Source organism: Numida meleagris, chromosome 1, assembly GCF_002078875.1.
Source record: "Numida meleagris isolate 19003 breed g44 Domestic line chromosome 1, NumMel1.0, whole genome shotgun sequence".
NCBI classification, from domain to species: domain Eukaryota; kingdom Metazoa; phylum Chordata; class Aves; order Galliformes; family Numididae; genus Numida; species Numida meleagris.
Genome location: NC_034409.1, coordinates 165,387,219 through 165,457,282, shown reverse-complemented (window position 1 = coordinate 165,457,282; position 70,064 = coordinate 165,387,219). Strand labels below are relative to the sequence as shown.

General features: G+C 42.8%; 2 protein-coding genes across 2 annotated transcripts; one reads left to right on the top strand and one right to left on the bottom strand.

Annotated features, from left to right (window-relative positions):
* On the bottom strand, nucleotides 16,177–31,641 carry GPALPP1 (GPALPP motifs containing 1). The gene is made up of 8 exons (XM_021375605.1): nucleotides 31,501–31,641; nucleotides 28,214–28,358; nucleotides 26,861–26,959; nucleotides 22,847–22,952; nucleotides 19,340–19,474; nucleotides 18,959–19,123; nucleotides 18,314–18,412; nucleotides 16,177–16,507 (listed from the first exon to the last, which is right to left on the bottom strand). Exons 1-8 carry the CDS (start codon nucleotides 31,583–31,585, stop codon nucleotides 16,289–16,291), a joined length of 1,053 nt encoding a protein of 350 aa, XP_021231280.1. The 5' UTR covers nucleotides 31,586–31,641; the 3' UTR covers nucleotides 16,177–16,288.
* On the top strand, nucleotides 31,656–56,448 carry NUFIP1 (NUFIP1, FMR1 interacting protein 1). Its single transcript, XM_021375592.1, has 10 exons — nucleotides 31,656–31,912; nucleotides 32,150–32,238; nucleotides 33,658–33,762; nucleotides 34,383–34,445; nucleotides 34,711–34,787; nucleotides 42,250–42,342; nucleotides 45,986–46,251; nucleotides 50,394–50,522; nucleotides 52,303–52,535; nucleotides 54,844–56,448. Exons 1-10 carry the CDS (start codon nucleotides 31,723–31,725, stop codon nucleotides 55,180–55,182), a joined length of 1,584 nt encoding a protein of 527 aa, XP_021231267.1. The 5' UTR covers nucleotides 31,656–31,722; the 3' UTR covers nucleotides 55,183–56,448.

Here is a 70,064-nt window from a genome sequence, read left to right as displayed (position 1 = left end):
GAAACACTTGATGGGGAGTTTCAGAGGTATTTGTCTGAACCTAATTTAAAATCATTTCATAAAAAGTGATAGTAAAATTGACATTATCTCTCAAAGTCAAGGTCTGCTTTGCCTATCTTTGGCATAAAATGTGTTAGCTAGCTTTTTTCACTAGCATATCTCAAGAAGTGGTTTTAAGGATGTGAATTATTAACCCAGTATAAAGGTAGTGTTGGCTCTGTGCAGCTTTTTGCTTTCTACAGTGCCTTCTCCTTGTAGGTGAGTAGATGTTGCAGAACTGTTCTCCAGCCCTCAGCCCCTTTACCTTTTGTCTCATCCTTGAGTTTTCTCTCATGATGCAGCACAAAAAGTCAGCAGTACCCACCAGATGCTCATCTCCTGAACTTTCCACTGAAGACATGGTGAAGAGCAAGGCATTTTCTGTTCAGCTACAAAAAAAAAAAAAAAAAAAAAAGTGTTTTCAATGGATTTATTTCCCTCACATGATAATTAAACAATTTTCATTACACACCAGTCATACTGCAGTAATTATGTAGGTCTAGACAAGGCACAGTGGCCAAGGTTTTTTATTGATATATGAATTATCCCAGGAGGGACCGTTGTTTTGCAGAGGGAGCTTTGCAGTAAACCTAGGACAAGGCTGTGTGACTAAGCTGAGCCAAAACAGCATTAATGCTTAGAAAAACAAATCTAGGCTCCTGAAGAAAACCAGGCTGACAACCTATTGCAGCTGCCCCACAGCTGACGGCACAGGCAGAGCCATTTTAGAATTGCAGATATGTGACTGCAATAAAGACATTAACTTTGTGGGTGCTTCTCAACTGATTGCTCCAGTATCCTGCAATACCACATGCATTCGTGGAAAACAACCACCAATATGCTCATGCTTCTGTCCCACCCTTGAGCCTGGTGGTAGCTTGACCATGGCAGCTTGTCCAGCAGCTCTCACTGAGCTGATAATTCACTGGACGTATCAGTAGTGTCTGCCTAATTTGCCTCTGAAGTGCCAATTGTTGGTGCTTTTCTGCACCAGTGTTAATGATCTAGTAAGTACAATTATTTGAAAGTGGCTGATCTCCTCATTCTGTGATCTAGCAATGCTATTACTGGCCGCAAAATACACTCTCGACCACAAAGAAGGGCTTTCCTGCTAAAGTGAAATGATTAAACTGGAACCAATAAAAAGGGCTACAGACCTACAATCAGATTGCATTTTACTGGATTTTATTGATGGATGAGCTTACATAAACTCTGAAATTATGCCTCCCAGTTTATTATGAGTTGAAGATGAAAGGAGAGCAGAAATGGTGTTTCAGTGAGCTCAATGGAAATAAGCTGAAGGGTAACAGAAGAAAACAACAAAAACAAACAGCAATGACAGGGTGATCCAGTGAGAACATAGGTGCCAAAGGGCTATGAATGGAGCAGGGACTGCAGGTAACCCTCACATTGCATCCTTTTATCTACTATCACATGGCATGTGCGGCCAGGGGAAATAAATATGGTGATCATGGGATTATTTATCATCAGAGGCTATTTCCTCCTATAGTCTTCTTCTTGCCAAAGATCTCAGCCTTATCACCTAGAACAATTTTTACCAGACGCCGAGCGTTTGGAATCAGCAGCCTTCAAATGGGCACTTGCACCTTGCAGGATACTCCCAGCTCCCTGCAGAAACTCTTGGCCTGTTTCAGGGCTCAGGGGAGACCTTAACACTCCCTACAACTACCTTGAAAGGAGGTCGTAGTGAGGTAGGGGTGGGCCTCTTCTCCCAGGCAACTAATGATGGAATGAGAGGTAATGGATTCAAGTTGCACAAGGGGAGATTAAAATGGGATATTATGAAAAATTTCTCCTCATAAAGACCATTGAAGCACTGCACAGGCTGCCCAGGGAGGTGGTGGTGTCACTGCCCCCGGAGGAGTTCAGGAACTGTGTAGATGTGGCACTCGGAGATATGGCCAGTAGGCATGGTGGGGATGAGCTGACGGTTGGACTAGATGATCTTAGTGGTCTTTTCCAACATTCATTGTTCTATAATTCTCTACACATTTGTCATTTCTGAGGAGCCAGCTGCACTCTTCACATTTTGTATGCTTGAAGGTGGGTCACTGAAGCTTTATCTCATAAATTTGAATGTTAACTTCTTTCTTAGAGAAGTGGAAACAAAGTTACCAGAAGGAGGGGGGAGAAAAAAGTGAATTTCTGACTGCAGCAAAATTTCTCTTCAGAGCTTCCAGTGCTTTTCAATAGCTTAACAAACTTCACCCTGATGCTTCTCCCTGTCCTAAGGCTAGCAGCACTTCATGAGTTCAAACTTCTGGCCCTCATTTTATCACATTCCTTAATTGCCCTCTTTTTGTAACATGCATCGTCCTCCTCACTTGGATAATCTTACTGTTGCTACAGCTGTTTGTGAGGCTTTACATTTACATTCCTATTCTTATACACACATCTTCTTGAAATTCCCATCTCTCACTCAGTACCGATGATACTTCAATCGCATGCAACATTATCAGAGCATTTCCCTAACCTCTCCTTCCTCAGCCTGGGGATCAGAGCCCCTCAGCAAATTAGCTGTGTCTTGCTTTTCTGCTCTGTTGTTTGAGAAAGACTATTCCCTCTCTGCCTGCCTTGCTTTGCCCCTTGGATCAGGTTCATGCCTGCACGGCGCATTACCTAGTTACTTCTTAAAGTATAAATGAAACAAAATCCTTTCAGGAACACCTTGATATAAGCCACAGCATGTCTCCTGCCTTTAAAATCTCTGCCCCTAATGCTTGTTAGCCCACTAATTTACTGCTAAAGATTTGCTATCCTTGCAGACTCTGACTCAACCGTCTGGCAAATAAATGCCAAAGAGCAGAGCTGGCCCCAGCGGAGATTTTCACTGATGTCTCTCACCCTGCTCTGCTCTGCTCCACCCTGCTGTGCATCAACAACATATCCAGGGTCCCTTGGCCACTGCTGAATATTTGAACGCTTCAGATCGAGAGTCTGGACAGCAATGACTAAAAACCACCCTTAGGCTTTATCCTCACTTGCCGACACGTGCTTGGAAATAACATCTCCCTAGCAGCATGACAGCTACATCACCTGAACTCGCTCTGTTCATGGGGAGATCTTCTGGAGTGTGAAAGAGGGCATCGTTCTGGCACCGCTATAAGTAATGAGGCCTGATTTCTTATCCTTTTTTCTCTCCTGCTTGACTGACCTTGAGTTCTTCCTTTCACTTTTTTCCCATCTGAGAAATGAGTCCTCTGTAGCCCTTTGCCATGTCCTCTTTCTTTTTCTGAGCTTGCTTTCTTGAAATCCAGTGGAAATCTAGTAACTTCAAGACACCTACTCTCTTGCTCAAGGCTGGCTGAAAATCACCCAGCACACTCAAAATTGAGGCTAGAGAGCTGACCTCTACCAGTGGACGGGCATTATAGACAAAAATGTTGATAAAATAGGTATTACAGGATGTGACTGACGCCCCAAAGATGGTGGTGGTTATATGCACAAATCTTTGTTGTTTCTGTGACCTAGGGATTGCTGCAGATCTGGTCTCTTCTCCAGCCACCCAGAGGTTGTTGTAGGCCCACAGTTCTCAAACAAGTGTATACTGTGAGGCAGAGCATGTAAATGGCACCCACCTACCCTGCCTCTCGTCAGTCTGCAGTCATGTGATGGCTCACAGTCATGAAATTGTAAATATTAGCACTACATTAACATCTGTATGTTGCATTTTCAATGTTAGTTAAAACAGAAAATTTGAGGACTTTCTCATTGCATGGAGTGGCAGAACTGAGATTAGTTTACAGGACTTGCCTTCTTTGCCTTTTATTCTGATTTCACAGCGCTGCTGCTGAAGAAAACCCAGACACAGGGAGTCCCTTTTACCTTGAAATCCCCCATCATGGATTTTACCTTGAAGTCCCCCCATCAGGGTTTTGAGGCAAATTACAAAGGGGATCTCACTGTTTTACTAGAAATCAGGGCGCTATGAAATCCTCAGAATGACTGCTCAATAAAACTCAGCTCTTGATAATGAAGGCAAGTTGTGCTAAGTGCACTCCTATCTCGATTACTTGTGTGTTTGGCATGATCTCCAGTTTGAGTGCTTTTGGATCAAGACATTTCACTCCAGTGAAACATTGATTGAGCCACAATTACAGTTTTGGTGAGGGATGTTGAAGTGACTGTTGAAGTAGCAGACGAATTCACAAGGAGAGATCTGAATGTAAGACAAACGTGTGGCAGTTTCCTTTGGTCCCGATGTGAGCTTGTCTGACATGTCTGGGTATAACAACAGGCCTGGATATTAAACCATCCATTGCCTCTGCTGGGAGACAGCGCAAATTATTTCTGACAGCTGTTCAGAGGTGCTTCAGCTGAACAACCAAAATCGTGCAGCTCTTTCCTAGAATATTTCCTGGTGTTTTGAAAACACTGGGATACTTGCTCAGTCTAAGAAATCACTGTCAACTGACAAAGATTCCTCATGTAAGCCTCAGCCCTAATAACTACTCCTCTAGCCCATTAGAGACAGTGCCAGTTATTCACCTTCATCTTAGGAAACGTGAAATCTCTAATAACGCTTTTTAATGTATTTACTGCAATTGCCCATTCTGACCCTCTCTAGAAGTGTAACTTCTGCTGGCTGCTTTTGAGAGCACAGGGAGGGTGCTGCCTGGTGGCAGATTCCTGTTGTTTCACTGTTGTTAGTCTGTGCTTGTAAACAGTGACTCCAAAATAGCAACATGAGTGTTTGAGCAGATCATATTTGCTGTGGAGAAAGAGGTTTCACAACGAGGGCAGACCCCACAACCTCTGCTTGAGTGAGTCATCTGTCTGTACACAAGGAGAGCTGTCAGGTTCAATAAGCCAGTCTGTGTGGGGCTCTGGGTCCAGACTCATCCGGCTCCAGTCGTCTGTTGTTGGGGATGAAGATGTGGATGGCCCCCCCCCCAGCTTTTGAAATTGTCTGCCAGTTTCAACCCAATTTGAGGATGGGATGAAAGTCTCAAAGATACTATTTTGTCACAAATATATGGGAACTAGAGGTCCAGTGAAGGAAAGAGATGCTGGTAGGCATCCTGTGAGAGAGAACCAGCAGTGTAAATCCAGTCTGCACTAGAAGCTTAGAGAGGCAACCCAAGGAACAGATGCTAAAAGATCTCCAATTGTGAGAAGAGCCTCAGCTGGACTCTTGATGGACTATCTATTTATTAAACAGTGCAACCTTGTTTGGTCAGCTTTTCCCAGAGGGCTGTTACTACTGTGGGGAGTCCTGGAGTTTGCACTGCACACTTTCTTCCCTCAGCAATGGAAGTTTTTCATGGGATTTCTGCAGCAGCCACTGCTGTAGTAGAAGCGTTTTGGAAACACTGAATAATTCCCTTCAAAAGCTCCCAGCGAAGATGCCCAGCTTCCAGGACAATAGTTTTATGTCTCCTCCTGTCAAGCCACAAAGTAAAGATATTTGTGCAGGTGCCCCAGGAGGTATGAAACACAACTGCTTCTTACCCTCTTCTTCCCAGTGTATGCAGCATTTCAGAGTGGCAGTATTCTTGGAGCCAAAGGTCTAAAGACACAGATTTTAGGTAGGTGTAAAAGCTTATAAGAAGTCAGCTCATACAGCTGGAGGAAGCAGGTAAGGTTTAGGGCACAGTTGCTCCTCAAGAAAGAAACACAGAATTTCAAACCTAGCTGTGTGTGGGGATATAATAAGACAAATGCCTGAGTTAGACATCTGACAGCACTAATGGAATGTAAGAAGATAGAGATTATTTTCTATGGAGAAAAGAGAGATAGGCAATTTGCAGAACAATAGTGGCATGGAGTAGAGCACCAAAAGATTACAGGACATGGTGAAAACAGTAGCATTGTAATTTACTCTAAAACATTACTATTCAGAAAGGTGTTGAGGTTCCCAGACCTACTGAGAGAATGTTTTGTGTGTTTCCTTTGAGAATCAGGACACAGGGATCAGGGGTGGAATGACTACGCCGTAAGAAATATTACCTGTTGGAGGCACTTTATCCCAGCTGATTCCTAGGATGAGCTGAAGACTGTACCCTTTGACAGGCTGAGGAAAAAAAAATGCTTTCTTTTGTCATTGCAAAGTTGTGCCTATTGCATTTCAAACTCCCAAGCACTTGGCAGACCTTCACTATGTCAGCTTTGCTGCTAAACCGTGAATTTCTCCCTGTAAAGAGTTTTAAATGTTATTTTGCAAGCAAAAATGCTCAGCTGCTAATTTAAGGGTGTGCGGCAGTTAAAATAAGGTGATGCTTCAGCTGCCTGCATCTCATTTAATCATACTTGCTGTTGATATTAAGTTATTCATGGGGTTCCTGGCTTTTCAGTGTACTAAAAGCCAGCTGAGAAATGATAAATCCACTGTCAGGCAGTGTTTCTTCTCTAGGAGAGCAGGAGGTGTCAGAGGAGGGGGGCTGCTCCTCAGGCTCCACATTATGTGGAGTCTTTTGCGTTGATCAGGTATTGCCAGTGGACAGAAAATGTGAGGAAAACTGCAAACAACTGGAAAGGAGGGCCTCTGGTCCCATGAGACCATCGGTGGACTGCAGAAATCTCCCTCCCTTTCTCCTCAGGATGTCTCTCCATGCATTTAGGTGGGAGCACAGCCCATAGCATCGCAGTGCCCTCCTCCCAGATGGTGATGGTCCCACAATATCTCATGCCTAAAGACTCAGCCTGGCACTTGTGTCCCTCTGCACCCCACGCAGCTGAGCCCTGGGATGTGTGAGGGCAATGAAGAGGTGGTGCTGGGCTGCCAGTTACAGAAGGGCACAGCTTGGATGAGCATTTGTGAGTTCTGCGGGAAGCCTGCATGCAGCATGACTGATATAAATACACGAAGCCTTCAGGAATGGCTTTGATTTCTCTACTCCAGGAAGTACTTTCTTCCTCTTTGTAGAATCCTTTTACAATGACATAAACATCAAAGAATTAAAGCTCTGCATTCAAGAAGTGACCGTGAGTGCACCCTCAGCGCTCTTGTTTTCCTCATCTGCACTGATTTTGAAGAGGCAATTAAAACCTGGTGACTTCTGCAGCAGGCAGCAGAGGTAAGAGCACCTGACCCATACGATCTGATGTGTGAATAGCTCCTAGCTTTCATTTCACAGCAGCTAAACTTCTCCATGGTTGCCACGGAGATGAAGTTCAGGAGGCCTTGACTCCTTTACATCCCTTGAAGACCCCAGGAATGCCTTGAGGCCTCAAGCAGCCGAACATGTGGCTGGTTCCTCAGGGTTGGGCTGGCTCTGAGGGCCTGTGCCGCTCTGAGGTGGGCATGTGATGAAGGTCAGAGCTGATCTCAATGGCACCGTGCAGTCCGCGTGCTGATGAGCTGTATATTAATGGGCTCCTTGGGGTCTAGCATCTGAACTTCAGCTGGAATATCACCTGTGGCAATTTTGAATGCTGGCAAGACCTCATTCCTGGGGCTTTGCTTTGCAGGCTGATCTGGATGGGCAAAGATGAAGTAACACATGGCACTTAGGGTACATCTCGTTTTCCACCTCAGTCCTACTATTTGTATTCTGCCCATGTGCTCGTAAAGGCTGAGCCTCACCTGGATGTGAGAAGATGGGAGAGTTACCTTGGAAACTGCAGCAAGCCCTTGCTGTTTACTAGACAGCTTCCTCCAGGCTTCATGCTTTGTGCACTCCAGGAGCTGGGCAGTCTTCTTTTCCCAAAGTTGCTCTTTTTCCAGGAAACCAAGAAACACAACACAAAAACACACTGATGGTTCCATGCAGGGTGCTGACGAGCTGGGAGGGAAAACACTGCCTTCTGTTTACCCACTGAAAATCATATCTTAAAAGGAGCCTGGCTCTTTTTCCAACACCAGCCTCTGTTGAGGTCCTGAAAGCCCCACTCCCAAGATCATATTTGGCTCCTTAAAATTACATTGGAGGTTCTCTTCCAAATGACGTTCAGGAGATCCCATACCTGGCAAACTTCTTGTGTCCATGGGCAATCCTCTCAGAAAACATCCTTTGCTGGAGGGTTTTGTGTGGGAGAAGAGAGATCCAGAGCAGAGCTCTGATGAGAAACTCAACATGATATGTGAGGCCCTTCGGAACATGTACACAGCCTCCATGCTCTCCAAGTCTGTAGAGCCTCTCCATGTTAGAGGTGTAAACTACCTTAGTTCTCAGGGAAGGGTATGCAACCCTTGCTGTACACCTTCCACAAAGAGGAGGGGTTACCAGCTCCACAGGCACTTCCCAAGAATGGGTTCTATTCCCAACAGTGAGCTCAAGACAGAGTCCTGGCCAGTCAGTAGCATCAGCCCTCTGAATTGATGGGCCAGGCCCATCAAACATTGCACCAGACAAAAATATGATGTGGGAATAATGGTTACTGGCTGACTGTACTCAAAGGAATCGCAAACCACCACCCTCAAACAAGGCAGGACTGGAAAAGTAGAAATGGTAGAGGAACAAATGGAGAAGTAGCTGGAGAGATAGTTTGCTCTCCTGAGAAAGTTGGCAACATATTGTAAGCCTGACTGTATGTAGGTCTGCAACATTTATAGACATTCTGTTTTCAGGACACAGGTGATATGAATAATGGTAGGTTTTACTTCAGCACCCAGCAGGGCCAGAGCTGGGGCTTTGCTGCTGAACACCAGCTCAGCTTTGACAGCACAGCATACATCTGAAGTCTTGGATCTCCCTGCTCTCTGGGAAACATGTTTAGTGGAAACTCACTGCCAATAAAGCTGTAGGAAAAAAAAAAAAAAGTGATAATATTCATTTTCATATTCTGGGAGTAAGTTATGTTTTTAGCAGCAAGGTTGTTGCATATGCCAAGTTAGGTCACCAGTCTGCCTCATCCGAGGTCCGTTTGAATAAAAGTGCTATGGATCTGTCCTGAAAGCCGCTCATACTCCTTCACATTAGAAAAAGGTGCTGGAGTCCTTATGTTAGGGCTTTACAAAGTCTTCATAGATATCACTAGGGAATTCAACTCCCTCATGTTTTTCAATATCCATGCAACAAGTAGAAGACTCCCTTTTCTTTAGGACATGTTTTAACCCCCAAAGGACAAGAACTGGTGTGTTTGCCACTGTTCAGTATATCCATCATTGCTGAGTCAGACCTTGGGTCAGACTCCATCACTAATATAGGGTTACATGGAATATAGAATCAGAGAAGTGTTGGTTGGGAGGCACCACAGGTCTCTGGTCCAAGCCCCGCTGAAGGAGGGACTGTCTCCAGGGTCAGATCTGGTCAGTGGTTGATTTATCTTGCCAAGACTTGGAAGACTCCAAGGGTGGAGATCCCACAACTTCTCTAGGAAAGCTAATAGAGCTCTGCTCTACCCTCCTGGTAAAGAATTTCCACTGTTCCCATGATTTGCGCTTGTTCCCCTTGCTAAATTGTCTGCCATGACTGAGAAGAGTATGGTGAGGCCATCACTGTGACTCATGTACCTCTAAACAGCAGTTCACTTTCCCATCATATGACTCCTACACAAGCACCAGCAATGTCAAACACCTGGAGCCCATGTTCTCTAGGCTTCTCCCCAGATTGGTACTTTCCTGTTGGACCAGCCATGTTTCTGAATATCTGCTGGAAGCCAGGGTACAGGAACCTTGCCTAAAGCTCTGCCAGCCCATAGGGTTAGTATTAGGGGTAGGGATACAGATAGGGTTAGTTAGAATTAGGGCTGGGGCTAAGATTAGGGTTGAGAGAAATAGAAAGCCTGGAGCAGAAGCAGAAGTGGGGGCAGAGAGGAGATGCTGAAGGAAAGCACTGGATGCAAGAGTGATTGTGTTGTGGTAACTTTTAAATTGAGAAATGGACTAAATGTCTTCACCAAGCCAGCCATTATGACTACCAAAAGAGTGCATAGCCTACATGGAGATGTGTGCAGCAGTAAAACCTTCAACGGGGCCTTTGTCTTAATCTTGGCCAACCTCCTCCTTTGCCATCATTTTGCAGTGGTGAGGGACAGTACCTTCATAGACACAACTCTTTCAGAAGACACATGGGGACTCCATCCTGCCTTGCAGCTGTGAACTCATCCAGCTTCTCATGGAGATCCCAAGATGGTCCACTTCTTTACAGGCAATATTGCAGAGCTCAGTGGTAAATGCCTTCCCCAGGTATAATGTATGTCTTGTAATGGGGGTGCTTGAAAGCGTGTATTCCTTACATATGTGTTCCTTGACCTATTAAAAAAAAATACGATGGGGAATGAAGGAAGGCTTTAAGGCATTTTGAGTTTTGCTGTGGATGGTTTTTGGGTTTGGTTTTTTTTTTGTGAAGAGAGCAGAAATTATCAAGAGTAGACTCAAAAGTATCTCCAAGGTTATTCAGGGCAAGATGATGGGTATAGAATTCCTTCTGGGGAGAAATATGTTTGGTGTTGCATAAAACTTACTGTGTGATGTTTTCAAGGGGGTTGTGCATGATGGTACAGGATGATGGGGGATAGACTAAAAGTGGGGAAAGGAAGGGATCAAAGTGGGTAGGGAAAGACTAAGTCTGAGGAAAAAAAAAAAAGAAGACAAAAGGGAAATAAAAGGGACAGGTGCATACACTTGTCTGAGCCCTGCATGGCTGGCCCTGTGCCAGTTGTGTCACACCATCATCTTCCAAGGCCTTTAAAATTATCCCAGCTGAGCTTCGTTTGCCACAAGCACTCTGCAGCTCTGTTTTCCCCTTTCCACATTTTCCTTGAAACGCACGAAATTGCTCATCCGTATCTTTCAGAAAATGACACTGATGGCAAATGCTGCTCCCTGGTCCTCCCTCTCCAGCACACATCACTGCAGCACCACGTTGCTCTGCTGCAAGGGGTGCAGAGGGGCACAGGTCTTCATGTCTCTCTTTAAGCTGTTTTGAAGTTTAGATTGAAGGGACGAACATGCCATGATGCCCCTTACTTAAAACTCTCCTGTTTTTGTTACAACATGTGAGATTTCTTCTTGTCTTTGTTGTTCTACCATTGGAGATGCAGCTGAAAGCTCATTGCAGAGCTTGTCTGACAATACAGCCTTAGTGACATGCATAATAAGTTTTAGAGTAAATTGTAAATGAGACAAATGGGAACAAAAATCATGCAGTAATGTGTTGAATGGGACTAAAATCTGGTGTCCTGACCACGTGCACAGCCTCTACAGATTTAGCAGTGCAATTTTCTGATATATCAACATGGGTGAGAAAGACCAGAATTTCCTTCCTAGTGATATTTCAAAGCAGACTTTATGGTACTACATGTTTATTTCTTCAGCATCTCCTAATTTGCGTCTTCATTTTTGTGTCTTCAACATCCCCTAATTTGCAAAAAAATTGTGCAAAATGGTCACTGAGAGAGGTGTGTGGCTACACAGTCACTATCCTGCTGAGAACGGGACTGCTGCTGGGGCTGAGGAATGTGGACGTATGCCCATGGGTCTTTGCTGCTTTGGGCTTTGAAACAAATCCTAATTCAAAGGACATAACCAGGGTGGCTTCTGGGTTTGTGGCTGTCATGCTCTAGGGAAGGTGAAGCAAAAGTGGGTTAAACCCTACAAAGCAAAGCGAGTGACAGCAATATTAAGCATCTAGGAGTTTGATTGGACCACTTTTTTTAATAAGGTCTGCTTATGAGAATTGCTTTTGAATATTTATGTTTGGATTGCTTGTTTGGAAGAAGTCACAGCTGCAGCTGCTCCTGCTGAAGTGACAAACAGTCTGTGCTGCTGTCTCCCGGAGACCTCAAGTTTCCACTCAAAAAGATATTTTTTTTCTGAAAAGGCTTGGTTTGCTGTGCTGATTCAAAATCAGTATAATTTCAAAGAGAAATAGGATTTTCTACTGGTCTGAAGGCCACTGTAGGAAAATGGATGGCTGGAACCACAAGGAAGGATGATGGGCTGGTGGAGAATGGGCTTTCAGCTGTTGCAGGGGGACATGGGGAAGATCAGCTCTGCACAGGCACTGCGGCAATTGTAGCATCAGAATGAAAAAGAACAGAAATTCCACGTTTGCTCAAATTATTTCTCAAAGTCACCACCTCCCATTCAGCAGACAGAGCCAGAAGCAACAGGAAGATGTGTCGTGGAGGAACAAATCAACAGGGGCCCGCACATTCCTTCCTCGCTGACTTGAACTAACGATGCTGTCTTCGTTAACGAGTGTGAGAAAAAACCTTGAGCTGCTGGCTGAGACATGCCAACTCTCCAGCTTCTCTCTGCGTGTTAGTTGAAAGATACCTACTTTTGTAGCAGCGCAGGTACGCTGTGATAGCCCCCAGCAGAGCTGAGAAAGGTGAGATGAAGAAATACCTTTGGCTGCTCCTCTGAATGAGGGCTTCAATTTATTTAACACATAATTTGTAAGGACAGGAAATCACATCTATGTGTTTTACCTGAGAATTAGTTCATCATACAATTGTGTGTGTACACAGAGTGGCTCAACTTAAGGATGTAGGCACAGGAAGTTTGCACAAGTTCTAAATTTTCAATGCAATACGACTTTTAACTCGACATACAATTGATAAAATGTTGAACAGAACTAATGAAGTCCCTAAACACAAGGAGTCCTGGGCTCCCAGAGCCCTCAGAGTCATTTCTAGTCTTCTTTTACTTGTAACAGAACCTCTTTTCCTACTGAACAGAAACAGATCCACATTCCTTTCGAGAAGAAAACTAATTTGACAGTGCCATTTTCGTGCTATCAACACGACATCATCAGAACCTTAAATAAACTGCATTTCTACTGATGTTTATTATTTGGGAAATGTACTTCATCTGGAAATGTACATAGTACATCCACTGACTGTAACAACAGATCCAAAAATAACTCTCCATAAATAGCTTTTTAAATCACAAAAACAGAGATTTTTTTCAGGTGACAGTAGTGCTACACCCCAATCTAGCAACATTTTTCTGTATTTTCTGGAGCATCATGGTAGCTCCATGTTTTGCCCTGAAGAACCATAGCACCATAGAATCACAGAGTGGCTTGGATTGGAAGGGACATTAAAGCCCATCCAGCTCCAACCCTGAGCCATGGGTAGTGCCACCCACCAGCTCAGGCTGCCCAGGGCCCATCTAGCCTGGCCTTGAATTCCTCCAGGGATGTAGCAAAGAAATCAGAGTTTTCTCAAGATGTCTTATCTTTTCTTGTCTTGTGTTTTCCTGAGTTAACATGTAACATTCCTTAAAATTACCGTGAAACACCCACTTTGGCACTTACTCACCACATGCTATCCTTCTTCTCATTGGCTTCACCGCCCATTGCCTTCCACATATCTGACATCTCAGAAGAAGAGGAATTTACTCTCCAACAGAAAATGTTTGTGGTGCTGTGTAAAATGTTTCTAACAGCACAAAACAAAGCAGAACACCAGGCTGATGGGCTTTTCACACCCTGCAAAGGCTTCCTGACATCTTGTTACTGGTTACAAAATGGCATTTCCTGACATGTAAGCAAGGCAGCACAGAATAGCAACAGAGACCATTACGTACCTATGGGGAGCCGGTTACCAGAAATGTTCCATGGTAATTAGAGTGATGGTTTTCAGTGAAATAAATTCTTTTTTTTCTATCAAATGAGATTCTTGAAAAATCACCCACTAGCAGTTCTGCAGAAATGCCTTATAGCTTGTCCAAATTGTAGAGGACAGCTCATCTTTTTGTACAAAAGCTTACAGAGCTTGTAATTTACTGAGTTGCTGTTTATTATAATGACTGTTCCAGGCAACAGCTTGACATTGGTAAGAGGAAATTAGTTTGTGTATTAACACAATTCAAAAGTTCACTCCATTTACACAAAGTAACGAAAAGATTAATTTGAACTCTTGGCACTTCCAGTTTCCCCTTAACTCATAACGCAGATTTGAGTTTTTGAGAGGCTGCTTTGTGGCAAAAAAAGAAAAAGAAAAAAAAAAGGAAAAAGAAAAGAAAAACGATTGAGCAAAAGCACGTTCCCAGCTCACCTCAAGGCTTTACTAATTAGAGCTGCACGTCCCACAGATGGAGGCACAGTGACTGCAACGGAACGCCGCATCAACCCTGGAGCGGCTGCCAGGGCTTTTGACAGCTCTCCTCTTGAGCAGCAGCCCAGAGTTTCAGCTCAGCACGGCCTTCACTCAGCACAGCCTTCACACAGCATGGCCTTCACACAACACAGCCTTCACTCAGCATGGCCTTCACACAGCATGGCCTTCACACAACATGGCCTTCACACAACACGGCCTTCACTCAGCACAGCCTTCACACAACACGGCCTTCACTCAGCACGGCCTTCACACAGCATGGTCTTCACTCATCATGGCCTTCACTCAGCACGGCCTTCACTCAGCACAGTCCTTGCTCAGCACAGCCCCAATGGGCTGGAGGCCATGCCAGGGCAACATAGGCAGCAAGCAAAGAGAAGGAACACATCTGGATGGCAAGATTCAGCCATCTATGACATCTGATGACTGGCCCTCTGTTTGGAGGAGAAGGGAGCAAAGAACAAAAACGAAGGCAACAGCACCACCAACAAACTCCTAATGCAAGCAGCTCTCGTTTGTGCAAATGTTCCTGCTAACAAATTGCTGAACGAGCAAAGACTGCTCAAGTGTGCTCTCTAAGCATGTCCCAACAAGTGATACTGAATGAATTTCTCAAGGCGGTTAGGCTTCCAAAAGTGGGCACGAGGATTATTTTTTGCAAACTATGAAGATTTAGCTAGTCATGTGGTGACTGCTCTGTTACTGTTTTAGGTGTCTAAAAAAAACAACTGATCAAACAACGACGGCCGTATTTCACACTCTCTTAATACTGCCTTTCCAACCACGAAATTGTGGAATTGCAGCAGAGATGCTATATGGCTCCTGGTTGCAGAGGAGCTTCCCTTTTGATCAAACAAGGAAGGAAACAACTTGGAAGGAAAGAACCTAGGAAGAGTTACAAGACCAAGTTTTTAGCCATTAGTTTGTGTGACTTTACTACTTTTCTGAAAGAGTGGTCAGGCTCTGGAATGGGCTGCCCAGGGAGGTGGTTGAGTCTCCGACCCTGGAGGTGTTCAAGAAACGTTTAGACATTGTGGAGAGAGACATGGTTTAGTGGGGTTATTGGTGGCAGCTGGATAGTTGGACTGGATGATCTTGTAGGTCTTTTGCAACCTTGCTAATTCTATGATTCTATGATTCTATGACTTGTTGGGTCATTGCTTTGCTCACACAAATGTCACAGTAGCCTTTTTTTCCAAATGACACTGAACCACGTGATGTTTAACGCGCAAAATGTGCCACACTTCCAAACAAGTTGCTGGGGTCTCGTGCATAAAGTTCTGTTCATGTTTATATACCTCCAATGACTCTTTAAAAAAAGATCCTGAGCATAACTTGAGAGGAAGAAAAAGACTACAGAACAAGTCTATTTTAAATAAGTAACTCGACTCATTTTAGCTGCCACACATTCACACATGTAAGAGCTAAAGAATTCTAAGCATGGATGTAGATTTTTTTAAATGTCGTATTTATTTCCTTTTTGATACCAAAGAGCTGTTCTGCTCTGCGAAGTAACTGACAAAATTAGTTTAATTCTGGTTTAATTTTCATGTGGTATTTGCTTAAAAGAGATGGATTCTCTGATGCTAAGCTCTGCAAATTGAAACTTCAATTCGATTTTCTCTTCATTTATACCATCTTTTTATAATTAAACCTGCAAATCATGAGGTTTTATTGCTGCTTCTGCTATTGCTAGCTCTTTCTGCTACAATACAGGAATTGTACAAGGGTATAACTTGCAACAACACAAACACACAGTCTCCAAAATACAAGTACTGTGTGGAGGTAAATGGTGCCATTTTAGTTCATACTTCCCAGCAAAAAGCTTATCAAGCAATGTCCTGCCCAACCACAAGCCTAAAGGGGATTTCTGCCCAAACTTCAGGTCAGGCTCAGCAAGTGTACCTTAAGAATGGTAAGAGAAAAGAGGAAACTGCCAATTCCACTGCAAGATACATTCTAAAGCTCCTTAAAATAATATTTTAATTAATTATTTTTATGCTAGCAAAAAACCCTCGACAAAACCCAAACTAAAAAACCTTAGCAAGTTCACATTTTCTGTAGTTTCCTTCTTCCTTTTTTTTTTTTAAATACCAGCACTTTCCTCAATCAGCTTAGTTTTGTACAGATGACCCTCCACAGTATAGTACTTACAGACAAGTAAAACTAGTTCAACATCAGGATATTTATTCTGCGTACAAATATTTACAGAAAAAAATACTTAAAAAATTAAGTATTCAAATCTTACTTGACTTCAAAAAAGCTTCATGCTTTTACATTATAAAAACATATTGCCTTTACTGTGCTCAAATTTAGAATTCAGATCCCTGGATTTTCTTATCAGGGCTTTCTTCTGTGCTTCATCAAATCGATTGACTTTGAGATCCTGCTCTCGGTCAAACGGCCTTCTCTCCTGAGGTTTGTTCTTTTCTTCAGATGCTTTGCTCTTCAGCTTTTTCTGATGTATGTCCATGAGAGACTCCGATCTCTTTGTCTCCTGTAAAAGTGGGAAGAAAGAGGAGGGAAGAAAGTATTACAAAATATTAACAGCACGCTGAAAATCGAAATGGAGAGATTGGCCAGGAATTGGAAAGACAAAAAAAGAAACCTTATGAATTGGAAAACAGAATGATAAATTTAACATGCACTGTGCAGAAAGCACATATACTCTTGTCTGTGCAAAGTAAAATACACATAATTCACTGCCACTGATGTTAAAAATACCTATAATGTTCTTGAATCTCCACATCCAGTGAAGATAAATGCAAAAGAAATATATAAGATGCTCTGCCATGAGTAGCAGAAAAAGAGACAACAGACCAAGAGAAAGATCCTAAAATATATGTCCCGTTTCTTGTACACTTCCTCTAAACATCTGGTTGTGGAACACACAATCTATATTCAGAAGATTCACTTCCCTTTGCCCTCTACTTCCTCACATACAATAATAATTCATATATGACATAAGAAAGAATTCTTATGGACAATACTTACCTATGATGTAACTGCATCAATGTCGACAGAATTGCACCAGAAAACATATATACCAACACTAGCTAACACTAAGAAACCATTATAAGTACTAAAGCTCTTGTTTTAGGAAAGTGTCCTTGATAAAAAAAAAAAAAAACAATGGAGTAAGAAAAAGGAAAGAAGAGAGCAAAATCATTTATTATAAAACAAACCAACACAAACAGAATAGAGCTCAAAAGAAAAAAAACACAAAAAAAACCACCTGAACCAAACCCCAGTGCAAGAAACACTCCTCTTAAATGACATACTTTCTGCAATTTTTGGAGAGAACTCCATCAACCTTAGAAACAGTACAGGTATTTGTGTGTTTTATTCTGCAGCGGTACAGAACAAAACTCAAGGTTTTACACAGAAGTTATTCTACTGTCATCGTAATGACGGAGGAGGCAGAGAATATTAGAATATTCCAAGCAGGCAAGGACCCTTAAGGATCATCAGGTCCAAGACAGTATGCTAATAGTTCTGGATTTGCAAGCCTGTAAGTCAAGAGAGACGTGATTTAATGAACCACAAATAAATTATTAAAAGTGCCAGATAAACTCCAATCTTGTAATATAAGCCAAGGCTGCCATTCTCAAGTTAATTATACTCTCACGAGACCTGACTGCCTTCCGTAAGACTTCAGGCCATAAATCAGGGAAGAACAGGAAAGAGCAGCTGTAAGGCAGGCGATCCTCCATGTACTGTGGTGGGCAAGGTTGGCAGGCAGACAAGCGAATTTGACATGGACATCAAGTTTTCAGTAATGAGCATCTGTCTGTGAAAATTAATTGCTTCTGTACAGGTTGAGAAAAACTTCACGTAATAATGCTGTTATAATGAGGCAGTGAGGCAGTTGATTATAGCATGTATCTGCCCACGAAGCCTCTTTTGGGTTAATGTGTATTTTGTCCTAAAAGCTAAACTCTTTACTGTTTTGTTTTTTTTTTTCTTTTTGGGATATGGGTAATTCTGTGAAGTAAGCTAATATTTGAATCAAGCACCAACCAAGTCCTGATCCAAGGATAATTTAAGTAAAATATAGCCTTGCACTGGGACAATACACACAAAATGGTACTCTGCCACATTGTCTGCAGCAGCTTAAGGACACAATCCTGCTCTTGTTGAAATCAATGGCAAATATTCTAATGACTTAAACAGTAGGTCTGGGGCCTAAAGGGGAAGAATATAGTGGTATCACCATGGAAACCAGCAGTACTAGCAGTGAGAACACAAAAAGTGAAGAATTGAAGAAAATGCGCAAAGGGAAGTATTATGCTATTGCACTTACATTATATGAAGCCACCTGCTCAACAAGTCTCTTGTCTCTCCCAGATAATACAATTTCTTCATTATTCTTACTGGTTGACTTCTTTGCCTCTTCTCTCTCCTGATGAGTGGAAACAAATTACACACTACAGTTATCAGAATGTCTGAAGTATAAAGAAAAGAAATCTATATTTACTTTAATTAAATCTGGAGGGCAGAGGCCACAGTTTTTGCTCAGCTTGACAGAAGAAGAAAGTGGACACACTAATTGGAAATTCAATGAGCTGACACAGAATAACTGACTACTGCAGATGAGAGAGGGAGCAAATGAATACCAAAATGGTTATTTCCCCTGCTTTATCTTTAAGACTGAATTAATGAGTTTTGGTAACAGAGAGAAAAAAAATGAGAAGACATTTTCCACTGAAGAGCTCAAATGTGTTTTCACAGAATACCAACAACATATTTAAACACTACCTGTATATATATCTGAGGGCAGTATATGTGCGTATGTGTATATGCATATATTAAGAAATTACATAGATACGAACATATATTCATGTTTATATGAATACAAACATTTTTTCACACACATACATATATATATATATAGCAATCATATATATTTTATATATAAAAATACACGTACAAGTGAATAAATGCTCACCTTGGCTTTTCTCTCTCTGTCGGCTGGAGTATCTGTCCACACAGATCTATCACCTGATTTGTCTTCAGCTCTTCTCTTGAATGTTCTTGGGCCAAATCCAAAGCTTTTCAGTTCAGGTGGAAGTTCTGTCATCCACGATTCCCTTGTAACTTGCTTGGGTTCATCCTTTAAAAAAGAAAGTTGGTGAAAAAAACACAAGCAGACAACCAATACCTACCATCTGGATCTTTGACATTCTAGCAGAAATCATCATTGTTATTTTGTATTTACAATTGCAACCATCATGAGCAGAACTGTGCATGACTATGTCTTTGCAAACCCAAAGAAAAACACAAATGCACACCGTCAGCAAAATACTGGAAGTGAAAAAATCCAACTTACACTGTCTGCTGAGGTAAGTTTTTCCTTCATTCTCTGAGCTCTGCGTTCAAATTCTTGAGTCACATCAGTCTCCACTGGTCCTTTTGCTGGCATTGGGCCTATAATGTTGTCTTCTTCCTCGCTACTATCCGTTGCCTTCCAAAAATAAAACGTTTCTCTCAGTCATACTGTTAAGACCCTGAAGAAACACTTCATTTTCATAGGATTGGAATGATTTTATCTAGGAGAGCATATAAACCTGATGAATTTGCCTTTGCAATAACAAAATTTTTGTTAACAATTCTGTATGAGAACTCCTCAAGCACTTGAATATGGATACTTAACATCCACATCTTCCAGAGTCTCACTTCTTATCTGAGAAAAATACAATGGTAAACACAGTGGCAATAAACAACATTGTACTGCTACTTCATGTTGCCTGCAGCCCCTGAGACTGTATACAGATAAGAAACATGCAGGCATACCACTTTGATACCCTGAGCTTCATTATCACTAGTAAAATTTGGATGCATCTCTGTAGTAAGGATTGCAATTTCACACTGCAAGAATTGTTCCCTGAGCTCACAAGGATAGTAGGAAGATCAATAATTACAGCGGCATGCACTGTATTACACCCAACTTTGGGTATATAGTATCTGCAAGTCTAATCTCTTGGTTTTGTTATTCACTTCTGCAATCCCTTCTGACATTGCTTTCTGAACAATTACATTATTCGAAGAGCTGCTGAAAAAGCTAAGTTCTGAAGGGACTAGATGCTAGGAAGAATCTTTGTGGGTGCAAGGGATTGTACAGAAAGTTCATAGCTCCCTCTGAGTTGAAAACAGTGCAGATTGCAGAAGTAGAACTGGGCAGAATGCAGAAAAGGGCGATGCTGCAGCATCGTGGAAGCAAAGCTAAGGAGCTTCGCATCTACAGAAGTAAAAAGATTCAGCCTGAAAATGTGGGCAATAAAGCAATTGGAGTAGGATGATAGCAAGGCTGTACGCTCAGGGTGCACAGAGCATTACTTCAGAGTGCAACATGGTGGTAAAGTTTCAGATGAACAATGAGGGATGAGGGAAGAACACCTTGTTTTGTCAGGCCAAACTTTACCAGGTAAATACCTTCAAACTAGACATGACAATAGCAGGAGAAGAAATGCTCAGTAGTGATAAGCAGTGGAGAACCCATATCAGTACCCTTCTGTGTACAATAAGGCCTCTGGGGCAGAGGTGGCTCAGGACCTGCAGCGGAGAATGAGTGAGCAGAGAACAGAATTACACTGGAAGAGCCAAAAAGCAGGAATACGTGGAATGGAACTGTGGAACCATGGAATGGAACCAAGGTTGGAAAAGACCTCTAAAATCATCTAGTCCAACTGTGGTGAAGGACACGTCACGTCAAAGTCAACCCATCCCTACCATGCCCACTGACCACGTCCCTCAGTGCCACAGCTACACAGCTCTTGAACACCTCCAGGGATGGCGACTCCACCACCTCCCTGGGCAGCCTGCTCCAATGCTTCCAAAATGGAAGACAGGTGAAAGGAGGACAGTAGTAAAGGTATCTTGCTAGTCTGAGTTCAAGCCCAAGGCTTCAGATTGTTTATGGATGGCAACCCACTGCTATTGAGAGGTTTGGACTAAGGAAATCAGAATACAGCAAGTGTGAAATTACACCTGCGTGTGCCATTTGCTGCAGTGGTGAGCTTTTTAACAACACTGTTCCAAGCCAGCCAAGGCTCTGTCTGCCTTCAGCAGTCAGCAGATGTAAGGGCAGTGCAGGAGGTGAGCTGGCAGGTAGCAAGAGACACAGAAGTGTATAGCAGTGAACTACAAGGTGCAAGAAGAGGATCAGCAAATCTAAACGGCTGTGTGAGTGGTAGCATCAAATACAGAAAGGCTGAGGATGCTGAGAAATAGCTGGTCGTTTATAAACAAGAACAATGAGAACAGGTAACACCAATTTCTCTTACAATTGTTCCCCAAAGTATTTACATGGTCAATTTTTCACTAACTACCAGTGCAATACTGCTTTAGGGAATTAGGGGACTGTATTCTCTCTTTTTTTATTTTCTGAACTAGGAGCTGGTGGAGAAAAAGAATAACTACATTGAGAAACCAAGCTAATATAACAACGCCCTCTTCCTGTGCACAAATAATAAAAAAAAAAAAGCAAAAATACACTGCTTTCATAATAAATTGCATTGTAAAGTGGTTGAGGATGAAAGACATTCCATGCTGGGCTTTAATTGAGGAAGCGTGTCTCATTTCCTTTCTCATGTCTTAAGTTCAATTCACTCCATTACCATCTGCCTCAAACAAGATGCAATTTAAAACAACTGCCCCCATGTCTGGAGAGGAAATTGATACAAAGTGAAGAGTCAGCAGGGAATAAGCCGTCTCTAAAGGTGTATTGAAATAAAAAAAACCCAAAAGATTAGAACAAAATAAAAAAAAAAATTACTCATCATTTTCAAAGGTTAACAAAACAAGAATATTTTCAAAAAGAAAAAAAAAACCAAAATAAACTTCTATGTAACAAGCTGATGCTCAAAGATCTGTTCAGGAGAAAGAACACTTTTCTGGTTTGTTTGTAAGATGGATGAACAAACCAGTTTTGACATCCCTGCCTCAAGAGATTTGTCATTATGGTAAACTGCTTAATCGTTATTTGCAGTTATAAGCTGATGCGCATCTAAAAAATGTCAGACAATCATTCTTCATGATAGATTGTGACTACTCTCACTGTAGGAGGTCGGAGAATGACATACATTGCAAACACTAATCGAAAAGTGAAGTTTTAGAGCAGCTGTTGTCTCACTCCTTCCTCACACGTCCTGTACTGTCTGGGGAGTTAAAGAAAACCTAAGTATTCTAGAAAAAAAAAGCAGAATAACAGTGGAGACAAGTTAATTTTCACAAGAAATTAGTATTTACTTTATTACAGCATGAGAGCAATTCAATCACCTAAACACTGGTACCCAGTGCCATTTTGGATGTCTGAGAGTAACCTGCTCAAGAAGGTTGTGAGTTTCTTTTGAATAAACGTATTTAACATCTCCGATAGTAATCATCTTAAGGAGGTGAAGGTATGGGAAATACTCAGCCCTTCCTCTTGACCCCACCTCAATGAACAAAAGAATAAGACCTTAATTTATAGATAAACATTTTCATTCTAGTAGGTCTTAATGTTTTCACTGATCTGAACTTTGCTGTAATGTTCACTGGTGAAGGACACGTTACACTGAAATAAAGAATGGTAAAACATCAGGGAGAAATACTGTGACTTCAGTTTTGGATGCCTACATCACTTGCATTCAGTGCACCATTGGTCTAACAGCAAAATCACAACAAAGCAGACCAGCTCGTTTCTTTTTTAGGCTTACTTATGTTTCAGCATTTGATGCAGACACCTTCTGGTCTAAAATTAAACTGTCATGTACAAAAGTAAGTATAAACAAGCTCCTGCTTGTTTAAACGTTTCAGGTGGCTTGTACTCAAACAAAAGACTGCTGATCTCACCAACCTGGGTGAACTGTGATGAAGCAGATGGTCCTATTGCAGATCTGCTACTCCCGGTGTCCTGTGCAGATTTCCTAAAGCCAGGTGGTAATGCAGGACCTATGATGGGCCTCAAGTGGAAAAGAAACCATTTTATTATTATTTTTTTTAATTGGAAAGAAGAATTAAAAAAGGAACCATTGTGGACAGTACATTAAATGGACATCCTATCACTTGCTGAAAAAAAAAAAGAAGAGATTAATTTAAAAATTAAAACAAAGTGTAATTCTATAATTCCTTTTCTTTCCAATGGCAACTATGCCTCTTATGTGCACACCATAGGAATAATCAAGTGCATAAGAACAGTTGGACTCTATTTTCCACGAGGACCTCTGCAGACAGCTGGAATGCAAGATAACTGGAACAGTCATGGCACGTAGTCATGGAAATCCACTCTTCTTCCCTAGCTTCTTTCACCAGATTCAACAGCAATGGGAGGTCATATATATGTATACAAACACACACTACCTTTTCTCTAGCAGCAAAGCTGGTTTTGCTCATCTTTGCCTCACGCTACTGTTTCACTGCTCTTTAAAACATAAAAATCAGAGCAGTGCACTGATTCAAGTTTGTTTTCCCTTGGAGGAAGAAGAGAGGAGAAGAAAGGTTTTGTGATCCCCTGTCACTTTGCCGATTTGTTTTTTGAAACTCAGCAAGCAGTACGATAATTCAATTGTCTCCAGGAACATAGAAAGGTGAGAATGTATTCTCAGTGGTGAAAACAGTTCAAAGTATACTACAAACAGCACCTGCAGCGCTGAAAAGACCACAGTAGACAAGCTCCTCTTTTAATAATCACCACCATATTCCTCAGGGCTAATAAAAACGCAAACAATTATCACCTAAAGGAACATCCCAGTGTAGTATCCTCACAATCTATCAGACAGAGACTTATGATGATCTCCAGTCTCAGAGATTTTCGGCAATCAAATGTAACGCAACGTGAATCAAATTATTCTAATTACGGTCTACTAACTCAAGGATAATCTAATCAGCACAGCCCTGCTGTAGTGATGTTATTATCGGGTTTGAGGAGGGGAAATAAAAAGCAGAAAATCCTGCCAGAAAGGCAGCCACAGCCAGCCAGCCACAAGCAATAAATGTGAGCTCAGGCCATGGCAAGGGCACTGGTGAAGACTTCAAATCCAGGCAAGAGGTCTGGGTTGAATGTGAAGTTCCATCCCCACCTAGCTGCTGTAAAAAAGAAACAGTTTTTATTTTCCTCCCTTCCTTTCTGATTGCTTGCTTATTAAAACTGGATTTTAGGGTCCCAGTATAAAGAGACTGAAGTTAAACCCACGCAGATACAGCCAAAATAATCTTTTAGTACGCAGTTAGCTTTATTTTGAGGGGAAAGGGAGTTAACCGAGCTATAAAAGACTTCTACTAAAATATATAGGAACATCTCTGCTGTGGGCTGTATCACTGCATCTTGTGAAAAGGAGCAGATCTCAAGTATACTGCCTTGCTTCTGTCACTGCTCAAAGGCTCTTCCACCAAACAGACAAATGGTTCCCAACTCGTCCCTCCCACGCTGTCTGTTTCTCTGCTTTTTTCCACATGAATAACCCTGTTGCTCAGGACTTTCCTCAGCGGCACAGAGCTGACACGAGCCCTGACAGCTTCCTGGATGGCCAAACAAACTCTGAGCAGTGAGGCAGATCTCATTCCAACTCTTGAATGCATTTTTCTGCCGTTGGTAACTTTGGTACTTATCTACACTCATCCAGAAGAAAAATACTAACTTACTAAGAATTTCACTTCATAATATAGGATTTCATATACGGCAAAGAACACTTTCCTGCTGTTGGGTTTTGAGTCCTTGCTAAAGCCAGCAAGAAGATGGGCATGTCAGCATTCTCCTGATGTTTAACTTTAAAGAAAAAAAAAAGATAACCTTCGCTCTTTATCTAGATGCATGGTTTCTTCTGGAAGCTTTACAAGTACTGTACCTCTGTCTAACATTGATAAGCAGCAATATCTTTCCTAAAGTTGAAGGAATTCTGTTCATATATGTTTTTTTAAGCTGAAATGATTCAAACAAATTTTAAAGAGCTGCAACTTCCCACACAGGCTGCTCTTAATTATGAATATTTGTTTTGACAAGTCTGGAGAAGATACAACGGAATAAAAGCTTTTCTAAAAGAATGAGTAAGTCACACGGAGCTAAGAAACGGTATATCTACCTATTGAAACACGTACTCTTGCATTCTCTTCAGTTCTTCAAGGCTAAGTTGGCAGCTGGCAATCCACTCACTCCAAGGGACAATGCAGTGGGGAGACAGCAGCGCTGCATCTACACCCTGCACAGCTCATGCTCCTCCGTGTGTCAGCACAAGCAGACAGCCAGCTGTACGGAGGTGGAAGACAGACAAGGCTCGTCCCACACATCGCACCTTGCCCACCTATTCATGGAAATGGGCTGGTGCCAACAGCTCTGCTCAGTCTGCGTGTGAGAAGCTGGTGCACGATGAGCGAGGACAAAAGAGCTAAGAAGAGCAGACTCTTCCCTCTGAATTAAATGCAAGCTATCCACTACTTTGGAAGCGAACTGCCTAGCAGAAAAAGAAGTTGTGTGTGAGTATACAGAAATCTTGAGCATAAAAGATGAATGAGCACCTGTGTCATCTCTCTCACCTTCAAATTGCAAGCTACCTCTTCATTTTTCCTCTTTTCCTTTGCACACTTTGACATAACACTTTACAACGTGAGTATTCATGCAAAAAATCAAGAAAGCAGGAAGTTTACCTCAGCTGATATTAAATGTGACAAGGATTTCTTTGGGCTGCTTTACTAGAAATCACATTATTTTTTAGTAGCTACCTACATTTTATAACATAAGAAGAACACACTGTGCATATGTGAAAGGTAAGAAAAAGAATGAGAGTAGTTCCTCTTGGTGCTTTGAAAGCTCCAAATGAGCCCACTGACACCTTGTAATCACAAGAGAGTTTGTCAATCACAGCAAAGTATGGCCAAAAAGGATACGAAAAGGTTACTTCCAAATAACCATAGGTCAATACACTCAGGTTTCCTGAACTGCTGCCAAGCACCATAAAAATGTATCCAACCAAAGAAAATTCAATTTTGAAAATTGCTTGCAGACAGTACACTGTACGCAACTTGAGAACAAATTGAGTCACCTCCCTAGCATTGAACACCCATACCTGACAGGTAGCTATTGATTTATTTTATCTATCACCTCTCCATTGCTCTGAGGAAGATAACAGTGATCAAGGGACTGTAATCTACCTTTCATGAGTAAATGCCTCCTTGGAAGTACAGATTTCTGTATGGGCTATTTCTAATGATAGAAGAAGTGCATAGATTGATGCAAAACTAGGAGGCTGTGAGACACAGCTAAATCCTGAATGGACAATCCATAAATAGTTTTCTTTTTTAGGTATTTTGTAATTACCTGCAATCAAACAGAAAGCTTCCTGGTAGAAAGGCTATAAATAATGCTTATCTGGTTAGACATCACACCCTGCTTTCTAGAAACCTACATGGTTCAGATAAATTTTCTATCTAGAGAAGGGTAAAAAATAAGCCTTGGTGCATTAGCAAGCAACAGTTACAATCACCAGCACTGTTTTACACCACACAAGAGCTAACTGCCCTACTCCCTCCCAGCCCAAGAATGAGCCACACAAGTAGGGGTCCTTGCACCATCACTTTGTTTTTCTTGCACTGATCCAAGACCTATGATTTGAAATGGAAGAAATGTGACATTCAAAATATAAATCAGATAATTCATTTTTTTCTTTTTCTCTCCAGCTTTCCAAACAGTACTAGCAGGGCTGTGTGCTCTGTTTCAAGGGAATGCTGCTCTTGCTCTCAAAAATGTGGAGGAAGCAATTCTAATCATCTGAATCTGAAATGAAGAATTGAAGCGTTCTCTAATAGGGACAGAAAATATTTTACCTAAAATAATTATCTTTTAAGAAAAAGAGCCTGAATATAATAACATTTTAATTACCTCTCTGGAGAATCATCCTCTTTTTTAAATCCAGGAGGAAGAGCAGGCCCAAAAAAGCCATCATCATCATCATCATTTTCCTGAATTCTTTTTGGCTTCCTGCAAATATAAAGATTTCAGTTAATAATTACCTTGACAAGCAGAGCAATTATCTACATTTTAAAAAAGGAAAAACTAAAACATAAAAATGATTTCAGACAGTCTTGTGTACTAAATAGCTTGCTGTTACCAGGGAAACAGTGCAAAAGGATCCAAAATAATTTGAAGCAATTAAAAATTTGGGAGTGGAAGCTTCACTTCCAAAAATGCTTTGACATTTAAGGGAAAAAAAAAAACAACAAAAACATTAGGAGTGCTTTTGCAGGAGAAAGGAAAGTAATATAATGTTAAAATAGTATTTCTATTTACAAAGTAATTTTAAATTCAGCACAGTTCTTTCTGCATTTGTATACAGCTGTCTGCATTTTGACTAGGAGTTTTCGCAGTTAACTGAAAAGCTGTTAAGAAAGACAACAAGAGAAAAGTGAGTAATATTTACCCTAACACTCAAAGACACCATAAGTGTCTTACACAAGGCCAAATAGAAACACCAAGTTCTCAGCACAGCCATTGTGAGTAACTCACTCCACAGAAAGAGAGTATGTGCAAGCTTCTGCTATTTACTACACAGTTTTTATTCTAGTTGGTTTAAAAGAACACAGGAATTCATATGCACAAAAAAATAGTTCTTATGACCAAATGAGACAGTATGCTAGAAACGGAGTCAAACTCATGTACCAAATAACTTATATGGATTACAAGAAGACTCTCCTCAGCAAATTAAGGGTTTTATTGCTTAAATTGCAGAACTAAACCCATACATAAAAATAGATAGATCAAATTCCCCTAAAAAACTTAGTTCTATCCTAAGGAGTCAGACAGGTAAGCTGACCTTTCTTGACCTCAAATAATGGCTGGGGGAACGGTTTTAAAATAAAAGAGAGAAGATTCAGGTTAGATGTTAGGAGATTTTTTACTCAGAGGACTGTGGGGTACTTGCACAGGCTGCCCAGAGAAGCTGTGGGTGCCCCATCCCTGGAGGAGCTCAAGGCCAGGCAGGATGGGGCCCTGGGCAGCCTGAGCTGCTGGGTGGCACTGCCCACAGCAGGGGGTTGGAACTGGATAGCCTTTGAGATCCCTTCCAGCCCAAACTTCTATGACTCTGCGGTTCTATCAACACGGAAAACAGCTCATAATGTTTTAAGAAGAGTTTGCCTTTTTGTTTATGTAACACTGTTTCTCATATTGTATACAGACACCCTTCCGTTGCAATTTCTGTAACAATGTAAAGACACAACCTGAGAGCAGACTCACTTGGGTTGTGAAGCTCCTTCTGAATCCTCTGCAGAATCTCCACCTGTGCCTCTCAGCAGAGCAGCAGATTCCGAGTCGTCATCACTGTCAGGAGTTTCTGAGCTGCTGCTGCTTCTGTAGTCCGGGGGCAACGCTGGTCCTGCAACTGAGCACCCAGAGTTACAGGGGATGTTTGTTAAACGTTTCAAATGAGCCCTATCTGTCTTGGTACTCCTCAAACACCTGTCTCCCTGGAGGTTATTCCCAGCTCAACGATGCATGAACAGCAGGCACAGAGCTCAGCATGCTGCTGAAACAGGGATGCCTCAGCTTCCAGATATCTGCCAGAAGGCGGAGAATGGGGCTCTCATGCTCCAGCCAGCACTCTGCTCTCTGGACTAAGGAGGAGGACAAGATATCCCAGCTAAGGGGAGGTTCAAGCACTAACACCGCTAACAGCTGTCTCCAGCAGCATCCTCACAAGCATGCACAGATCTTGCTTCCTCTATATGTATATTGGTCTGACTCTCATAACAAATGCCCTCCAGATAAGAGGCTTGATACAGGTACCCTCAAAGGCTTCCTGGACCCAGGGCAGCCCACACAGGGCCAGCACAGTTCTGCACAGCACTAGCAACTACCCAATACCACGGAGATGTGACTATGCTGGTGATTGAACTCTGCAACATGCACACCATTCCTCCTTTTAATATTTCAAGCACTGAAGCTAAGACTGACAGGACAAAAATCTGTTTGGTGGGGAAAAGGCATTGTTAACTATATGAATAGTCAAGGATTGAATGAAAAGATGAGGTGCAATAAAACCACACAAAAGGAGAGCAACAGGAAATTACATCTTTAACCAAGATTTTTTTTTTTTTGATGGCACAAAGCAATGCCTGATGCAGACTGATGTTCCATTGTTAGCTGACAAAAAGCAAGGCAGAAATTGAGACCTTCAGGTGAGCTTTACAAAGCTTTTATCTGTCTTTAGCAAAAGATACAGAGCAAGGACAGTTCCGTAGTTTTGATGCATCCAGATAGATCTGCCACTTTGTTTTCTGATTTGATGGGATGGACCTTAGCCAGGACATACAAATATGTGTACACATGGAAAAACAGACCAAACCAAAAAAACTAACAAAACAAACAAAACTGTTCAATGGATGAGGAACTGGTGGCAAGATTGTACCCAGAGCGGTGGTCAATGTCTCAATGTCTGGATGGAGATCAGTGACGAGTGGCGTCCCTCAGGGGTCAGTACTGGGACCGGTCCTCTTTAACATCTTTATCAATGACACTGACAGGGGGATTGAGTGCACCCTCAGCAAGTTTCCAGATGACACCAAGCTGTGTCATGCAGTTCACACACTAGAGGGACAGAATGACATTTAGAGAGACCCAGACAGGCTAGAGCAGTGGGTCCAGGAGAACCTCATGAGGTTCAACAAATCAAAGTGCAAAGTCTTGCACCTGGGTTGTGTCAACCCCTGCTACCAGTACAAGCTGAGGGATGTAAGGACGGAACACAGCCCTGCAGAAAAGGACCTGGAGGTACTGGTGGATGGCAAGCTGGACATGAGCCAGCAATGTACCCTCACAGCCCAGAAAGCCAACTGTATCCTGGGCTGCATCAAAAGCAGCGTGGCCAGCAGGGCAAGTGAGGTGATCCTGCCCCTCTGCTCTGTGCTGGTGAGGCCTTGCCTGGAGTGCTGCATCCAGATGTGGAGTCCTCAGTACAGGAGAGATGTGAACACACTGGAGTGTGTCCAGAGGAGGACCACAAAAGTGATCCAAGGGATGGAACATCTACCCTCTGAAGACAAGTGAGAGAGCTGGAGCTGTTCAGTCTGGAGAAGAGAAGGCTCTGGGGAGACCTGAGAACAGCCTTTCAGTATCTAAAGGGGAGCTACAGGAAAGAAGGGGACTCTTAAGCAATGTCTGTCGTGATAAAACAAGGGAAAATTGTTTCAAACCAAAAGAGGGGAGATTTAGATTGGATACAAGGAAATTTTTTTACAATAAGGGTGGTGAGGCACAGGAACAGATTACCCAGAGAGATGCTGGATGCCCCATCCCTGGAGCCATTCAAGGTGAAGCTGAGCACCTGATCTAGCTGTAGTTGTCCCTGTTCATTGCAGGGGAGTTTGACTAGGTGGCCTTTAAAGGCCCCTTCCAACTCAAACGATTTTACGATTTATGACAAACGAACAAATAAAGAAGACAACCCAGCCTAGCCTATAAAGTTCAAGGTAAGAGAGAACCAACAAATGAATAATAAATAGCCAAAAAGACTCAAGAAGATGTGGTCTGAGAAAAAAAACACTTAACACAAGGCATTAAGAAGACAAACAAACCCAACACAACATCTTTCACCAGCAAATGAAGAAGAGCTTCATTTGGTCTGAATGGAGGCAGGACTTGGAGTGAAGGGAGCAAACAGTTGCACACAGAGAAATGGGTCATGGCTCTGTAAGCCAGAAAGAACAAGAGAAACCAGCGCTGTGTAAGGAGGAGGCTGGTCCCACCAACGTGCTGACAAACACCAATGCTTTCTGCCCCAGCTCCTTCACACCATTCTCTCCACTATGCCAGAGAGCAAGCCTGTGTGGGCTGTGCAATGAAGTAGATCAGGGAATTCAGCAGACATAAAAATAACATTGCAAAAAGCAGCACCCCCCTGGAAGAGCTGCCTGAGTGGCGCAACCACAAAATGCAGAGCCCAGCTCAGGAAGGAAATGGGCATTTATTGACTGGGGACAGGGAAAAGAAGAGTCACCTGCACACGGTGAAACAAACAGAAGAGAAAGACTTGAGAGAATGGGGATGGAAATGCGTATGGTGATGGTACTGACTAATAATCAGCACGGGTGAGGAAAACAAAGCCAAATAACAACAAGAGCGGAGAAGAAGGAATGGGAATTGCTAAATATCGGTTCTAAGGAGGGCAGCCAAATTCTAGCGGGACGTCTGTGAATGGAACACCCTGTGTAAGAGTGGAAAGAGATCACTGGAGGGACGGAGTGCCAGGAAACTGAAACTCGCGAGTGAGGACGAGCAATGGATGAAGCAGAGCAACAGAGAAAGCAAGGCAGCAACCAGAGCTCGGGTCTGACCGAAATGCATGTTTCACTGCTGCCCGAGGGGCCATCCCCGTACTGCTGTTCTGACGTGCCCTCCTGGTAAATGTTATTAATTCACGTTCGCCGCTCACTGGTTTGGCACAGCAGGACGGCCCCGCGCAGCCCGTGCCCTCCCCACGCCCCGCGCGGGCGGTGCCGCCCCCTCCCCTCAGCGCGGCGCCTCACCCTGGCTCAACTCCTCATCCGGGTCCTCCTCGGCGCGGCGCGGGAAGCCGGGCGGCAGCGCGGGGCCGATCAGCTCGCGCGCCATGGTGAGGGGCGGGGCCGCGCGATGACGTCAGAGGGGCGCCGGCCTGGGCGGGTTTAACCCCGGAAGAAGAAGCCAGGAACCGGAAGTGACGCGTTTCGTGGCAGCCGGCTGGTGGTGCGGCTCCTCACGCGGCGGGCATGCAGCCGGGCGGCGAGCTGGGCTCCGCCGTGAGCCCGTTCGGCTGGTTCCCGCCGCCGCTCCGCCCGCCCCTCTTTTGCCCGCCGCCCCCCTGGGAGCATGGCTTCTGGCCGCCGCCAGACGGCTACGGTCCGCTGCCGGCATGGTACCCCCCGGCATACCAGGAGCCCCCGCGGCGGCCGCACGGTGGTGAGCGGCGCTGGGGGAGGGATCACACCGCCTTCTTCTTTCCTTTTCCCTTCTCTTCCTCCCTGAGGCTGCCCCCAGTCCTGTTCCCAGATCCTGCGGCCCTGGCTTAAATCTGCAGGGGCTCTTCCCCCCCCAACCCCCCACCTGCTTATGCGTGTGGGACTCATCGGCTGCAGTAGCTGAAACCGATTGTTCTGTTGAATGTTTTTTTGTTGTTGTTGTTTTTGTTTTTTCAAGGTGGAAATGGCCATTTTTCCCACGAATGGCAAGGAGAGCAAGCACCCGGGTTTCATAAGCGTTCTCCAGGTGGAAACAACAGGCAGAAGGTACTGATACTGAATTGGGCCGTGCGGACTTCAGAGCTTCCTTCCTGTGGTAACTGTTCTGCAATGTTGGGACTGAGGTGGCCATGTGGGGCTTGTGTCCCTGTAGAGCTATTGTGTTCTTGACTAACGCATCTGCCCTTGTGAGAGAGTATATATATAACAAGCAAAATAAGCGCGGTGCCCTTGCAGGGTGAAGGAGATAGTTCTTCCTCTCTGTTCTGTCCTTATGAGGCCCCACCTGCGGTACTGTATCCAGGATGTGAAGTTGTTGGAGTGAGTCTAGAAGAGGCCACAGGAACAAGGGCTGGAGTGCTTCTCCTGTAAAGTAATGAACTGAGAGCTGGGCTTGCTCTTCTTGGATGTCAGGGGGAAGCTCTTTATGGAGTGAGTGGTGAGGTGCTGGAACAGGCTGTCCAGAGAGGCTGTGGATGCCCCATCCCTGGAGGTGTTTAAGACCAGGTTGGATGGAGCCTTGGGCAACCTGGTCTGGTACTAGATCTGGAGATCGGTGGTCCTGCGTGCGGCATGGGAGTTGGAACTTGATCCTTGGGGTCCTTTCCAACCCAAGGCATTCTATAAGAGGAGGTTCTGAAGGAAACTTACTGTGGCCTTCCGATACTTAAAGGGGGCACATAGGGAAGTTGGGGAGGGGATATTCATCAGCTAGTGTAGTGAGAGGACAAGGGGTAACAGTTTTAATCTCATCTATATCTATCCTCTTAACTATAAGGAAGAAATTTGCTGCTCAGGGATGGTGAGGCACTGGCACAGGGTGCCCAGAGAAGCTGTGGATGCCCCATCTCTAGAGGTGCTCAAGGCCAGGTTGGATGAGACCCTGGGCAGCCTGAGCTGGTGGGTGGCAACCATGCCTACAGCAGGGGGTTGGAACTGGATGGGCTTCAAGGTCCCTTGCAACCAGAGCTTTTCTATGAATTGGCCTCAAACTCTGAGCTCAGTGAGGGCATCAAATCCTAAAAATACATAATCTCAGTAAAAGCCTTTATTGTGATGATGCCCAGTTGCATAAAACACTTTAGTGGTCCATTATGTTTTCAGGCCTTAGCAGCCTCATCCATTGGCTGTAATGGTGGGAGAGGGAAGGCTCTCTACTGACTACTGAGCTCCTACCTGTCGCATGAGAACAGACATAGACTGACTCTATGGGGAGGAGCTGTAGCCCTCACTTTCCTCCAAGCTGCTAAGTCTGTGTCTGCAGAAGTGGTAACTGACAGAAAGGTGGTAGCGGAAACAACTGAGTGCTGTGCGTTTTGTTTGGAAGATGAATTATGTGAATTTTAGCTTCATAATCTGAAGTGTTTTATTTGAGGTATTACCAAAGTATTTACTACCTGTTTAATTAGATGGGAAATATCTTGTAACCTTTTAACCCCTGTGCTGGATTCTTTTTCTTTCTCTTAGAACAAAAAGAAGAAGGAGCCAGTTTTCTCTCACTATTGTGATACCTGTGACCGAGGCTATAAAAACCAGGAGAAGTATGATGAACATATTTCACAACATACACAGGTTGAGCTTTGCTTGCTTTGTTTCCATTTCAATTTCTAATTTCATATATGAACAGATAGCTGTAGTCACTCTTAGAATGGTAGACTTAGCAAACAGACTCTTGAGCTGGTAGGAGATTTCTTGAATGCTGTGTGTAGGGAAACTTTCAGTTGTATTTTTGGTTTTATTGCTCGAGTCACTTCAATATTCTTCTGAATCATTGCTAATTCACCCTAGCACTGTGGATAACTTCACTGACATTAGTGTAGCGCATGAAATATGTGTGAAAATGCTTTACATGGAAGAGATTTTTAAAATGCACTCTTTTGCTGCAAAGCAATAGCACTATCTGAAATTGGATAGCCTCACAAATCTTTCTTTTAGCTTAGCTTCACGTTATGTCAAATTACGATGCATGTTGGCTTCACCATCTGTACAAAATTCAGATGGAACTTAAAATTACATTGACCCTTATTTTTTTTTGCAGTCATGTTTGTTTTAAAATTTTTTTTTGCTTAAACTCTGTGCAATGAGCTGTACAATCATCTGGTGTGGAGTTTGACATGTAAACAAATGTTTGCTGTAATTTCCTTGTGCAATGTGATATGTCTGAAGTTCACCCCTTTTCCTTTATCTTGCAGTGTACAGAAGAAGGATGCAATTTCAATGCACATGAGAAGTTAGTTCAGATACACTGGAAGAACGTAGGTATCCCAGCTATCCCCAGATTATTAAACTATGCTGTCTTCATGTTTTTCCCTTTTTTTCATTCTTCTGAAATTAAAACATCACCTCTGAGTTGAATCTGTTATGAGAAGATCTTGTGGATAAATATTTTCAGTACTATAATTTAATGTAATTGCTGTGTGCAATCTCAGCATGATTGGAGGTGAAGTGTGGTACCTTTTTTCCTTTTGTTTTTCCTACTCCCCCTTCCTGCTTTGAAACACATCCGAATTTCTTCCTTAGGTGCATGGACCTGGTGCTAAAAGAATAAAATTAGATAGTCCAGAAGAGATTGCTAGATGGAGAGAAGAAAGAAAAAAGTGAGTAACTGCTTGACACTTCATAAAGAACATAATCTACAAATGGCATTGTAACTAAAGTATGAGGTAAAGTTCATATGTAAGTGGTATTTCTCATTTTTTCCTTTTGTGATGTGAGGTGGTATAGTGTGATTCTGTTTACCAGCAGTCTGTGTTTCCATAGGCCTTTTTACAGTGACTTTCTCAGTTAATTCCTTCTCAGTAGATGAAAGATGCTGTAGGTTTTCCTCACTTCTGTACCTGACTTGGAACACAGCCTTAAATGATCAGTACATGGGTTTGTTTCTACAAGCAGGAGTCTTGCATGCAGGCAGGGAAGTCACATAAATCAAATTTCAAGGTTACTGATGATCAGGGTTTACACTGTGCTAGTGATCTCTTTTGATGGAAGTAAAACAGCTCGTCTGGTGCAATCTTATAGCCCATGCTTTTATAACAGTATCTCCAAGGAGAAAAATGATGCTTGCTAATAATACTTTACTCTGAGAAAATAAAGACCCTGCATGCATGTATTAATTTTCAACTTTGTATACATTTTTGTGTTCTGAGATGTTTGTGGGAGAGCTGCTGGTGCTAAGGTTTATGTTTTGAAATAGTGTTCAAGGTGTGCATGCAAGTACATGGTTTACTGCGTACTAAACATGACTGTACATTCATTTCCTGTTTTATGCATTGTTTGCTTGGGGAGTGGGTACTGTGAGTCAGAACAACTTATGTGCAGTCTACTGAGGGATGATACTCTGCCTGAGATAAGATTCTCTAGAAGTTCAGCATAAATTATGGTAGATAGTTTTTTTTTTTCTTCCATATGAATACAATCTTGTTGTGGTACAAGGTTTGAGCAAGCCTTTTGTTTTCTGTAGCATAGTAAAGTAAGTGGAAATAAAGTCATTGTGACCACCACCAAGAATGTGGGATGAGGACCTTCTAAGCCAAGGCCGCTAGGTGGAGTAGTGCTCTTGCTTATTTTGGTACATCCGTTTCTATGTGGGCATCCTATTTAGCTATAGTGGGTGCATGTAGAATGACTACCTGGGGGCTTCTGTTAATTTTCGTACAAAAAGCTGAGAAAACTATACTAACATTTAATAAAACAATAAAGGAAACAACAAAATAAAAGCAACAAAAGCCAAGTCTGAGGCTTCTGCAAAGCATTCACTGGGTCTCCAACAAAGCAACAGTGTAGTACTGGAGATCTGACTCCCAGTAAACATTCTTTTTTAAAGAGGAAAAAAGGACACAAGAAGGAGTCTGAACTATTAGGCAGTTTTGGTTTATGGTGATAAGAAAAGTTTTTTTTCTTTCTAGAAGCTCCAATCAGAGCTAAGAATGAATCTTTTTAAGTCATTAGTAGTTGGTTTCTAATTAGTTTCTGGTGATTTAATGTGTTTATTTTCATACTGCATCCCTGACATTTGTTTTGGTTGTTCTTTCAGCTGCTATAGTGACTTAGATTTCAGTGTTCTTCTTGATTAGCTGTTGTGTTGCTCAGTTGAGTATCCTGCTATATTCTATTAGAGCTTATCTTTAAAGTGCAGCATTCTGCATGATGAGAGAGGGGAGAGTAATGAGTGAACATCTTTGCAGGAAGTGTGTCAGGTCAGAATGCTGTTTTCCTTTTTCAGTTTCTATACAATGCCCTTCTTGCTGCAGCTTCTGTATGCCTCTTCACCTAAAGGCTTTTTAATTGCTTATGGCCTACTGAACTTGCTAGGGTAGCCAGTCTAAAGGCTTTTTAATGTTTTTTTGATCTAGTGAATCTGAAATGCAATCTGAAGTTACTCAGGCAGCAACAGAGATGAAATTCTGTGGCATATAAGGATTGAGTGCATCCTCAGCAACTTTGCAGGCAACATCAAGCAGAGTGGTGCAGTTGATATGGCAGAAGGAAGGGATGCCATCCAAAGGGACCATGATGAACTTGTAAACCTTATAAGGTTCACATGGGCCCACCTTTCAACAAAACCAGGGTTGTTGCATTTGGGTTGAGGCAATCCCAGATATGAGTACAGACTGGGAGAACAACTCATTGATATCAGAACTGCAGGTAAGGACTTGGATGTTCTGTTGGATGAAAAGCCTGAAATGAGCCAGCAGCTTGTACTTGCAGCTCATATGGCCAGCAGTATCCTGGGCTGCATCAAAAGAGGGGTAGGCAGCAAGGAGAGGGAGGGGATTGTTGCCTTCTAGTGTGCCCTCGTGAGGCCCTATCTGGAGTACTGCATCCAGGCCTGGGATCCCCAGCACAAGAGGGAAATGGAGTTGTTGGAGCAGGTGTTGCAGAGGGCCGCAAAGATGATCAGAGGGCTGGAGCTCCTCTCCAATGAATAAAGGTTGAGGAAATTAGGCCTGTTTCTCTTGGAGAAGAGAAGGCTCTAGGGAGACTTCAGTGCAGCCTTCCAGTACTTAAAGGGAGCTTATAAACAGGAGGAAGACAGACTTTTCTGCATGGGTAGAAAGTGATAGGACAAGGGGGAATGACTTTAAACTATAAGAGGGGGGATTTAGATTAGATGTCAGGGGGAAGTTTTTCACAAAGAAGGTAGTAAGATGCTGGAACATCCTGCCTGAAGAGGTTGTGGATGCCCCGTCCCTGGACGTGTTCAAGGCCAAGTTGGATGGGGGCCCTGTGTAATGTGAGCTAGTGCCTGATCTAGCAGCTGGCAGCCCTGCCCCCAGCAGGGAGTTGGAAATAGATGATCTTTGGGGTCTCTTTCAACCCAAGCCATTCTGTGATTCCTTTGTTTTGGAGACAAATGGTTTTGAAGGCTGACCTTAGCTTTGGTGATTACAACTGCTTTTCTTGTTTTGACTTGTCCATTCCAACTGTTGAGAAATGTGCTATTTTAGCACTTTTTGAATACAAGCTTAAATTGAATCACTAACAGTGCATTTCCTTAGTGTGCAGAATGTGGCATTGCTGTCTTCCATTCTTTCCAAGTGAAATATGAGTACTACTACTCCATCTGTTTCTAACCAGCTCTTCCTGAGCAAAGGTTAGTAGAAAACATGCCAAGGCAGCTCTGATGTTGAAGCAAATACTTAAGTTTAGATCTTTTGCCTGGGTCTTGATATAACATTGGATGATTTTCTTGATCTTGTGTATTGCTGCTAAATTCTGGCCCGCCCTGCTTTATTTAACCCACTTGAGTTTTTTGGTCCAGTTAGGGATTGACTGCAGTATTTCCTTGCAATATATTTGATAGGCTGAGCATCTGCTTAATAAATGAAGCCTAGTGCTGTCAACCAAACCTCTTTTTATTAATTTGTGATCCCCTAGTTGATAATGATAGTCCTTGGCATCTTTCCTGGTGGTACATTCATAGTAGTTAAATAGGTAATAAGGAAAACTAATTTCATAGTGCAGACAAAGTGAAGTGGATTAAATGTGCTAAGATGGACATAAATAGGATAGAACTTACTGGTATGCACTGGGAATTAAACTGCCTCAGATAGCATATGGTGAAATCACACTGCAGATGCAATGCTAGATAAAAAGCCTGAGAGTCTTGGAACAGAATTTTATCAGCTCTCTGAGGGCCCGTTTGGGCTCTCCGTGTCCCTTTTGCTGTAGGTTGCATGCACAATCAAGACCAGCTCTGGAAGTCACAGTGCTGTTCCTATGAAGATAAATTTGTATAGCTTTGGACTCCAGAAATGCGCTGTGTAAACTGCTATAGAAACAGTTCTGTTTTCAGTTAGGCATTGACAAAGCTCTTTGTGCTTTCTAAGAGCTCTGTTTACTTTGTTTATTTGGGCAAGATGTAGTGTGCTGGACTATCAAGCTTGTATGATTTTGGCTAGAGCACTCATTTGTTAGAAAAAAAAACAACCTGTTTACTAAGGCACACAAGTTAGTAATTATGCTTAATGTCACCATTTCCAGTCCCTGGAAACTTACAGTAGTTTTTCTGCCTCCCTAACATTATGTTAGTGCAGATGTGCTCTCAGCCTTACAGTTTTATAGTGCTATCCTGAAAATTTACGCTGAAAAACATCCCATGGGGATAATAGCCATGTCTTTAGAATCTGCAATTGTTAAAAACGGGGCTGCTGCTTTGAGCAATACCAGCTCTTTCAACAAAACTGTGTCTGTCCATCACATCCTGCTTTCCCTCCTTTTACAAGAAGTCACTAATTTCCCTAAAGCCAGTGTTGACTGATAAGGTTACCTGTAGTCAAGCTGTGCCAAGTTATTTACAGGACCTGAGTGCTGGGTTACTTCGGCTACTTCAGTGGTGCCTGTAGCTAACGTTTTAAGAACCTCATTTTATTGATGGAGGAGGGCATATATTCTAAGGATACAAGCCTGGGTCAGCTCATCAGATCATAAAACGTGACCTCTTTATGTGTTAAGATTCAGTACGTGCACTTCATTCTGCGTTGCCACACTTGTGTTCAGGAGCTGTCTTCCTAAACTTAGCCTAAGTAAGAATTTTCTATCAAAGAAAAAGGGGAGTGAGGGGAAATCCTCTTTCTGGTTTCTCTTGAGTATCTTGTTAGCTGCTTAAGAGGTGGTGAAGTTTACAAAGTATGGGTCTCTTTTGTGTAGTTGTACTTTGAGGTCATAATGACTGTAATGCTTGCACTGTAGGCATCTGCCTCCCCTCCGGGACTAGGTGGATTTTGCTTTTTCCATGGGTAGATGTGGCTGATGCTCTGTTTTGTTACTACATGTGCAAGCCCATCCTATTGCCCAGTTCAAACAGAACATCCCTGAATCTGGTTGTTGTGCACTAGCGAAGCATAAATATATAATGAGGATTCTTGTATGGACAATCCCTCATGATACAGGTCAAGCATTAAAATTTCTTAGTAGCTACAGAAAGCCAAGTTGGTATTATCTTTTATTCACTTGATGTTACTGATCTTGGCTAGAACAGCCTGACCAATTTGTGTTTCTTTAACCAAAATGCGTCTGTCAGGAGGTGCACAGACCTGTTTGTGCTCAAGCAGTGCTGAGTGGTGAGGTCTGGGATTGTAGTGGGGCTATGATGCCCTATCCCTGGGGGTGTTCAAGGACTGGTTGTATGGGGCCGAGCAACCTGATCTAGTGCCTAATTTAGTGTTGGCAAACCTGCCTTTAACAGGGAGTTTGGAACTAGACGATCTTCCATGTCCCTTCCAACCCAAGCCATTCTATGGTATATGTAACAGGCTGCCCGGAGGCTGTGGAATCTTTTCCTTGGATATCTTCCAAAGCTTCCTGGTCATGGTCCCAGGCACCCTGCTCTGGATGTCCCTACTGGAGCAGGCAGTTGGACCAGGTGGACTCTAAGATGTCTCTTCCAACCTCAACGTTTGTGGTTCTGTGATGATATGTGGATTTGCTTCCATTTTGGAATGGGTGGGTTTGGCTTGTGCTGCTTTGGTCCATGTGTTCCATGCAGGGACAAGAGGGGTTGGTTTGGCCCAGTTGCCCAGAGTGCTCTGCACGGCTTTGTGCAGCAGAGCACCTGAGGAGGTGTGAACCCAGTCTACCTTGTATCTGTCAACTGCAAACTTGAAAGCCCACAGCTTACTGCCCTCAAAATCCTTAGGTTGCAAAATAAGCTGTAGCTGCCTTTTTACTCATTATAAAATGCTCTGTGCATGTGTGCTGTCAGAATAAGTGCATTTTTCTGCAGAAGATAAAGGTAATGAATGAAATGTGATCTATTATCTTTGTTGGGGAGAGTTGGAGTAAGCAGTTGCTACAGGTGCTGTAAGATGTACTTTTGCAGGAATACTCAGACTTCAGATCTGAGCTTCTACAGCTGTTAGTTTCTGTCTGTCAATTGGAAAGGCTTTGTAAAAGAAAATTTTTCTGTTTTGGCCCTTAATTGAACTAAAAGCATTCATGGAGTCCATTATGGTGGCTCAGTGGAGGGAGTGGTAACTCCTAGGAATGAAAGTGGGAGGCAGTCATGTCTCAAAGCATGTTGTTGAGTGCATGTCTGAGTATGTCTTTAATCAGCATAACTACAAGGGCACTTTGGAGACTTTTGCTCCATGATTAAGGATCTTACCTTATGTCCTTATTTTTAATGACCAAGAGAAGCTTGGAGTTCTCCTGTGCATTATCTTTTAAATAACTCTTTTATTCTGTGGGCCTTACTTGTGTGAAAGAAAGCATCATAAGTTTCCTCCTAAAACTGTGGAGGGGCTGCCAAGCGCAGGAGTCTTTGAGCGTGAAGCTCTTGAGGTAAAATTATTCATTCCATGCTTGCTGCATACTAGGAGCTTTATAATATGGATAAAGAAATGTAAGTAGTGGAGAGGAGTGGAGATGAAGTATCATATCCCTGTGCTCACTTCAGCTGTATATGGTGGATTTCTGGGAGAAATCCAATGAAAATAGACTTCGACAGCCCATACTCAAATCCTTAAAGGAGAGCAGTTCTGTGATGTGTTTAGGTGTGTCTTAGAGAATGCTTGTCATCTTTTTCCCTTGCTATGTAGTCAAAGATGTCTTGAGTCAGCATGAAGTATATTATTCTTGCTGTAAAATAGGGAAGATGCATGTGATAAGATTAAATATTTAAAGAAAGATGTCTCCTTTTTGGTAACTATATATAGTGAGTAGCTGTTCTAAGTTTCTTGTTACTCCGTTTTAATAGGCATCGAATATTTATGTTTTGTGATACTTTCCAGAAATGGGTGGGAGTGCTTCCCATTTATCACCTTTATCTCAAAGCACTGAGGTCTGGCTAACTAATGTTTACAGAGCATCCAGTGTTGCCACTTCAGGGCTTTGACAGCAATCTACAGGAGGCCTTGCAGGTTGGAACCAGTGTGGTGTTCATCTGCAGGGAAGAATGGTGAGGGTGGTGGGGAGTGGGAAGAAAGAGATGGTTTGTGAGATGATTGTAATAGTAGATTTGTTTTGTTCTGCATGACTTAGCAATTTTTCTTGAAGCTGGAATAAAAAGCTGGTAATATTGGTGTAATAGAGTTCAGTATGCAAGCACAATACTGAATATTGTGCAGGAGGAAGCTTGGGTTTTTTTTCCCCTTAACTATCCTATTAAGGGAATCTTCTGCATGCAGAAGCTGTTCTTAAAAACTTTTTTTATGTGAGAGTTGAGCATTTGGTTTGCTAAAGGCATATTATACCTCAGGATTCGTAAATACTCTGGTTAAAGCACTGTAGTAATTAAATTGCAAGACTAAATCATGTGCTGTGGTGTGTGGGGGCAGGCAGAGGGTCCAAAAGCGTGATTCAGCTGTTAGTCTTTAGCTTGTCTGATGGTTAGGTAAATCTAATAGTGGCAATTTGGTGGATTTTTGTTGCATGGGAGTGTGTTACCATAAATACTCAGGTTTCTTTTCTTCATCAGTGCCTTTTTTAGAAGGAAGCAGTCTGCTACACTTACATGACACATCTAAAAGCTCTCTTATGCTTCTAAAGAGTGCTGGTTTGGTAAAGGGTAAGTTGGCCAACTACAGTGAATACTTAAAGAGCATATGACTTTTCTTCCAGGAATTTTCCTACATTAGCGAACATTGAAAAGAAGAAAGTTATGCAAATGGAGAAGGAAGAAAGAGGAGAAGTCCTCACCACCCCGCAGTTTGGGTAAGCATTTTAAAACAAGCTTTTTACTTTCCTTCTAATGAGTCCAGAAGTATGCTCTCTTACTGTGGTCTCCAAGCACTTACTGCTTCCACTGTGCACACGATCTAGCTGTGGCCTTTAGCAGAGGACAGGTCACTTGACAAATTGCAGATGTAATGTTCCTTTGTTTACAGTGCTTCATAGTCCACTTCAGTTAAATTAAACAATGATTGTATTAGAAACCTGATGATGTTCTTGCTGAATTCCACACTCTGGTTTATTTGGGAAGCGCATTCTAGTGGCTATTCATTAGTTCACCATAACCTTCATCTCCGAAAAAGAAATAATGGGGATGGAAGTCGCACGACATAATGAATCTGTGGTCTAATCCTCTTATGCCTGGAAATGGCCAAGAGACTGTGTGGATCTGGCTTTTTACGCTCTGCTTTCAGATGATAAATCAATGATCAAGTGAAGAGCAGAGGAAGATTTAACTTTGTTTCCATAGTTTATATGGTGCTATTGTTGCTTCTTCTACCCTCCATCTTCATTATCTACTTGCTACCTTTGTCCTGGGCCCAATACTTGGTCCTCTTGGATTTTTCTGCTTGCTTTCTCATACTGTGAATTACTTTTTCCATGTTATCCTGATTTTTTTAATTTATTTTCCACAGTGTCAGTGTTATATGGAAACAGCCAACTTCATTAGCTTTGCTTTAGGGCCTGGTGGAAGACTTCTATATACAATGATCCACCACCTCCAGAACATTGTTTAAGCTAGAATGACTGAACCAGAAGGCAGGAGTAGACCCAGTTCTAAGAGGCTCTTGCTAAATTCATTTTGCTGCAATGTGGAAGTGAAGCTGGAGATTGACTTCTTTCCCCTCAAGGGGATGACAAAACAAAGAGCTTGAACCATGGTAAATCAGTTGAACCAGTGCAGAATGAGGTTCAAACAAGACTAGTATAACTTGTTAAATGGTAGTGGTGCAAGTTACCTTGGTACAGCATGTGCATCAGATGTTCAAATGTTTACTCATCCCTCTCCTGCCCCCTTCAACTTGCTGCTTTTTATGACTCTGGCAGGAAAGGCTTATAGAAGGCTGATGCGGGCGTACTTTGCACACAAGGGACCAAAGCTACAAACACAGAATTGCATTTGAAGAGTCTCAGATGCAAAGATGAGTTTTGCTTGTCAGAATAATAAGCTATTTGGTGTCTACAGGTTTATTTGGTAACATGTGGCTGTTCTAGTGAACTGTGAGTCAGATGCCATACGTAGTCTTAAATGTAGTCAGAAATCTTTTAGATATGTTAGTAACTTTATCTGGAAAACTGTTAGGGAGGGGGAAAAAAAGCCCTAAGAATTGCTAGTTGGTTGCTGTTTGCTTTCACTTAGTGACCTTTACTTCTAGTTAATTTTAGAAATTTTCTGCACTTTTTTCCCCTTTTCTCTGAACTGCTAGCCCAGAAAGTTTAATCTACTGTCCAAAAACCTGTTGTTTCTGCTTGGTTTATCAGCAGTAAAGATCCAGAAATTGTTGCTTATCTGGCAAACTTGCTGATGTGTGAGGCAAAAATAGAATACATCTTGTTCTTTGCAAGCTGTACTATTAAAGCAAATAGCTAAGTAAGATTTAGAAAGGATTAGATACTTAACACTTCTACAGCACTTTCCATTTGTGGTTCTCTGAAGTGCTTTACAACTGCTGATTCCCAGCATCCCTATGTGTGAGATTAGAGAGGCAGGAGGACCACTTGGGCAGTCTGTGTTGTCTTGCAATGGCTAATTAATAGCACATTGCTCTTTATCCTCTTTAAACAGGAAGTGAAGAGCACGTCTTTCAGTCAAGGAAGGCTGGTGTCAGGCTGGCACTTGCTGGGATGTGTTTGTGACCTTGGGGTTTCTTCCTGGGTGTTTGAGGCCCTGTGGAAACTGGAATGTTTTTGTCCCTGGTCAAGGACAGGATCAGCCTATGTTTACTCAGTATTGTCCAAGTTATACAACAACATCCTGAATTTAGAGCCTAGTATAAATTCAGAAATGCAGAGGTGAACTTCAGGAGTCAGTAGCCTTACTTCATGGATAGGGGGCTGATGCACAGGAAGGCGGTGGCTTGTATCCTCCATCACAGGAGAACTATGGTGAATGATGCTATCAGGGCTGAGCAATCGGTGCTAGACACTCGAGAAATGACTGAAGAATGAAATGTTTTGTCATCATATAAAGCCATTTTGAATGCTCTACCTGGGACTGTTTGCCTCAAGAGGAGCTTAAAACTGGAAATGTGTGGAAGAGGGGGATGTTAGTTTGAAGTGGAAACACTTCTGTACAAGCAAAGGTATGTGGCTTGGAAGGGTTACGTGACAGAGGAATAAAAGTATGGGTGAGAAGTGGTAATTAGAATGTCTACACACTGTTTCTTGTAACTTGAGGGGGAAAATGAAGTTAACAGTTCTATTCATCACAATGAGAACAAACCAAAGGAATCTTTTTTACCAAAAGTTTGCACAGTACAACACGTAAGGCGCAAAGCTATCGGTGTTCGGTGAGTTGCTGTGGTTGGTGAGAGTCTCTAGGTGGTACACTGCTGAAAGCTGGAACAAGATGAGAAATGGGACCACTTGTGCGGAAAGGGAGCATGAAAAACAGGCCTGTTCTACTGGCTGCTTACCAGTGACATGGTGCCAGGTGAGAAACTCACCTTTGAGGCTGATCTTGTAGGTGCGTGGCTCAAGACCCAAGGAGAAGTGTTAGGAGGAAGTTCTTGCCCAAGCATGGTGTCATACAGCTGGCTGGGGCTAACAGGATCCTCTGCTGTGCTGTAGGTGAGACAGAGGGAGAGTGTACCAAGTGAGCCATGGGACTAGATCAAGACTGTCAAACCTTTTGTAGTTATAACGTGCTCATGACTATTTGCAGTCTTGTGTTGATGAATGAACTTTCTGTTGCTTGAAAAGAAGTATTTTCAGGAGGCTTAGGTTGTCAGTTCTGTATTTGCTTTTCCGACTAGGTCACACCTACTCATGTGTCTATAGATTCTGAGTTTGTTAGGCTGACCAGGTACCTTCTAGAAACATGCTTTGTGTTCATAGGATAATCTGGAAGACTAGCGGAACTAGCATGCTGTTCTCATTTGTAATTGACTTGCTTTGTCCCAGTAGAAGTTCTTCTTCCTTTTCCATCAGAGTAAAAGAGAAGAGCAGTATGTTACTTGGAGGCAAGAGCAGGCAGTCATTGCATCTGATCCTTCACTGAGCTGTAACTGGAAAAGGAATTCAGTAGTAGGAGTATTCTAATAGTAGACGCTTACCTTCTATGTATGTTCCACCTGTTCTGAATGACTTCATTGCTTAAGAGAATATTTTATTTTTGTAATGTGAAATGAAAACTGTTTTCACACAGTAGATGATTAAGGAGCTTGCTTAGCTCTTTGCCCTGTTATAATATAAAATTCATCAACTTCAGACTTTTCATGTAACTCTGCCAGGGAGATGAGCTGTGGCAGCATGTGTGGTCTGTTACCACATGTTAGCTGAGCTGGAGCAAGTCCTGGCATCGTGCTATGTTGCTGCACCTTGTGTGCACCTGAGCTATTGGGTGACTTCAGTTGAATTTACTCTTCTAGGTTGTCATTCTGTGAACTCTGTTTCTCTTCTCCAGCAAAATGAAGGGAATGTGGAAAGCTACGGAAGATGAGAGGTCTGGGCAGCAAGGAAGACAGAAGAGAAAACAAAAGCGTCAGTTCTGGAAGAAATTTAAGAAAAGTGGTGGTGATAATAATGTACCATCACAAAGAAATCAAAATGAAGCTAATGGACCAGGAAACAGTACATGTGAAAAAGAACATGAAAAACAGCCTGCTTTGGAGACTCAGCCATGCATGAAGGACGTGGACCCGCTCAGTCTTCTGGCAAACAGTGATGATGGTAAGATGAAAAAGACTGAAGAACTTTTAAGTAGCACTGTTGAAATGATTACTGAACTTCTGTGGAGCTAGCAGCTTTGGGGAGGAGCTGGGGATTTCAGTATAATCAAACAACAAAGAAACACTTCCACACTGTCATTGGTGAAAAGAGAGCTAATTAGACATGTTTATAATGGAAGGCCTTTTCTTAGTAGAAAATTGATGGAGAGCTTTTCCAGTATGCTCGGACAATAATACTACTCATTGTTATTAATGAAGAATCATGCTACCATGACTAGAATAGTTCTAGGGCCAGCAAGGTCACAAATCTGTAACTGAATGTAGTCCAACATCCTTGTGTCTAAACCTTGCATTTAGAACTTCCTTTTAAATGGAAATTTCTGTATCATCATTCAGGACATGGTCTTCTAAGAAATCTCATAGAATATTGCGGATACTGACTTGGTGTTTTTTCTAAAGGAAATGGGGTAAAACTTGGGGTTGAAGGAGCTTCTGCCCTAGTTCACCTTCTAACAGATGTGTGTATCTGACTGCGTGTTTGCCTCTGCTGGTAGGAGGAGCTGAAACTAGTAGACCTTTCTGAGCTATGGGTTGGTAAGACCCTAAAATATGTAGTCACTGAAGGTGAAGAACTCTGATTTAGAGGGGCTGACACAAGAATGTTTAAGACCCTGCCAGCATTAAGTGGAGTTGACTGTGTTATAAGCTCAGGGAAAATCTAGCAAATTGTCTTTGTGATTGATTCTTCAGTGGAATGTTTAGAGTGTCAAATTTTATTCTCTAAAACAAGAAAATCTTAATGTAAGAGGAGACGATGTGGGAGTGTTCTAGATTTGAAAAAAAATCCGCATTGAATATAAAGCCAAGATAAAATATGTTTTTAAAACTCATTCCTAGCTTTAAATTCGCTATTTAGCTAACAAACTGAAGAGGGTTTCTGGGATCTTAAAGAACTAAATTGAGGTGCTCCATTGTTTTAACTTACTTAACCACAGTCATTTTATCCTGTCTATAATCTTCATAGATTAGGAGTGCTTTTTTTTGCCCAAAACAGTAGTGAGGGGAATCAAAAGTAATTTGAGCCCTAGGGAATTGATGTTGCAGTAATCTTGAGAAGGAAAGCATACAGATTAGTATTAAAAAAAAAAGTAGTATTCATGGAAATGCACGCTGTGCTAGTGACACTAGTCTTTGGACTGAGCAACTTTTGTAGGGAGGCACATATTTAACTTTCTTTTTCTGTAGTGTTCAGGGAAGGTGATGATGGTGACTAGGAGGCTGGCTACCTGCATTTCAGAGGGGGAGGAAGAGCCTAGTGGTCTTGGCATAATGGTAGGGGAAGGGGCGAATAAATAGCATCTGAGTTGTTTTGAATTAAGGTAATGAAAGTTTTGCCTGTTAGCTGGGGTTTTGGAAGTGCTGCCAACAAGTTTGTGTGCAATAGTATGTATTCTGCTGTAAGTATTTTGCAACAGACTAAAGCACATGCATCAAATTAGGTTACTACATTAACGTGAAAAGTAAGAAGGTCTTTAAAAAGCCAAAAGAATGAAGTATTGCAACAAAAGAATTACTTTTGAAGAGTGTTTAATATGTTTTAGTGTTTTGCAAATAGTATTTAGAATGTGAAAACAATGGATTTCCTTGTATGAGTTAAATGACATTAAAATATAAGCATTTTTCTTTTAATTCCATTTTTTCCTAAATTATCTAACTTGCTGTTGATGCACTCCGTACGTGTATAGTTCCTGAAGTATTACTGCTTAGGTTTTTTGTGAGCATGTTTTGTTTTCCCTGTGCTGGCAGCAATATAAACTGTACTGATAGAACTATTTATAATATAGTCAGCAGTGATGTAGTGCTCTTAGAATATGGCACGTAAGCTGACTTATGCTCTAGCTATTTTTAGCAGTAAGACTAGAATGCATCCCCTGGAAAGGCTTCTGATGTTAAGTTTTTCCTCCTGAAGACATAATCTTCAATTAGTGGGAACAAGAACTCAGCATACCTATGCAATTTGTTTATTCCATTCATCTGCATATTGGGAAACTAAGTATAATTAAATATAGCTGCTTTTCCCCACAGCATCTGTGTTTTTACTTAATGATAGAAATCTGAATTATATGCAAGTACAACTAGTAACTTCTGTTATAATAGGTAGAGAAGGAATGCAGTACTTATTACCCATTATTAAATCCAGTTCATTTTTCTATAATGAAGTAGAACAAACACTTCTTTTAAAATCCTACATCTGAAGTCCATGGTTTTGCTGTATGGAAACGTTTTGTTGGAGTATTGAAACTTTTCAAACAGCGGCAGCCCTTTCTCTAGAGGCAGTGTATTTGTGCGTAATGCTTTCACTGAAGTTCTTTTCAGTAGCAAGTTCCTTCAGAGCTAAGAAATTGAATGAGAAATGAGGAAAACAATTTTCCTCTTCATTTATAAACAGAAACAAGATAAAGTGCCAGGTCTAAAATTCCTGAGGGAATTGTGACCAGAAACAGTCAATTGTATTCAGCGCATAACACTTCCTCGAGCTGTATTACTATAATACACTTTCTGTTTGATAGTGTTTTCTGAATTAGTAAAAGCATCGATGTCCCTGTTCATTGCAGGGGAGTTGGATTAGATGGCCTTCAGAGGTCCTTTCCAACTCTAAGGATTCTATGATTCTATAAAGCTTAATTTTAGCACTTTTAATAGCTTCTTTGCATATTCATAAACAGATTTCTAGTTTCGTGGCTAGATGCTCTTTAAGAAACTTGAAGTATAAAAAGCGTGTGTGACTCCAGTGTGCACTCAACAGTCTGAGTGTGATGGAAGTAAAGAGCAACTAGGAATCAAAAGTATCAAAATAACTTGCAGTAAATGTCAGGGTTTTATACTCAAGTATGCTGTGTGAAATATATTCTGCTAGGAAAATACACTGTCTTCCATGAGCTTCCAATGTAGTTGCAAGTTGATGTGAGTACTGAACCAGTGAGAATCATCCTCTCCTAAAAGAGTACAAGGTAAAGAAGCAGATAATAGTTTAGATCGATGCCTGTGTATTTATCAAAGTTCTGCTGAACAACATGAGCTCCAGTGAAATGAATTGACAATTGTTAATGAGATATTAAAATAGCACAATACTTGTGATTTAAAAATAAAGATCTCAAGTGTTTATTACAAAGTATTGCACCGCTCTCCTGTGGAGTGCAATATTCATGTTCTAGCAGCTGCGATATGAGAGGATGCAACATTCTTGGTGTAAATAAGAGTGCAACCAGTCTATTTCTATTAGCCCAAAGAGGCCACTTTCTCAATGTCTGTGGTAGTGTTTCTAGTTTTTCTATTAACTTCAGTGTTATCAGAGTCTTGCCAAGGTCTTAATGCATATAAATCCTCTGCATCAAACTAGAACAATCATAATTAACATATTTATGTATATATATTTAGGAAGGTTGCTCTGGTATGTCTCCTATTGTCAAAGTTTTGTTGATTTCAGTGTTTTCGAACAACTTGCCTATTTTCTGTGTTCTTACTATTGCTTTTTTTTGGAGCAGTTTTAGACTGTAACACCTCACTCCTGCATATCCATAATGCTCTGTGAGGACTTCAATATTAAATGGTCTGAAGTCCTGCTGAAAACAGATTGTCTAATATGTAGCCAATGTCCTCAGTGAACTCTTTTTTCTCTCCTATCCAAGATTTTTTCTGTTTTTAAATCCTCACTCTGAGGCTCATTCACATGTTTAAATTACAAGCTTTTAAATACTTCTTCCCCACCCCCTCCCTCCACAGGACTAAATCCAGCAAAACTTCAAAACATGCCGTGAAATCTTTTTTTCTCTTTACCTGTGCTTGAAATAAAACCAGTAATTATGTTTAATATATGAAGAAACTCTAAGCTGTAACAACTTCCAAGCTTGGGAAGTCAAACTTTATTTTGCTTCCATAGTTTTGACTGTAAACCAGTGATGAGACAACTTGTCCTCCAAATATCTGTGTTGGGTAGGTGGGTATGCTTGTTTTCAATCCATGGTATCGAGCAATGGTGCCTAACACTGGCTTTGCATAGTGATCGCATGAGGATTTTACAATGCTGGCTGTTCATACAGGAGTGGTGGGGAAAAATCCCTCTTGCCTTTTCTTCCCCTGCAGAGTCTGACAAGGATGAAGCAGAAGCTGAAGATGCGAAGCTAGGGATGACTGTTGTTCCCAAGCAGGTCACCTCAGCCTTGAGTTCATTGTCAGCCAATTATGGCAGTGCCTCTGAGAGTGAGCCTGAAGGTATGTAGTTGCTATTTCTCTCCTGTTCTCCTCTCCCTACCTCTTCCTTTCCAGTGCAGCTGTTTGAACCGCAAACAATGATAAAATGTTATTAGAAATATTTTCTTTGTGAAGGCTGGGGGGATTCACCTTTCATGCATCTGATCCCTTAGTATCTACTGCCCCACTACATCTTTTGTTGTAGATGCAGGTAGCTCTTATGAATGCATTAGCCCACTGGTAGCATTCTTTGGTTGCATCCCTGAACTGCTGAACGCTGCAGCTTTCAGTGTCTGTCAACCTACATAGTACTCAAAATTTCTTAGAGAAGCTTTTAGAGAAATCAGAATGAAATGCATCATGCAGTGATTAGCCAAGGTTATGCGTAAGGTATAATGCCAGTTCAGTGGTTGTAGCTCCAGAACTCTTGGCTATGGAATTGCATTTTGATTTGAGGCCTCTCTGTCTGCCAGTGCTGTAATTCAGAGCTGTCTAATTCTTCTTTCTTTTTGTGGCTTATTCTAATAGAGAGAGAAGGTTTTTAAAGGTTAAGCATGGTGATGTTTTTGCAGTCTGTGAGGAGAACCTCTCCAGTTTACTTTTGGGGACAGTGCATACCAGTACTGGTGTATGCCATGCGCAGAAAAAGTCAGGGAGGAGTAAAAGCATATGTCATTATTTTGGCTGCAGTCTGTTTCCCCATTCTTTCCTTATCCCAGTTTGAGCACTGAATGGGATTACTTTGTAAGCCATTACTCATTCCCAGTATGGTGATAACTCTTGATCTTAGGGAAGTACCCTGGCAGAGTATAACATTTGTGCAGTCATCTGGTGCACTGCAGTGACCTTGCCCACCGGGGCTGTGCCTCATCTAATTCTTCCTCTTTTTGTAAGCCTATAGCATGTTTTAGAACACCTCAAACAGTGTTTCCTGAAAGATTGGGTGGGTTTCTTTCCACCCTTTGTTTGCCTTTTCTCAGCATCGTGACCTGAGTTGAAGGGTGGACATAACATTTCTTTGGTTAGGGTGTGTATTGTCAAACTTTCCAGCTTTCTTATGGACATGCAGTTGTGGGGGATGGGAAAGGTAGCCTGTCTTCAAGCTTGAACAGAGTCAGGAAAACACTGTTATGCTCACCCCATGAGCTAGTTTCCATGTCCTTAAGGGCTTTTTCCACAGAAGCCCGCTGGGTTTTGCGGTGGAGAGTTGAACTTTGCAGTGTTTGGATGTTAGGCTTCTTTGAGCATATGCATCAGTGTATAGCAGAGAATTGCAGCTGCTTGTTTGCAGTTAATTACAATGCCTTTCTTGACCCAGATGGCTTACCTGAAGTTGGAGAGAAGCTAGCAGACAGGGGACTGAACTTAGCCATGCTCTGCCCTGTGTAGTAATTTTCTTAACAGCCAAACTTGCAACAAGTTATACTGTGATGAGGAAGCGATGTGTTGTAAGTGAACACAAGGCAGAGACTTGAAAATCTTGTTCTACACCTTAAACACAACAGAACAAAACCTACCCCTCTGCAATATTGAGAAAACAGGAGTAGTAACTGTCTCACTTACTGTTCTATGACTGCTTAGAGATAACTCATTAATTTATTTTTAAATAAAAACCTGCTTTCCAAACAACAGAAATCCAAAACCCCAAACAAAAGCTTCGCTTATTCCAAGAAAAGTGTATGTGTCTTCAGATTATGTAAAAAGAATACTAAAGAACTGCCAGTGCGTGGGGATATAAGCATGTTTGAGGCTTTTAAGTCTGGGAGAAAAGTATTGGTGTTTCTTTTGCTTTTTTTTTTAGAAGTCTCTGTCAAGATTGCAACAAAAGCTGAGGAAAACCAGGCAGCGCTCAGAAATACACCTCAAAGTGCTGATGTTCCTCAGAATCCAAAGCTGAATCAGGAGCTTCCAGAATCTACAGGCACAACGCTAAGAAGCTCAAATTCAAATGCAGGTCCTCCTAGAGTCCCTGATAAACGAGCGAAGAGAACATTACCTCTCCTTCCAAAGCGTCGTCCAACTCTGCTGGAAATGGTAAGTTTTACTCTTACAGTGAGGTCTGCTGTACAAGAGCAGCACAACCTATGGGCAGTTCTCCTCTCCCTGCAGGAAGTTAGAGTGGTCTGTTAGCTATTTTGAGACCTGGCCTTTCCTTCTGCTAAGTAAGTGTTTCACTCATAGCATAGATGCTGGAAATAGACAAATGAGAGTATCCTGGTATGCATTCGGATAACAACTGATTTTGATGAGCAGGAGATGACAACTTAATCGTGTGCTTGAAATGAGCTGCACAAAGAACAAAACCTTTTATTTGTCCCTCTCCCCTTCTTGTGTTAATATTATGTAGACTTGCTTGTATGTAATCCTATCAGATTTATGCTGATCCTCCTCTCTTTGCCCTCAGCTTTCCTATTTGGCTGCATGACTGAGGAGGAGACAGTTATTCAGCTGCAAAGATCTTGTTAACAAGGGTGTTGTTTGGTAGAGTGCTGCTGGGCTGCAACCTGCACATGCATGGGTTTCTTCTCTGTAGGCATGTTTAAACCAATCTGAGGAAGTGACTGCAGGTCATGTTGAAGAGCAGGTTGGTGTCAAAAGGATCAAAAAGATATTTGTAGGGGGTCAGTGTAAGGTGTCACGATTCTGTTCTGAACAGCAACCTGAAGTACTCTCTGTGAAATTGTTTTTTCTTTAGTAGAGACAAAACTTTGCCAATGCTTTTATCGCTTTCAGTCCTCTAAAGCTATATTAGCTAGGAGGGCAAGATGAGGTAGGTTACACAGATTTCCTGCCAAAGGAAAACTGGGCAAAGCTCAGGAGAAAGCAGAGTGCCACTGATATCAGGGCTTTGATACAGCACAGGATGTCTAGGCAAGAGATAGTCAATGATCTACATCCCAAGTAGCAGATCTGGGAGAAATCCCTTGATAGTCCTCTTAGCACACAGTACATTTACTGCCAAGAAATAAAGCTGCTAGTGACTGAAAAAGGAAGTATTTGTCCTTCCTTTGTGTAGCTCCCTAAGCACGCAGTTGTCTTTATCTCTTACTTTTCTAAGCTGTTGGTGATCAAAGCAGTGAAGACTCTAGATTAGGTCATATGAAGGTCCTGCATATTGAGAGAAGTGGTGTAGATGTTGGCTGAACATGGGAATCTTGAATTGTAGCTTGCTAGTATAGTCCATTTTTAAAAGTGCATTTTATCTTTTTCCTCTTAATGTTAAAATTTCTTAAAGATGTATATGTGGCTGTCAATTACAGAGGAGTGCTTGAGATTTACAGGTAGGCTTTTGCAACTTCAAGGAACCAAGGGTGACATTTCTTAGTGAATCACTGAAAATGCTTCCAAAAAGTGAAGAAGCTTTGCTCAGAAAGCAATGCTATGTAAATGAAACGATGACTTCTAAAAAAGGAGAGGCACTCAGACAGTGAATTTGGGCATTACTTAAAAATGTTTGATTATCATAGTCATGCGAACAGTGTATGTTTAGCAATGCTGTTTGCTGACAGGCCTCTACAGAAGTCACTCCAGTGATACCCACCACTGCATTAAAAAATAGGTAGGGTGATGATGCATCACATCAGTACGTTTGCTATGCTGCATGGGAATTCAGCACTTTCTCCCTCTCCTACAAAAAGAATGTCATTGAACTGTCCATTCTCTGCCCTGCTGCACATGTACAGGTTGAGACAGGTTTATGAAGACTCAGGTAAGGTGCCAGTGCTGGTAATAGCTGGTGCCAGCTGCCTGCAACACCTCTTAAACAAATAGGCTAAATAGAAATGTGCATACTTTTAAAGTGGCTGGCTAGACTTACCAAGCTTCTTTGTGGCTTTGCAAGCAAAATCTAGCTAGGATGTGTAATACAGAACTCCTGAAAATGGTCAGGTAGTTAAAGATTTAGCCACTTGCTTTAAACTTGTAGTATTTTCACAGTATTAGCTCTGCTGATGCTCACAATGACAAAATTTTCCTTCAGCCTCCTGGCTGGTTTTTAATGCACAAATGATCTTTAGTTAGGCTGAAGGAAATGAGGAAAGTCTCTAGTGCTTTGATTAAGTTGTTAGACTTAGGTTGGTGAATTACGTCCCAAAATAAATGCTGCTATTTAAGTCCACAGTCTGGTATCTGTTGAAACATGCCCTTTCTGTGTATTTATAAGTATCTTTTAGTCAGGTATTTTCTAATAGAAGGTGCATGGGATATTAAATTACTTCTGCCCCTGTCTCCTCCTTGCCAGATGCCTGGTCCCACCTGTTCTTACCTGTACATCTTCTTAGGCATGTGTCAGCTACAGGCTGGCAGAGGGAAATCTGCATCACTTTCTCTTCTTTCTTTCCAGTTACTGGCCCAGGACATCCGACATGAAAGGAATGTGATTTTGCAGTGTGTTCGATACATTGTACGAAATGACGTGTTTGGACTTCATTTAAAAGCAGAAACAGAAGCTAAAACAGAGACTGGACAGGCCTCTAAAGCTACAGCAGAGACTTTGACGGACAAGCTTGATGGTTCTCACTGTTCTCGTAGCTCTGACCTTCAGTTAGCAGGAAAAGAAAAAGATGTGTTATTAATAGCCCATGGTGAGGAAGCACCCATAGATCAGGTATCACAGATGCATCACTCAGCAGATGAGGAGACATGGGAAACCCCAGCAATTCACTGTGAAGAACAACTGTAGGAGGTGCCTGAGAACAATAAAGAAAAGGCTCAGCTTTTCTGCCCAGCATCCATTTTTTTTGAAAGACATCATTATAACAAAATCATTAAATTATGCAATGGGCACAGTTAAAACCATGTTTCTGATCTGCTCTGCTCTGCCTGAGGTGGCTGCTTCCTTGTGAAAACAGCATCCATATTGAGAAACTTTATTTCCACCTTGGCTGAAATATAGCAGTGGCACAGTGTGTGATCTTTCCTAGAAAAGCTGTGGATTCCTGGTTTTGAGCTTCAGAGTTCTGAATGTTTTGTCATGGATGGTGTCAGTCCATTGCCAGAGTCAAGTAGTGCAGAAGTATGGTGGATCCTTCTCGTGTGAAATCATGGCCTAGAGTGTGTGTGAGTATCTGAGCTTCTGGAGTTGTCTGGATGAATTTTTTCAGCTGTTATTGGTCTGAAGTATAAATGGGAAAAAAAAAAAGGAGAAATAACTGACCTGGCTCTAAAAGTGCTGCTTGCACTACGAGTATCTAATTGAACTGAGCAAAGAAAAAGAAATAAGAGTGCAGACTGATGCAAGAAGGATTTTCTTAAATGTAAATGTCAGTAACTACTAACTGCTTGTGTCAGTGCTAGATTGATGCTTGACCTCAAGTACCCATCCTTACACCCTAGACCTTAACTGTTGTCAGAGTCATTACCTGTCAGGTTTAACTCTTGAAGCAAACTCCTGGTACTGAGAATATTAGATTGATTAGAAAGTTTGCGAAGAGATGCTTGTTACTTCAGCATACATTGGGCATTTTAATTTGCTATCTGGAGAAATGTCTTCCTTGGCCTATTGTTGGATGTTCATACAGTATCTAGTGACTTTTCATGGATTTGTGCATACTGATTCTTCTGTGTGGCTATACATACATGAACTGTTGTGAACACTGGAAAAAAAAAACTATCAGCCAAGGTTTAGGAACAAGTTGTCTTGATTACATTGTGTATTTGCCTGTTAGAATCCTTGTGCAGGTGTTAGTTTGTCCCACTGACACTGAAAACATGTCATGAAAATCATCTGTTATCAGGTCTTCCACTTCAAAATATTTTGCTGCGTGTCTTTTGGTCACGGTTAAATGTCAGAGCTGAATTACCTTCTCAGGGATTATGGGTTTTTCTGGTAGCAGTCTAGCCCTCCATTCCACCTCCTAAACAGGGAGTATCACAGGACTCTTGTTGCTGTTTAAGAAGTGATTATTTTCTGTCCTCTGGTTTCTTAAATTAAAACTTGTGCTGTACATTTCATCTGTGGTGTATAGAAAAAAAACAACAAACAAAGAATTGCTGAAAATTCTGTCCCACTACTCTATTTATAGCAACAACTGCATATTGTGCACTGTCTGAACTTATGGAATGATATGAATATCAACACCCCTGTAAAAAAAAATGTCTCAAATGTGTGTAGAATAGACTGCAGTGATCATAAACATATTTCCAAGGCAGGTGATTCATTCTTCTCATGATGGTCCCACAAGCCATCTCAATCTCACCGACTTGGATATAGCTCATACAGTTTTACTGCAGTGAAAATATTGGCAACAGGCTCTCAGCCACAGAGATCTGGCACTTGGGCAGAACCTGATTTCTGAGTGGGTTGTACCAGTGCTGTTGAACATATAGATAACAACTGCACGCATGCAGGAAAAGAAATGGAGGTCTTAGAATTGATGTGAAACTGCACTTTAATCAACCCTGAACATGCTTCTATCCCTACCAAGTTGATGGCAGAGCGTTCTTTGATTGTATACTCTGACTCCATGTTTAAAAAAACCAAAAAAACACTTTAATCTGAATTCTTTATACTGTTGTCATATATTTCAATATTAAACTTTCACACAAAAAAGGCTTTGTCAGAAGAAAATCTTTTCAAAGTGGGTTTCTTCTGGGGGAAATTTCTACAGGGTTGACATAAGAAACAATTGTTGATTTAGGACCCGTGTTCCACAAATGCAGAATTGCTGTTGTACTTGGAATCTGTTCTGCTGCTTCTTACTGCAGATGTATGGAGACATTTGCTATGGCTGCAATTCACAGCAGAACAGAGCTACAGCCCAAGCTGATGCTCCGTCCTTTCTTGTTCTCCACTTCTGTTTTCCTGTTCTAGGCAGAGCTCAGGGTTCACATCCCCCCCCTCTTCCTGCTATTCAACTTTGAATTCAGCCTTTGGTTAGGAAAGCTGCCATAATAACCTTTCTGATACAGACAAATACCAGTCCAGACAAATACTTATAGACTTCTCCTGCCCCTGCAACATCCCTGTTCTGTTCTGGGTTGAGGGGGAAGGTTTTGTTTACTCTTCCTTTGTATTAAGATGCCTCTATGTGAAAAGAATTCCTTGCTTCTGACATGATATGAGAGCAAGTGTCTTGATTAACCCCTGTGTAGTTTTTGCCTTTAATGTTATGTTTTCATGTTGTGGTTTCTTCTAATTTTTGCAGTGCTACTAGGGGAAAAAAGTCCTACATTTCAGGGTTTGTGACTCATTTCAGATAAAAATATTCCAGTGACAGCTTTCACACTTCTGAAAATTTTATTTTTACCTTTCTTCTTTTATAGCTCAACTACTGAAAATTGTAATTGTCTTGTTTAAAACAGAGACTTAAGGGTGTTTAATCCAGCCCACCTATTGAGCTAGAAGGGTTGAAGGAGGAGGGGAAAAAAAAAATCAAATCCATAGCTTGGTTTTTGTGGTGGTACAATCTGGGCTCTGCTGTGAACTAAGTCATGGTGCGGTACAGCAGCTGGCATCTGAGACCTGGGTATGAGGAACAAGTGGTGATTTCCTAGTCAGTATGACTTAGTCAGTGGTGGAATCTGCAACTGATTGAATGTGTTAATGTTGCAGTCCTTGCATCCAGAGCACCTGAAATGGGATGGCTTGGCCCTGTGAAGAAGGGAGGTGCTGGTTCTGCTGTTGTCAGTGCTCTGATCTTCTGTGTCAACTCCTTACCACTGGGTGTATCTTTGCTTCCTTTAGTTTGTGTAACTTTTAATAACTGCACTGCATGACTTAAATTATTTAGGGATAAGTCACACAGTCTTAACAGATCTTGGATGTTTAAAGAGTGTTGAGAAATGAATCTATGCTACTTGAACAGATTGTTCTGTCAAAGGCAGAAGGTTAGGCTGGGCTATTGCATTCCCCAAGCTGTCTAGACGTATCTGCCCTGCCTTTGACTGATGTCAGTGTGAAGCCACTCTTGAATATCTTAAAAAGCAGATGGCTATTGGAGAAAGTTCCTCGAGACTGGAAAAGCAAATGTCATTTCTACGTTCAGGAAGAATCCACACACCAGCAGGTAGTCAAACTTGCCTTGGTCCCAGGGAAAGTGCTGCAGCAGGTAAGCCTAGCAAGTGCCTCCTGATACGAGGTACTTGGAATTAGCATGGATTTTCATGAAGGAGGAATGCTTGATCAATTGGGTTGTCTTTTACAATGAGACTATTTGCTTAATGGCTGAAGGCAAAGTAGTAGGTGTTGGTTACTGCATGTTCAGTAAGGCCTTCAGGGCCCCTGAAATCATCACTGATGGGGTATGGGCTAAATAAGTGGGCAGTGAGGTGGACTAAGCGTTAGCTGAGCTGTCAAGCTCACAGGGGTTATGATCAGTCCTTGGTAGCCTGAGAGAGGTGGTACTTTGTCTCTGATCAGTGCTGGTGAGGTACCTGCAGTGCTCAGTCCAGTTCTGGATTCTCCAGTGCAAGAGAGACCTGTATGTAGTGGAGGAGTTCAGTTCAGGGCCACAGAAAATTAGCAGCTGGAGCACCTGTCCTATGAGGAGAGGCTGAGAGCTGGAACTCTTTAACTGGAGAGGAGAAATCTTAGAGGATCTTATTTATGCAGGTAAATACCCGATGGGAATAAGGAAGATGGAGTCAGGCTGTTTGGAGGTCCCCAATGCCAGGACAAAAGGCAGTGGGTACTAACCAAAACACAGCATGCATCTCATAAACAGAAGGAAACTTGTTTTAAACCGTGAATTTGGTCAAACATATCAAACACTGGCACAAGTTGCCAAGGATGGCTGTTGCATGTCTGTGGAGATGTTCAAAACCCAACTGGACGTGGTGTTGGGCAGCCTGTGGTAGCTGGACAACTCTGAGCAAGATGCTGGGTGGGATGGTCTCCAGAGTGGCCTGTCAGCCTCGAGTGTTCTGTGAGTCCATGGGCTAAGTGGAGGCATTGCTTGAAATTACTCTCTGGTGTGGGCAAGTGCTTCAGGAGCTCTGCTACTGAGAAACAAAGCAGGAAAAGCCCTCCTGCTGCCCGCACCGAGCTGACAGACAGCTCGCAGGGTTAAAGAAGACACTGGGGCCGAACTCAGCATCTGTGATGTTGGCCTTGAGTCCATAGCTTGTGTTGGTTCCCAGTGCTGCCTTTGCATGACCTTGGGCTTCAGCTCTGTGCAAGGGCTTGCAGAGAGGAAAGCTGAATGTAGTATTCTACATCTCCCTGCGAGGCAATTTGAGACGTGAATGAAAAATGCTATGTAAGTGCTAGGTATTGCTGTTACTTGGGGAAGTGAAAAGAAGAGGTGTCAGCTTGGTTGTTGACTGATGCAGTCTGGAAGTGCTTCATACCTGGAAGAAACTTCCACTCTCCCCACTTCTCATTGCTCATCTGGCTTATGTTGTGTGACTACCATCCTAGTTTGTCCCCCAGTTTCTAAATACACCCTTTAGGCAGTGGCTTTTGTCTTGTAAGACAGTTTTCTTGGCATGGTATAACTTTTCCATCTTCCTTTAATGTATGTATGTAAAGGGAATTGTATAGACTCTATATGGGCATGGACTTCTGTGTGAAAGAAATGCCAGCTCAGTAGAATAAAGTTTACACTGAGGAGTATCTGATGTGTTGAAGATGTAAGTGGTCACGTTAGCAGATGGTTGTTTTAGGTGAAGGGAATCTAGTGTGAATTTCTGGAAGTACTCTTCCAGGGTAACTAACATCATGATGAAGATGCTGATCTGGTTGTGCGTTGCAGAAAATGAGATGAGAAATTGGAACAAATGCGACGTGTAGTCGAGGGGAAAAAGGCAAATTTGTCTTCTTTATGCCAGAATTTGCCTGAATGGTGTAAGTGTAACCTTGGTTTGAGAGGGGGATAAAGGAAAATGACTGCTGTCGGTGTTTGTGCTGATCTGCTCCTGTGACTGCCTCAGTACAGGATGCCTCTTAAACTCTGCTTCCTCTGCAGGTAAGTGGGGTGAAATTCCCACTTTTCCAGTGGGACCGACTTACGGATGCCCTGCTGAGCAGGGGACTGTGGTCGGCATCCTTGGGGTAGTCACCTTTCTCTGGGCAGGGTGTGAATTACAGCTGTCTGTTGCCTCTTCTGCCTGGGCTTCTGGATCCGGTCTGCACCCTTGAGTTCGGTGCAGCTATTAAGCACATTCAACCTAAATTTGAGAATAGCAGTGGGATGAGTCAAACCACCCTTCTCAACAAGCACGCTGCTCCTAAAACTCCTTACCGTGCTGTACTTAAATACAAACCCTCCTTTTTATTTCCGCTTGGCCTCTCGGCCAAGAGATTGTGGCTGTTGAGGGCAAGGTGTCAGTGTTGTACCAAGCAAAGCTGGAGTGAAGGTGATTGCGTTGTATGACCACAACACGTTCCTGCACTCTTCAAACAAAAGTGGAGGCTGTTTCCCAACTTCTCGTCATGAATAGTGGTGCCTGTCTTGGCTTTTGTTGTAACAGGTGATGCTGCTACTACAGATTCCCTCACAGGAGAGAATGAAGTTTTTCTGCCCTTGCAATCCATAGCATGGTAAGAAGAGTGTTTTTATTGCCCCTCGGTTTTGTGGCCAGGAGCATGTTTTCTATTTCAGCTTCAGACAGGCACTTCTGAGAGCGCGGCATCTCCCAGGTATGTACCTCATCCATGCTCATAGCTGGTGTCTGAGACCCTACGGCACCCTGCAAGGAAACCCAGAGATGACCAGAGTTGCATCTTGTGCTTTCTGAGGAATGAGGCAGAGTGGAGCAAGCAGAGTTTCACTTCATGTAGGTATTTATTTTTTTAAACTGAATTTAAAGAAAAAATAGTGTTACACTTGAACACATATTGATAAAATAGTATAAAAACATCAATATTAAAGGATTAATTAAAATAAAACCTCTTTTGGCATTATGAACTGCTATTTATCACCTCTTAGGTCAAGAGGTTTAGCTGTACCTTCCCAATTTCAGCCACTGCTGACACATGCCCTGAAGTGCATGCTGACCCTAATGTTATTCACTGCTCATATTTGGAGCCCTGGTTAACATTATATCTCTGCCCTTTAACAGCTGGTACTTGTGTCTCCAGGATGCATCTCTGAAATCCCAGGAGAGGACATCACTGATGGTTTCCAGGTCCGTGGCAGGGGCGATGAAGAAGGTTTGGTAAATCAGGCACCTCATTGGTGACCCTGTTCCCAAGAGAGCTCCTCACTTTCTGGCACAGAGTAACCAGGGGGAGCCCCAGGTGTGAGCATCTTACACATAATGGTGCAGGAAAGGCTGCAGTGGCATAAGGAAGGCGGTGATGTAAAAACAAACAAAAAACTCTCCTTGTTCTTAAAACAATTGAATCATTGTCATTTTCTAAATTAGAGGTGGTGTGGAGCACAGGCTGTTCTTGGTGGGGGATTACTGAACCCAGGATTTAGGGTTGGAAATGTGCAAGATTTCCTTCTAAAAACCCTGTGGTTAAGCAGTGGTTTTGTTTCTATTTCAAGAGCTAAAATCTCTGGCTGTGTGGACACTTTCTGAATTCAGGGTGCTTTGGCTCACCATGCGGAGGTGCAGGCTTGTGCTATGTTGTTGCAATGTGTGCCAGAAATCAAAGAATCATGGAATGGCTTGGGTTGAAAGGGACCTCAGAGCTCATCCAGTCCCAACCCCCTGCCTTGGGCAGTGCCACCCACCAGCTCAGGCTGCCCAGTGCCCTATCCAACCCAGCCTTGAGCCCCTCCAGGGATGGGGGCACTCACAGCTTCTCTGGGCAGCCTGTGCCTCACTGCCCTGCATAGGAGTTTCTTGCTGAGGATGCTGCAGTGATCTCTTTGCTTGCAATACAGTGCAATGCATAGATGAGAATGCAAGGGCAACTTGCTAGTGGAAGACGACCTGCTCCCTACATACCTGGCCCAACAGGAGGGGCAGGAAGGAGGGGAGCAGAGCGCTTGCTGGGTGCGTGCTGCCATAGGTGTTGCTGGTGGTGTGGATGGCTGTTCCATCCAGGTAAGCCAACAAAGCCAAGGCCTCTAAATTTCAAGGCTGCAAAGACATCTGTGTGACCTAGTTTAGATTTACCACTGAATTCATCTTTTCAACGCTATAAATAATTCAGCCCAGAGCGGCGCGATGTTGATAAATAGGACAATAAACTTCATGCTGCAGTGAAGGCTACAAAGAGCAGTGCGTTTTAATTGACTGTTGCACAGTGACTGAGAAAAGCAGAGAGAACTCGCTCAAAGCACTGTACGCAAAAAGCAACAAGTGCTTTCATGGCTTTGAAGTTTCCTCGAGTCGTTCAGTCTTTATTGTATGAAGGAGATGCACATGATGTAAGGGTTTTGAAACAGAGCATCATTTGTGATCCCAAAGTCTTTGTGCAAATTGATTTAACTTCGTGGGGAGGGTTCTGTTTTATATCTGATGGTCGTCTTGGTCTGCTTCCCTCATTCTGCCTCCGCTAGAGGTAGATAAAACCTGAAGGCAGTAGTGAGGAGGAACTACAACTGAGCTGTGGGCTTGGCAGAGGAGTGTTGCACAGTGACCCAACTGAAAGATACTTTCCTTGCACCGGGCGCTAGAGCTGGCCACCAGCATCCCTGGTTTCAAGGAAAACACCCAGACTGTCGTCCAGGCTCACAAGCGAGCCTTGAAAGCAACAGCAAGCCAGCAGAGTCTGGAGAGGACAGCACATCCCTGAGTTGCCATGCATGACTGAGTGTGGAAAATAACAGGCAGGCAGCGTGGTTTTCTTTGGCATAAGGGCAGAGGCACTGTGTTCCTGAGTCTGGAGAGAACTGGTTAAAGCTTCCTGGTTCACTGGAGCTGCAGTTGCAGCATCTGAAGAATGTCCCATGTGTTATGACTTCCTGCTCTTGTGAATTAGGCTCAGATCTTTGAATTACCTTTTTCTTTTTTTTTAATGCGTATCTATATTTAGCTTAATTTTTAATGGTCTACTAGGCTTCTCTGCAGTTAGCTAATGCAATCTGGTTCAATAGGTTACTGTGCTACATCCTCATCTGATGCAACTTTGCAGCTATGAGAAAGTGGAACCAGGGATCCTTTGTGCTTGGGTTTGCACAGAGATTGTTCTGTGCTATAGCAGCGCCAGGCATCTCTTATTTTCACTGATTGCATCCCATCGAGGAGTCCAAGGGTGGCTGATGGGATTCAAGTTTATGGGCCCAGGATTTCAGCTTGGGGTCAGGGTGATGAGGATGTAACTGCATAAGAGATACCACCATATACTGGCTGCAGTGATAGAACAGGCTGCTCCAGCCTGCATCCTGTGCTCCCGTGGGGGGGCTGGGGTTGCTGAGTAGCTTGAAATCTCTGCTTCAGCAGGATCTTGGCCAATGCTAAGGGAGGCATTATGAGGCATGATATAGGAGAAGGAGGAGATGGTTTGCTTGCCATAGCCAATCTGGCTCTGATAGATGGGTTTGGAAATGCATTGCCCTATTAAGGGCAAGCAAATGAGAGAGTGCAGACTTATAAATACCCCCAGAGACGCATGGGCAACTAGCCATCAGCTTCTGGACTCAAGAAGATGCTGTTTATACCAGCAGCCAATGTGGGTACATAAATGTATGTCAAAAACCCTAACTCCAGCAGTAAGCACCAAAAGGGGTTAACCATAATAGAAACCTCTCTTGGCATTAAAACAACCAAAAAAAAAAATCCTCAGCATTGTCTTCAGTTTCATGTAGCAATACGTCAGAGAAGGAGCATAAATTCAGCAGGCTAATGGGGACAAAGGGTCATGGGAGTAGACCTTGGCAGATAAGCTGATGCAGGGAGGCTGGTCAGTACCTGGGTGGGTAATATATCACTGCTGCTGCAGAGTAAGAGGCCACCTCTACTGCAGCTGAAATGGAAACCCCTGCAGGAAGAGAGGTGGGGTTTTATGGGTGGTGGTGGGGCAAGGCTGGTGTGGGGCAGGGAGTGGTGGGCATCTGAACGTGCAGGGGTTGGAGGGGCAGTGCCTCTGTTTGTTCACTCAGGAAATTGAATCTAATCCCTAAAATCATCTCTTGATTTCAGTTAAGAGTTGCTAAATTCAGGATTATTTTTCCAACAACTTGATCTCCTGAGAAAATAAGTTGTTGCCTTGAGAAGTAGGACCTGTTTGTCTTTGGGACAGGAAGCCGTGGTACAAGAAGCCAAATCTGTTAAAGAAACCATGACTTGGTTGTTCTCTTTGACAAAGCAAACCAAAAAAGAGGTGTCAGTATCCCAGCTTGGCTGATGTGGGAAGGGCCCTCTGGGCTCATCTGCTCCAGCCCCCTTTTCCAGCAGGGACACCCAGAGGAGAGTGCCCAGGGCTGAGTCCCCAAGGAGGAGACCCCACAGTGTATCTACCATAACCCTACGTACATCTTCAAGAGATGTTGCATGTTGGTCTGAGTATCTTGACTTTGATAAGAAAGCCACTTTGACTCTCAAAGTAAGGCTAGCTCTTGCATTTATGGTTTCTCAGAAATGAGGCTGATAGGTTCTCTGCACAAGCGTCACTATAGACAAGAATGTCCAGTGCAGTGGTACTGATGTAATTTGTAATCAATCGTATCAATCATTTATGTCTCATCCACAACTTCTTTGCCAAAGAAGCTGTGGATTCCCCATTCAAGGCCAGGTTGGATGGAGCCCTGGGTGGCCTGAACTGGTGGGTGGCAGCCCTGCCCATGGCAGGGGTTGGAACTGGATGGTCTTTGAGGTCCATTCCAACCCAACTGTTCTGAGGTATACATGGGGCTGTGTAGTATTTTAGTCAGGTGATTGCATCAAAACACCGCTTTAAAAGTTGAGCCTTGGGACTCATGTTCTCCCCCTGCAGCAGTATGTGGCTGCCTGACAGCCCCGTAACCACCTTCTGCAGATCTCCAAGGCTAAAAGTGAGTACTGGGCATGGCTTGGATCCCAGCAGCTCAGGAAATTTGTCTTGGAGGCCCTGAGCAATGCTGTTGGAAGCTTTTTATCTCAGCGGGGTCAAGGCAGGAGCACAGATACTGTTGAGCAGAGTGAGTCCTTGGTGGCACCTAGCTGAAGGGTACTAGTCTTGGCAAGTGACTCCTGGGTTAGAATCCATTGATAATTCACTTGCCAACCAGTCCTTCAGCTCCAGTGGGACCACAGCAAGATGCGCTTTGTGCCTTTCTCTAGCAGGTCCTGAGAGTAGGGCTGGTTTGAGCTGTTGCTGAAACGTCTGAAAAACTTACCCCTGAGCACTAAATTGGAAAATGAGTCCTCACAGCCCAAATCAAAGGGGGCTTTATAAGTGGGAAGGAAGCTGGGGAAGACGCTGGGGGGCTGTGGCTTCCTCCTTGCTCTCTGTTAGCGTTGCTCAGCACGGCACGCATTCATGCAGCAGCAGAGAGGCTGCAGTGTGCCTCTTCCTCCCTTCTCCTCCCATCAGCGCCACAGCTACACCCAGCAGCATAGCTTCCCGTAATAGCAGCTATAACCAACCCTGTAAATCAGGCCTTGTAATTATGGGGCCCAAGGTGGAACAACAGGGTGAACGCATCGGTCAGCAGTCACAGCAACAAAAGCATGTAAGTACGCCAAGGGGCCTCAGTGGGTGCTGGAAAACAGTTTGTACTGAAAGCCTGGGCACCCTGGTGGTTTGCCCCAGTGGTGCCTTTCTCCAATCATAGCTGAGAGTCTGCTCACTCCTTCTTGCATTTCTCTGTTACTTTCTTGAAGGGCAGCCACTTCTGCACGGTGAGCATGTCTCCTCCCAGGAGAGTTTGGAAATGAGAACAGCTGGTCAGGTATCGATTTCCCTCTCCACCTTTTGTGATCTACACTTGCGGAAGAGTGTCCTGACAAGGAGCGTGGGCATTCTGCAGAGCGCCAGCGTCGCTCCCAAAAGTTCAAACTTTGTGCTCGCAGGCTTTCAGCCATCGGTAAACAAAGCGATTATATGCTCCTCTCGGATGCGCGCTCTCTCCTGCAGTGAAATTGTTTGTTGCCATGGATATTGCTTAGTCTTGAGAGACATGTAACCAAAATGGATTTAAACAGACCCTTGTGGGTCAATATTTCCATAGGAGCAAATGTGCGTCTTGAAGCTTCCTAAATTTCTTCTGTTTGGCCTTGCTGCAATAAGGACAAACCTCCTAGAGCTTCAGCTGGAGGGGTAAGGGATGTCCTCTAACCATCAGGAATGCATTTTGTAAATTATTTTTCCCAAACCCACAGCGATACGAGATCACAGAAGCCTGAAAGATCAGATAGAAGTGTCTCCATTGTTTGTTCTTGACAATTTGAAACTACTACTTCTTGCCAGTCCTAATTTTTTTTCTTTTTAGAAGTGCCTTTCAGTCTGTGGTTTCCACGATGTGTCGTATTGCAGCTCATAAATGGACTTGTGTTCTGGGCAAACAATAGTTGTTACTGTTTAACACAGATTTGATAAAATTTGCTAATGACGACTGCAGAAAACGGGCAGCTCAAGTGAAGTTTTTGGTTTCTACCCAGGAGCAAAACTCCCACTCCTTGCCTTGTGAATTTCATTAGGTGGAACTAATTAAAGAGATATGTCTTATTACTGAGATGAGAACCAGTCCAAAAGGAGTCCAGAGGGGTTTGTACGCTGCGACACAACTGCTCTGCTTTTAAATACCGCGAAAGCCTTGTGTCCTATTTAATTTGACATTCCTTGTGTTTGTTTCCCTTCATGACTCATAGCACAACACTGGCAGCAGGCCTAGGAAGTAGGTTATGGGATCTGGCGTGGGGACACTGGTGGATTGTATTCCAAGTGTTATGCTTACATTGCACCACCAGCCCTGAGAGCACCCAGCAAACTGTGTTTGTCCTGCCCAGAAGGCTGGTGGCTTCAGAAATTACGTGAACGGCTGCAGCCATGGTCTGAGGCAGCACTGACTTTGTATTTAATTTGCAGTATCTATTAGCCTGGGTTGTTTGATATTAAACAGTTTTGCTACATGAATGAAAAAATGTCATGTACTTCTGACATCCTTTTTATTCACCTTTTTTTTTCTCATTAGCTGTTGTATTTTGTTCTTGAGAAATGCATTAATTCCTATACGGAGACATTGCTCTGCAATCCTCAGCCCTTCACAAAACCGAGGTGATCATGTAGCTGTTGACAGAACTTGCATGAGGGTTCTGATTTCAATTCTTGATGGGAAGAAAGCACATTCATTTTCACACTGGTGGGATGGGATGGTGGGGGGTATACTGAGCAGCCCTGCCTCAGCTCTTCAGCTCTTGATGTCTCCCGTACAGAGCAGAAGCTCGCATCTTCCCTTTCTCTGGCTTAGGCTAATTAAAAAAGCAAGATTGTCATGCTACTTTTGTGGACACTAAAGCTGAAAATGCTAGGGGTATATCTGGGGAAACATTGGGTAGTTCACCTAGCATCCTGGGGTGTTAGCTGACAGCTCGGCTGAACATGAACCGGCAGTGTGCCCAGGTGGCCAAGAAGGCCAATGGCATCCTGGCTCACATCAGCAATAGTGCAGCCAGCAGGTGCAGGGAGATGGTCATCCCTCTGTACTCAGCACTGGTGAGGCTGCAGCTTGAGTGCAGTGTTCAGTTTTGGGCCCCTCACTGCAAGAAAGGTATTGAGGCCCTGGAGCATGTCCAGAGAAGGGCAATGAAGCTGTGAAGGTCTGGAGTACAAGTCTTGTGGGGAGTGGCTGAGGGAACTGGGATTGTTCAGTCTGGAGAAGAGGAGGCTCAGGGGAGACCTTATTGCTCTCTACAACTGCCTGAAGGGAGGCTGTGGTGAGGTGGGAGTTGGCCTCTTCTCCCATGTAACAACGATAGGACGAGTAGGAATGGCCTCAAGTTGTGCCAGGGGAGATTCAGGTGAATATCAGGAAAAAATCATTATCCGAGAGAGTGGTAATGAATTGGAATGGGCTGCCCAGGGAGGTGGTGGAGACACTGTCCCTGGAGGTGTTCAAGAACCATGTAGATGTGGCACTGAGGGACATGGTGAGTGGGCATGGTGAGGATGGGCTGATGGTTGGATGAGACTGGTCTTTTCCAATCTTTATGATTCTATGATTCACTGCTCTTAATTTGGTCTTCTGTAGGATGAAGAGCTCACATCGAAGCAAATAAAGAACTTAGGACCGTCTTTTGGATTTGCATGGTTATTTCACAAGAGGAGCTCCAATAATACCAACGTAAAATACAGCTGGACACTAAGCTGCTTCTTAACCCGATACCTCTCTGTAGAGGTACCAGAGCCTGGATTTAGGTTGTTTCTTTTTGTTGATTTCTTCTTTTAGTAGACAGATAATTTCTTGCAGCTTGGTGACAGGAAATTGATAATGTTTGGGGTAAGTACCAGAAGAACCCATCATTTTCAAGAAGAAAGAAAAACATATCTAAAATATATTTGTAGTTTCTACTGTAATCATATCAGTGACTTCTCATGTCACTTAAAGCGCTCTGTGCATAGGATGGCCATCCTGGGGCCAGCTCTCCTGTCATTGTGCAGCATCTCATGCTGTGAAGCACAGGTGTTTCCTTGGGCATCCAAGGCAGCCTGAAAGCACCTCAGGTTTTCCTGGAAATGCTCATTTGCATTTTATCACGCACTCAGGTGCTCAGAAATTCTTCTGGAACTGGAATGTCTCTCTTTATTCATTTTTTTGTGAGATGTAGGTGTGAAACAGTGTTATGTACTGTTGGTGAACTCACACCAGCCCCTCTCTCCTGTTCCACAGTGTGCACTGTGTCTTTGGAGGCTGCCTTGTGGGTTATTTCCCTCTCTTTTAGTTACAGTTACACGGCAACACATCTCTGGGGCTGCCTGAGTACATAGGAAAAAGTGAAATTAAGCAAGTCATTGACATATTACTTAGGTTTTTGCTTTTATGGTACATTGCATCTTGGGAACAATGGAGAAAGCCAGCACCGTGCCACGAGCCAGCTGGAAACAGCCCCAACCCTGAAGACATACACACTTAAGCTCTCATACCGTCTCCTCCTCCTTTTAAATTCTGGGTAGGATTTCGAAGCTTGTGAAACAGCTGTCCCTTTTGGAGAGGAGGATATCTAAGATGGGAGCCATGGCCAAGGCTGTCCCAAGTGTCACAAGCAATGGTAAGCCTGGCCCTACTCCTGCACCCACCCTGCTTCTCCATATGAAGTCAATGAGTTCATCCAACTGAGGATTACTTATCTTCTTCCTCATTCTTGTCCCACAGGGGATAGGTGCTGTGTCACCCAGATGTGCATTAAAAGCATGAGTACACTTTGCTTTTGACATTTTACCCAAGGTCAGAAATACCCAACTGAAATAATCTGGCTGCTGAGGTAGTGGCAGCAGCCTGTTGAGACTCCAGCCCAAACCCAGCATTGGCCACTTGACCAGGGGAGGACACATGTGACAATAACTTACGCTCTTCTGCTGAATGGTGTGCTTTAAAAGTACACCTGGAAGATGAAATTATGCCCTATACACCATCTTCACCACCTCAGCAATGGGTGGGTACTTAGGAATTACTGTTATTCCTACATTTCAGAGCTGGTAGCTTCATCTGTATGCAGTCCTGTCACACTGTTTTAAGTCATACACCTGTCTATGTGTGTGTGCAATTTCACCACAAGAACAGGCTCTGTACTAGTTTAGCCGTAAGCTCG

Bases quoted from the DNA above. Each gene is read 5' to 3' on its own strand.
- GPALPP1 (XM_021375605.1), bottom strand. From the start codon at position 31,585: ATGGCGCGCGAGCTGATCGGCCCCGCGCTGCCGCCCGGCTTCCCGCGC. The intron at 28,359-31,500 runs GTGAGGCGCCGC...CTGGGTGCTCAG, and splicing joins GGATGAGGAGTTGAGCCAGG to TTGCAGGACCAGCGTTGCCC. The intron at 22,953-26,860 runs GTAATTAAAATG...TTTCCACTTGAG, and splicing joins GAGGATGATTCTCCAGAGAG to GCCCATCATAGGTCCTGCAT.
- NUFIP1 (XM_021375592.1), top strand. From the start codon at position 31,723: ATGCAGCCGGGCGGCGAGCTGGGCTCCGCCGTGAGCCCGTTCGGCTGG. The intron at 32,239-33,657 runs GTACTGATACTG...TCTTTCTCTTAG, and splicing joins GTGGAAACAACAGGCAGAAG to AACAAAAAGAAGAAGGAGCC. The intron at 34,446-34,710 runs GTAGGTATCCCA...TTTCTTCCTTAG, and splicing joins TTCAGATACACTGGAAGAAC to GTGCATGGACCTGGTGCTAA.